The following is a 72,089-nucleotide window of genomic DNA, read 5'->3' on the forward strand; positions in this document are numbered from 1 at the left end:
GCTAACTAAAAAGATTACAATATGCAAGCTTTCGAGGCAACTCAGGCCCCTTCTCTTGCCTGAAGAAGGGGCCTGAGTTGCCTCAAAAGCTTTAATTTATTTCTATTTTGTGGTCATTTGTTGTATTTTGTTTGTGGTTATTGTTCCATCTGCGGTTAGCACAACTGCCTCACAGGGCATATTTTTGTCCACAATAGTCAGTCCAACATAGTTGGCAGATGCTTCCCTAACCCTCAGGAACAATTAAAAGACCACTGCACCATTCCAGTCCAGTCAAAAACTAGTTCAGTTCCTCCTTCACCATTGGCATCCATGCATTTTGTTGAGTTAATGAAGCTCCCAAACCTTTTTGTAATTTCGATGAACTCAAGACAAAGCAAACTCTGCTGGATTCGCTAATCACCAGTCACAGTCTACATCTGTGCCCATATCCCCCCACCTCACAAACTGCCAGTATTTAACCACCAGTTAACCTTGCATGCATGTCTTTTGCAGCGTGTCTGGGCTCTCCCTTAAAGGTAGGGTGAGAAGCTCAGTCATCCGGGAGAGGCTCAGAGTAGAGCCGCTGCTCCTCCGCATCGAGAGGAGTCAGATGAGGTGGCTCGGGCATCTGATCAGGATGCCTCCTGGACGCCACCCTGGTGAGGTGTTCCAGGCACGTCCAACCGGGAGGAGGCCCCGGGGAAGACCCAGGACACGCTGGAGGGACTATGTTTCCCGGCTGGCCTGGGAACGCCTCGGGATTCTCCCAGAAGAGCTAGAAGAAGTGGCCGGGGAGAGGGAAGTCTGGGTATCTCTGCTCAAGCTGCTGCCCCCGCGACCCGAAGAGCAGAAGAGAATGGATGGATGGATGGATGGATGTCTTTTGGGTCTGTACCACAGAAAGTGCAAATTTAATACAGGCAACAATCTAGCGTGGGAAGCAAACCTAGGGTACACATTTCATGAAGCAATTGCAAAAACAGTTTTTTCATCGTACTTCTACAAACATATAAATTGTACTTTATTTAACTTTATTGAAAAATCCAGACGTTTAAAACAACCCCTTAAAAAAATTGTTAGTCAGATAGTGAGAGTTTTCTAAGTGTCTACAACCGACCAAGAAGTGTGGCTTTACACACTTAAAATAAATTTGTGCTCCTTTTTTTCTTTATTCTAAAGTACAGTATACAACGTTTACAATAATGGAGTCCCACATGAAAATATTAAATTTAAAAAAAAAAAACTCGGGTAACTACTTTGTTAATTTCTGCTTTAAATTGCATCATTAAAATATTGCTTCTGAATAGACAAGCTACATCAGATGTTTGCAGCCCTTTAAAATACTTGAGGTCGTCAGCTTCCCGATCTCACTACACAAAAGCGCCACGTGTTCTGCTGCAAACTATTATACTGCTGACCTGTCAGGATTGTGCGGCTTGTGATTGGCTGAAAACTAAGACGCCTCTTCTTTGTAGCGACACGTGATTTACTAGCAGCGCTTTCGTGTGGTTGCATCAGCTCCCGGATCAGGAAGAAGAAAATAATTCCTTCCGCCGGCAAATATTATTACTAGAGCGTGTTAGCCGAGTGTCATTTTACTGAGGCACTGCAAGTAAAAGAAGAAGTAAATTCTCGTTACAATGGAAGACGTTGCGGATGGTATTAAACAAATGAAAGTGGAAGCTGAACAGAAGGTAAGTCATTTTTTTTATAAGAATTAACACGTGGCGTGTTTTGCGTGCGTTATTAATATATTAAAATAAGGATACATTTACATTTAAGTACATTTACAACGTAATCCATTGTGCGTGTTCATTTAAATCGTACTATAATGCTAGTGAAGTGATCTACAGGCAAAGCTAAGTGATGCAGTGTCAAAAGGATGTTACATTACTCATATGAAATGCTTTTGATGGGTCATTTTCACTGTATTGTATTTATTGAGTTGTTGATGCCATATGATTTCTTAGAGTGTATGCTTTCTACAAGACGGGATGGTCGTATCAAACTTAGAACTATAACTTATAACTATGCTACATATTCTCAACTTCTGTTCGTTTCTCCCCTTAACAGAGTAGGATGGTGCCTACTCATGATACCCATACTTCTCCTAGTGTCTTTCCAACGTCTTGTTTCATTTATTTTGTACTCCTTAGTTTTTCATTTGTATACTTTTTATGAATTGATTTCGATTTATAAAACATCTTATTCTTCATGTTTTACATTTCGATATATTCAGTAAAGATTTACAGATCTTGCAAAGTGTATGTAATATATTTAACAGTACTCACCATTCTACAGTATATTAGATATGCCATTAAAACTAAGAAATAGTGAAACCATGCTAAAGTTTAACATCTGCAGTTCTTATTTCCTGGCCTAAAGTATTTAAATTTAGCTTGAAATACTATCAAAAGCAGTATTAATTTGCAGGTGTTAGTCCCAGGTTCAATTACTAAGCTGAATATAGTGTGAATTCTGCCAGTTCTTTCATTTATACTGAGATTCCTCTTCTACTCCCGTTATGGGTTGCCACTGCAGATCGTCATATCTTCCTGTCCTCTGCATCTTGTTCTGTTACACCCATCACCTGCATGTCCTCTCTCACCACATTCATAAACCTTTGCTTAGGCCTTTCTCTTTTCCTCTTGCCTGGCAGCTCTGTTCTTAGCATCTTTTACCCAGCATCTCTCCTCTGCACATGTCCAAACCAACGCAATCTCCCCTCTCTGTCTCTAAACTGTCCCACGTCAAAAGGATTTATTTGTTAAAGATGTTGGTGTCTCCAAATTGGTGTAGTATGATTTGAGTGTTGGTATGAACATGAATGTGTCCATGATAGTCTTGATTCTAGGGCCTATATATGAGTCCTGAATCGCAGAAGCATGTTAGAATATGGATGGATAAATGGATTAAAATGACTTCAGTCCTGTAGCAAATGTTACCCTATATGGTTGCATGTTATTGACACTGAGCTTTTATGGACTTGATCATAATTTTATCTAATGGCAGTACAAATTTCAAACCTGGCTAAATAAATGTTTAGGATGCCAGTAATTAGATGTGGTTTTAAATGTGGCACTGTAGATGTGTAATTTTTACTTTTGCAATTTGCTTGTGTAAAATGATATTTTTTCAGATGCTTCTGGCATAGTGTAGTGGAGAAGTCATTGTTAATAAGTTGACTGTTTGTCTCTAAAGTTGGAAGCATGCACTGGTACAGAGCGTTGCTGCACCCACCACATGACGCACCACCTCAGGAAACCAAATTAGTACCAAACTACAGCCATGCATCGGGTGACACCTCAGCCCCACACAAGTCTGAATGGAATGGAACGGATCAGTGTGAGTTTTAGTTTTATAGCGGCTGGAGTGCCAATCCTGCTACCAACCCCCAAGTTTTCCCTGCAAGTTGTAGGATATGTAGTGGGACAGGATTAAGGTTAACATCATAACCAGGATGGAGCAATTGCAGGTTAAGTGGAATCACTTCTGTTATTTACAGGATTTGAACTGGCAGCCTTCTGATTGCCTGTGCTGATTCAGAGCCACCATTGTCCAACAATACATGAGTGTGCTCATGTCCGTGACTGGTTTCCTGCCTTGATGTTGACAGTCCTTTCAACCCTGTGTGTTTGAATGGATATTACTGATATTAATGTAGCTTGCACAAGTTCTTTTTAGTGCTGCATTTTATTTAATGTTTTTGAATGCACATAATCTAGTGTTTAACTTTTGTTAAAATGTATGCATGCATAACTTTGTTTTCTGATTTAAAAGTTTGTGTCTGTTTAAAATGTAAATAAGGATATTAAAAAAAAAAAAACATTGACAGAAAATGTAAGCTGACAAGTCTACACCCATAAACAGAATGACACCAAAGCTATTTGGGCTTTGAATATCTCACCAGCCCAAGTAAGGAATGAGAGGAGTATGCTTTCAGCCAGACTTTCCAGTGAAGAGAAACTTAACTCAGAAGCTCCGAGGAACAACAGACTTGTTATTAATGTTTATGATCTTGTGATTATTTATCCAGTGTAATGAGTCACAATCATCCAGCATGAAAATAATATAAACAAATATATATTATACAAATGTAATGTTTGTGCTTTGCCTGTCATATGTGTTTTTTAATTTAAAATTGGACATTTATTGATATTTGCTGTTGCCATTGTTTTCTGCTACACTGTGTTGTTATACCACATACTATATTGTAGCTGCATGTTTGACTTTTCTACATAGATAGAACTTTATTTGTCCCCAAATAAAGCTCATTAAATAAATATATTGATAAATAAATATGTATACACAAACCAGAATGACTACAAAGGAAGAAAATTTAAAACAAAAGAAAGCTTATTACTTGGTAGTCACAGTAAGGCATTATGCAGTGTATTGTCACCTGGTACACTTCTTCTGAATGATTCATTGGCAGAAAGTACTCCATGTTCATAATGACACTCATTTTTGTCTTAATTCTCAACTTTGCTAATAACTCCAAAGGTCCTGAGTGCGTCCCATAACTGAGCCTGCCCTTTTAGTTTGTTGATTTAGTAAGCCTCTCATGAAGTGATGTTACCGACCCAGCACACCACACCAGAGCATAGAAGTTCACACTGGCCATCACAGAGTTGTAGAAGATGTGAAGGATGCCACTACCCATATTAAAGGAATGCAGTCTCATTGGAAAAGAAAAAGAGCCTGCTCTGCCCTTTATATAGCTCCTTTGTGTTACAAGACCAGTCCGACCTGTCATTGCTGTGAACCCCCATGTACTTGTAGGAGTGCCCCACCTCTACAACCACTCCCTGAGTAGTGATTAGACATAGAGGCTCTTTGGTGTGGTGAAAGTCAATAATTACTTAATTGGTTTTGCTGATGTCAAGTTGCAGACATCATTCTGCACCAAGCAAATGAGTTCTTCCCCTGACTCCTGTATTCTGTCTCACCACCCCCTTATCATTGTACCCCATATGTGCAGAATTAGCTGAGAACTTTTGCAAGTTACATGACTTGGTGTTATATTTATAGTCTGAATTGTATGGAGTAAAGAAGAAATGTGACAAGACTGCTCAGTGTGGTACTCCAGTGTTGCTCACATGCGTATCATAGGTAAAGTCCTTGAGAATAACAATCTGCAGTCTGCCGGACAGATAGTACATTATCCAGGACACCCTAGCCTCATCCATCTTTATATCTTTGAGTATAACCCTTAACAAGGATGGCTTGATGGTATTAAAGGCACTGGGGAAATAAAAAAATACTCCTGACAGTACTGCTACCTTTGTCCAGGTGAGAGTAAGCCTTGTAGAACAGATGATTGCATCCTTCATTCTAATCCATGTCCAATAGCCAGACTGTAATGGGTCCAGGTGGTCTACCTCAAGAGAACTCTTAGTGTCCAGGACCAGCCTGTCAAATGTCTTCATGATTTGAGATGCCAGTGCCATTAATCTGTAGTCATTAAGTGAAGAGGTGCCTGTCTTCTTTAGAATAGGAATAACAGTGGATATTTTCCACAACAGCAGCATTTTCTGGAGGCTCAGGGATCAACTGAATAGGTGACAGAGGACACCAAACAGTTGATCAGTATAGGCCTTAAGAACATGAGGACTGACTCCATCTGGTCCTGTGGCTTTTTCTGTGTATAGCTTCCTTAGTTGTCTCCTCACTTAGTCTTCAGTTATGGATGGAAATTACTGATGGCCAGAAGTGGATTTTTCACTGGCCATTCCTGGTTTAGTTGTAGAGGTGTTGTTGATGTAGTAGGGACAGTGTTGGGGGACAGGTCATTAGAAGAAGATTACCAGTAATACTAGCAATAAATACTATAAATACTATTGAACTGTAAGACATAATGACAATAAATTTTGTGTGTGTATATACTGTAGCGTCCTTGAGGTCAAACTTTAGTGGTGACACCTGCTTGCTGTGGACTGCATCTTTTTTCTGTGCTCACAAACATTACCTGCACTTAACTATTGCACAGGACCACTAATATAACACATAAGCATTACCATTCTTTTTCATCTTCCCAGTTTTTAATCTTAGTCATATTCCTGCAGAAAATTCAAGTACTTATCTGACGCTGTTGCTCATGGAAATTTAAATAATTATGTCCATTAGATGTGGATTATGCACAAACTGAAAGAGGAACCACATAGGTGGTGAAAGAAGTGGTGGATGGTGTGCACTACTGCTAGAAGGAATTGTATGGACATACAGTAGTTACTCTTTGCTTGACTAGAAGCCCTACTATAGTACACAACAACCTGCTCATCCAGCTAGTCCCTTCATAGTCTTTAGTCCTGTACCACTTGCATCATCATCCACAACTACCAGCTTATCCAGATCTAGAAAGAATTAAACTGGAACTTCCATAAGTGCAGTCTATCCATCCATCATCCATCCATTTTCCAACCCGCTGAATCCGAACACAGGGGTCACGGGGGTCTGCTGGAGCCAATCCCAGCCAACACAGGGCACAAGGCAGGAACCAATCCTGGCAGGGTGCCAACCCACCGCAGGACGCACACAAACACACCAAGCACACAGTAGGGCCAATTTTTTAGAATCGCCAATCCACCTAACCAGCATGTCTTTGGACTGTGGGAGGATATAAATGTTTAAATACTATCTTCCTTTCTTCACCGTTTTTTGAATGGACATCTCTTTTCTATGGTAGTGTTCAAGGCTGGCAAAGTTCCTGACAGATCAGTGATAAATGAAGGCAACACCCCAAAAAATCAAGTTGGGCCATTGAATGTTATTACTGTGTTGCCAGTCTCTTGTAACAGCCACCCTAGCAAGGTTTGTTGGATGAGTCGGCTCATCCATATGCCCCCATAATGCCAGTTCTCCACATAGTGGCTCACATTTTTGGGGTTAAGCTATTATAAGACCTGCTTGTCTTATACACTCCAATACTCTGCAGAGGTTCCAGTGAGCTGCCTCTAAGCCAGGAGCATACACCATCAAATATGTCACATTCCCCCCAATGACCAAAAATGGTGGTATTGCATTAAACAGATGTCATGGTTTCAAACATACAATTTCCATGCCCAAATGAGTTTTGAGGCATGCCTGTTGAAAGAACTCTAATTTCCAATTAAAGTTCCAGATGTCTAAACCATGGCCACCCAGAGGTCTAACAAGGGCCACCCAGAGATGCTCTCTGTGCATTGTCAATTCTGGGGAGAGGATACAAATCTTTGTGTGTTATGCTGTTCTTCTTCTGTTAGGCTATGCAAAGCCCCTAAGACCAATACATCTTCACAGTGGGATCTTTACCAAGCACTGCTAGATTATTCAATGACTGCCACAGAAAATTTAGGCCCAAGATGCAGTGATCAGTAATATCTACAAACGAGTACAGATACTGAGCTTTGCTATTGGTAATGCCAATTGTCAAAGTCTGTGGGCCATACATTGAACTTTGGTAACTGGTGATAGTCCAGATGCTGTGGAGTTCGCCAACCAGTGGACTGTTTTGCTTTCCTTCCTTGCTAAGACCCTGAATTGTAATATTGAAGTAATATATCTGTAACATAAAGGCCACTGTCCTGATGAAAACATCCCACTGTCCCACCTAACCATCTCACATATTTGTGCTGTTGCAGTGTTCCATTTTGGTGTCTTTCCCTGCTTGCTCTGTTTTCCACAAACATCTCAGTTTTTTGGGGCTGGTTTTGGGCACACTGTGGGGAAAATGTGTTTTCCCCACGTCAGTAGCAAGCACTTTCTATCTGGGAAGGGTCATATTGGGGCAGACAAGAGGCATTGCAGTCATCCATCAATATTCAGATTTTGGCATGTTTGTGGTGTGACTGCCACTCTGAGCACCTCATCTGCCTGTGAGGATTTGAAGCTAGCCCCATGATTGTTACTTGATGGCACCAAGACGGAGATGAATGCACTTTCAGAAACACTTGAACAGCCAAATATTCTTGCACATGAACTTAATGCAGAAGGTATGGTGCTTTGCGTTGCCTCACAGGTCCCAAATTACCCCAGGGGCTGCCTGTTTAGCCTTCATCGGCTAAGTGGAGTTTGTGCTTTGTGGCATTTATCACCAAAACGTCTCTGCAGAGCTCCCACCAGGTTATGGAAAAGGTTATCCCTACTATATATAGCATTGAGAACTTGCTTGGCCAGACCTTGTAGTGCAACAATGAGATAGCCCTGTTTCTCTTCTGCTGACCATTTATTCAGGTACATACAGTATATACTGCAAACTGTTCCAGGTAAAGCTCAAAAGCAAATCTTTCATCAAAGACATTTACATCCTTTCTCTAAGTAACAGAGCTGCAGTCATGTGCTGGCTGTGACCATAGCATCATGCATTTTCTCCACCCTATCCAGTTTTTTCATGTTTGCAAGTGGTGGTACTTGGTGATTGCTGCTGTTTTCCTCTTCACTCCACTGCAGCCTGTCCTAGAGCTTTGATGTTCTTATCCAGCTGCAAAAGTAGAACCTCCATTTTTTTTTTCCCCCCCTCTCTCGGCCAACTTCTGTGCTTTCTTTCTTTTCTGAGTTGGATTTAGACCACTACGCCCTCCCATTGGCAGTATAACTGAAGAATGAGTTTAGAAACCCCAATCAGAAAAGGGTAAGGCACATAAAGGAGGTGTAAAAATTAAGTGATCCACTTATTCCCTTCCACATTCTCTGTTTATAGAAAGAGCTGCAGCCTACTTGTCTACCCGATATACTGCAGTTAATTGCTCCCTTTCTTTAATTTTATTGAACTTAAAGCTGAAATCCTGTCACTCTAGGTCGTAATGTATCAAGGACACCTAATAAGAAAAATCCATCACTCAGTCTATATTCTGGCATGGCATGTTTACATTTTCAGTTACACAGTAATTTTAACTTCTTTTAGTTACAGTAATCCCTCGCTATATCGCGCTTCGACTTTTGCGGCTTCAGTCTATCGCGGATTTTATATGTAAGCATATTTAAATATATGTCGCGGATTTTTTGCTGGTTCACGGATTTCTGCAGACAATGGGTCTTTTAATTTCTGGTACATGCTTCCTCAGTTGGTTTGTCCAGTTGATTTCATACAAGGGACGCTATTGGCAGATGGCTGAGAAGCTACCCAACCAGAGCACGTATTACGTATTAAATACAACTCAAATATATTGTGAGCACAGGGGCTGTTCGCACCCCTAGAGGATACGGCTGCTCCTCAAAAAACGCTGAAAGATTACCTTCACATTGCTCCCTTCCTTGCTGGGCTTACATGTGGCTGCTTTGTCAAGCGACATGCTTCCTGCACGGTGCTTCGCATACTTAAAAGCTCGAACGGCACGTATTGATTTTTGTTTATTCGTTTTTCTCTGTCTCTGTCTCTCTCTCTCTGACATTCTCTGCTCCTGACGGAGGGGGTGTGAGCAGAGGGGCTGTTCGCACACTGGCCTAGAGGATACAGATGCTCCTCTAAAAAATGCTGAAAGACTACCTTCACATTGCTCCCTTCCTTGCAGCTGCTTTGTCCAGGCGGTGCTTCGCATACTTAAAAGCCAAACAGCCCTATTGATTTTTGATTGTTTGCTTTTATCTCTCTCTCTCTCTCTCTCTCTCTGACATTCTCTGCTCCTGACGCACACTCCTTTGAAGAGGAAGACATGTTTGCATTCTTTTAATTGTGAGACGGAACTGTCATCTCTGTCTTGTCATGGAGCACAGTTTAAACTTTTGAAAAAGATACAAATGTTTGTTTGCAGTGTTTGAATAAAGTTCCTGTCTCTCTACAATCTCCTGTGTTTCTGTGCAAATCTGTCTCACACTGAGTCGACTGCACCTTCTGACAATAAATGTCTGTCTGTACTTTAATTCAGACAAGCCTCAAATACTGTTCTAAATGCAGTGCAGTGCAGTGTAGTGTACACTAAATGTTAATGATTTTTTTGTGTTGGTGCTTGAAAACATATTATTAAAAGAAACAGAAAAATCATAATTACAACTTAAATGCTTTAGTATTTATCTGAAAAAAGACAGTAAAATCTGTTTCTGTTGTTGAAAGTCTACAATCATTGCTTTCTTTTTAATGGAAGCACATGTATCATTCGCAATCAGCTTGCGCTGTTAATGAAGTACTCCCTGTAGCTATCAGCTGTTAAAAGATAGTGGTAGTGTTTCCTTAACATTTTTTATAGGCAGTGTATTTTGTTTTCTTGAAGACAAGCTAAAAAATGTTATCTTTCCATTATGCATATTTTTACTTGTTTTTTTTATTGTAAAAGAGTGAATTTTGATATTATAGAAATAGGTAATTTTCTTTGTACAGCAGTATACAGGAAAGTATACAGTATGTGTCTTAGCTTTGAAGTCAGTTGTCCAAAATTCCACCAGGTTTAAATGGTATTCAATTGACCTGTTCATGGCTAAAAAAGTGCTTCCTAAAAGAATTTTGAACTTTGATATATTTTGTTTACTACTACTACATGTTTTTCAGGGATGTAAAGAAGGGAAATGCACTGATGGTGGGAAGAAGAAAGGTAAACCAACCTCTGACCAGGATGGCCGTTCAGAGGTGAGAGTAGGTCTTTTTTTATAAACGTGTCTATTAAAATATGCATTGTATAAGTACATACAATACATTCATTAAATGTTACTGTTAGATGATTGAAGATTATTATTATTACTACACAATTTTATTCAACTTGCCCTCTCTGTTTGGGTCAAAGTTTGTGATCAATTTTTTACCCACTTTTACTGAACCAATTTCCTTTCGGTTCTTTGCATGCTTGCTGATCTCAAGTGACAATGCAATATTTTATCAGTTTGACCCGGGATCTGTACATTAATATGTCAAATAAAAATTTTTCATTTCATTATACTTTTAGTGAATGCACATTTATATAGTGCTTTTAGCCAACACATACTGTATATATGAATTATCAGTGTTGCTCAAGTGGTTAGCATGTTGGATTTTCGATCAAACGAATGAAGACCTATGTAGACAAATTAATTAAAAAAAAAATCATTTTGATTAATTGATATTGAAGTTTTGTCAGATTTCTTCAATATGAAAATTAAAAAGCATTGGTCAAGTGCATAGCTTGTTGGATATTTACATGATTTTATTCAAATTTGCCCTCTGTTTGTCAAATTTTGCAATTTTTTTAACCTTACTTTTACATTCCTTAAATGATTCCAAAAAATACTTACATTTTAAAAATTTCTCCAATTGATTGATCAGTTTTTATATGATGTCATTTTCTTTCGATTAAGCTGGTTAGAAATGTCACTTTAACAAATCTATGCATTTTAATTGAATTAAATTATTTTATTATTTTATGTTATTCTTATTTATTTTTAGTCACATGTGACCAACTGTCAGTAAGATTTTCCCTTTGAGCAAATAACATCTTTTTTCATATTTCTTTAAACTAAGGACTCCTAAAATGTGCCAGCCATATGTGATTCTTGATTTACACAGCTTCTCTGTGACCCACCGTCAAAAGTTTTATTGTAGATGCCCTGTATAAGTGCATCAAAGGTGTATCAAAGGTGCATTTACATCTTTTTAAAATAGTCATTTATTAAAAATAGTAAAAATACCCACATTGGGTAGCAAAACAGGCATAACTAAGACCTTTTGGAGTCACTGACTTGCAGAACAGTTGTGGTCATTGTTATGTATATATCAGGGTGTTATTATTTTACAAAGTTCATGATTTCGTTTGATAAAATAGTGTTTTCACGATTTCCATACATTTTTGATATAGTAAAGCTGAGCTAACTTTCAAATTTGAAGATATGTGGTATGTATTTTTTTTTTTCTTTCTCACCATGCAAGTGGAACAGAATACAATGGAATTTAGTCCACTGTGCACGACATCTGCTGATACACAGCAGCTCTGGCAAATGACTTGTTACTTGTTTCCTGGGCCACTAACAGCTCCCTAAACAACTCCCCAAACAGTTCAGACTTAGCAGATTTCTTCTCATCTGGTGATGAATCTAATGTCTTTTCTGATGAGGTGACAGGCCTTTTTCTTTGTTCGAACTCTGCATAAATATAAATGATCAAAATATTAACATTTATAAAATGTATATACCTATGAAATGCAACATTAAAAAAGATCAAGGTAAGTAATCATACTAACATGAAAATTATCATGTAATTGAAATATTAAATTGGTACAGTACCTCTTGTTCAGGTCAACATATTATTTTTCTGCTCCTTGCAAGGTGATGCGTAAAACATCCTATTTGTGACTCCAGAACAGAAATCACTATTGCATTCACATTATTTTTTCTATTGTCATTGTTCACAGAATAGTCACATTTCCTCTCTCTAGTTTCAGTGCTGTTACTGCCTTTTTTATCTCTCTGGCCAGGTTTTCACCAGTGTCACTCAACTGATTGTGTTGGAAGCGTGTGTCTTTTCATTTTCCTTTCCCCTTTCTGCTGTAAGGTCGTTTTCCGGTATGGTTAAGTAGTTCACTGCAGTCTTAAACATCAATCTGTAGTTAGAACAGAAGTGTTTACTTTTCACAATTCATCTTCAAGTTCAATTCAGGTTGAGCTTTTGTCTTTTCATACAATGCAGGGAACATCACAGTCATTGTGGTTCAAGGACATATATGTTGTATAATCCTGCATTCGGCACTATCGAACAATGTCTTGTTTCTACCACTATAACCATGTCGGCTACTGCAGTGATTTCTTTATGACTGATTGAATCAGCCAGGAAAGTCTGCCAAAATGCTGTAGTAAGACTTAGCTGTGTTGCTTCATATTTTCTTCTGGTTCCACCAATTAACAGAGAAGGATGATTTCTATGTATATTAGTCAACATGTTTGTGATATTAACACAGGTGTATGTTACTGTTGTTTGACATATTTGTCGCACTGTATGTTTACGCCCTGCCACTTGATGGACAGTACCACTTGGAACTTTAAAGGGAAGCTAAAGTGTTCCCAAGTGCAGTGTTGTCTTCAACGAAGTATGTTAGAAAGTCTTTTTTTTTCATTGTATCTTTTTCTTTTGGGGAAAAGGAGTATGGGAGGTTTTTCAATGGAAAGAGGGGCTACCCACACTATGGACTTGCTTTTTTAAATTTAACACACCTCACGCAATTCAAGTAGCTCTTATAATCACTGTTTCTTTTTGTACTCTGTACAATATATTGTTTTATTCTCCTCAAATTTTGAAATGAGAGCCTCTTATCAAACTAAACGGAGCAATATTTTTACACCCCTGCATGCATATATATTAGTTTGTCTTTACACATCATATTTCCACATGAACAGCTTTGTACTTCATAGAAAGAAGTAGCCAGTGAAGTAAAGGTAATAATGTGTATTAAAAGAATGTTCCGCTCATTATTTGAACAAAACATGCTTGGCAGCTCTTACAAATATTTCTTATCATTTGAAGTCAGTGCTTGCTTGCAATAACATGTATTAATTTTACTCTTTTTAGTGGCACGTGGTTCTATGTTCAGTTTTTTTTTTGTTTTAGTTTACTTTTCTTTCAAAATTATAATTTCTCATTTTTTTCTTTTTCTGTTACCAGCTGCCAATAAACAGATACAAAAATAAAAATGTTGCAGATGCTGTAGTTAAACTGTGCAAACTTGGATGTTTTCATTAGATTGTTTGTAACAACGGTGGCGCAGTGGGTAGTGCTGCTGCCTCGCACTTGGGAGTCCTGGGGACCTGGGTCTGCTTCCCGGGTCCTCCCTGCATGGAGTTTGCATGATCTCCCCGTGTCTGCGTGGGTTTCCTCCCACAGTCCAAAGACATGCAGGTTAGGTGGATTGGTGATTCTAAATTGGCCCTAGTGTGTGCTTGGTGTGTGGGTGTGTTTGTGTGTGTCCTGGGTGGATTGGTTCCTGCCTTGTGCCCTGTGTTGGCTGGGATTGGCTCCAGCAGACCCCCGTGACCTTGTGTTCGGATTCAGCGGGTTGGAAAATGGATGGATGGATGTTTGTAATAAAGAGGCCATTTTTAGTAAAATTTACAAAGACAAAAAAAAATTGAAGGTTCAGGTCTAAAAATCCTCTCGGATCAATAGAACATTCAGTCAATTTATCATGTGGAAGAACAAATGCACAATTGGGAATCCATCAAAATGTCTTTCATTAACATGAAGTAATGTACTTGCAATTAAGAAGTAATTTGGAATACAAACAATAAGCATTATGATAATACTCGACCTATACTTCATATGTCTTAGACAGACTATGGCTAAATTAGTGGTAATGGAGATACCTGTAGCTATTTGTTCAACACTACAATGGTAATCGTGTTAACACAGGATATGGACAGCTGTAAACTTCATAGATGAAAATAATTGATAGGGTAGGATTGGTGTATAGTCCTTTTCCTTTGCAACTTCTGCCTTCCATTCCATTTTTTTTAATGGTTGGCTGATTATAAACTAGTATCACAGTCTTCTATGTTATGGTTTGCGTAATCCTCATTACACATACAAATTACAACAAAGAGTTCAGTTGGAATAAGATTGTGTGTTTCCATGTTTGACTTTTTATTTTAATCTCACTTTTTTCTGATGAATGCCTATAATGAGAGGTTCAATCAGTGTATTTATATAGATAGCATGACACAGTTTACAACATTATTTTACCACAGGCACAGAGATGAATTAACGGAGTTACATTGTGATGTAATATGAAACATATGACAGGAGTTGAAAGTAAAATGTCATAGGCTTTGTTTTGGATAAGAACAGTCTATTTAGTAAAATAAGCTGACCAATCCAAATTTTAATTAACATATTAAGCTGTTTCTCTCAGAAAAAAAGTATTGCATCATAGGCATTTATAAAGTGAAGTGCAGTGAAATACATTTTTTTGAAAAATGAAATCATCATTATTCTTTTTTGAAAGCATGATACCAGATTGTAGTCTATACTAAATATTGAATCTACTCATAATTGTCTCCACATACAGTTCTATTTTTAAGTAAGTTAAAGAGAGAGATTTTTTTTCTTTTCAGAATTGGTCAGCCTATAATAAAGATGTGATGTCTCTTGCATGTTGTAGCGGGTGACTTAGACGGAGCCTTGAAAGTTTGTGCTCCAGTATTGTCCTTGATGGCAAGATACAAATATTAGTGTTACAAATTATTCGTAGGAAACATCCCACAGTACCATAAGGGTGCCCCCACCTATCTATGTCAAGCAGAAAGCTGGGGTACTCGGCCAGTGAACAAATTGGGTAAACCCTGTTTATGGTGGTCCTAGACCGGATGCACTATGGCAAGTCGGTTTTGGTGGCAGGAGAAATGAAGGAGAAGCAGTGAGTAAGAGATGTGAAGTTGACAGAATGAGGATTGTATAGCGGTTGTCTGGATAATAGGGTGAAGTGGTGAAAGTGTTTAAAAAAAGGAAAGTACATGTGTGCTGCATACATGAAACAAAATGGCAAGGTAAAGGTGTGAGAATGTTTGGTGGGAAGAGTGGAAGGCAAAAGAATTTCTGATGTGGAAGTGCTAGCAGTGATGGTGTTGGTGTACTGAAAAATGGGCACATGGTATAGCGACGGTGAAGAGGGTGAGTTAGCATGTTGAAGTTGTTAAGCTGAGTTGGAGGTGATAGAGGTAACTGTAATAGGTGGTGACATGAATGAGCAGGTTTAGCCAGTGCTGATCTTTATGAGGGTGTCCAAGGCTTTATCTTTGATACTAGGGATTTTTGAGGATGAGATATTAGTGGCAATTGCTGATGTGATGGAAATAGTTATGTGCAACACAGTGTTTAAGAAGAAATAAAACAAGTTAGTGACATATGAATCTAATGGTAAAATGGGCACAATAGTTGTTTCCATTTGGACAAAGGCACTGCTTGAACACAAGGGAATATTGAGTAGAATGAGTAGAAGTTAGTGAAATGGGAAGTTAGTGACATATGAATCTGATGGTGAAATGGGCACAATAGTTGTTTCCATTTGGACAAAGGCACTGCTTGAACACAAGGGAATACTGAGTAGAATAATGAGATAGAGATTGTTAGTTAAGTAAATGAGAAGATGCTAAAAGGAGCATCAAAACACAGGTTTGAGGTAACAAGGCGATCTATAAGGAAGCCAGGAAAAATAGTAGAAGAGCAGCTACAAGAGTGTAAGAAGTAATTGAGGGGAGTTTGCAAGTTAGCTGCAAAATGACAAAGGGAAGAGAAAGAATTCAAAATTGCAAATCAACTTGGCCAAAGATAACGTGTTTTAGGTGTGCATTACATGAAAGTTAAATGGTTGATGGATCTGTGCAACATGACTGTGAATTAAGGTAGGATTTCTGAAAATTGGAAAAGGAGTGTGTCTATTTCAGTGTACAAAGTATAAAGGGCGATCTTTTGGAGTGTGGATCATATTGAGCAGTTAAACTTTTGGGCCAAGTAAATAAGTTGATTGAAAGAGTGCTAGTGAAAATAATCCAAAGTTCTGCAAAATCTGGTGAAATGCAGATTGGTTTCATGCCTGGCTTTGAGGGATATGCAAAAAAAGCATTGGGTTAAAGAAAAGTGACCCCAATATGTATTTGTAGATGTGAAGAACGTGCAACAAGATGTGGTGAGGAGGGGATGAAGAAAGTTGAAGGTGGATGAATATTATTAATGTCTGTAGTCATTAGCTGCACAGTCGTTCAGAATACCAGATAGAGCGATTGAAAGCATTGATCTGAAAGTGGGGATTCACTAGGGATCCATTCTGATTCTGTTGCTTTTCATGATCGTGATTGAGGTGGCAACCAGGGAAGTGTATGAAGCATTTCCGTGAGAACTCTTTTATGCCATTTATTTCATGTTAATGGCAAAAAGTAAAGTGAAGGAGAAGATGCTAAAATGAAAATCTAGTTTGGGTCAGAAAGACTCAAAGTAAATGCTGGAAAGATGTGGAGTATGTAGGTGTTTTCCTAAGGACAAGCAAATTAAGGTAGTTTGGCAGAGAATGGGCAGAGGATGATTAGGAGAAGCAGTGTGCAAGATGGAGGATGAGGTGGAAGAGATGGAGCCAAAGGGGAGACCAAAGAAGACATGGCTGGAGGTGGTAATATTAATGGTATGAAAAGAATATAGTCCTGGGCATCCTTTGGAGTGAGACCCAAAGAGTGGAGGAGAACCTAACCTGGGTAAACCTAGAATATATCTGTTAAACGGGTGATGATAATGGTAGCAGCATTATTACATCAGCATACACAAGCATATGAGCTACTTTAGGCAATTCAGATACATGTTCTCTTTGAATGTACTGTAAACAAGTTACTCATCTGAAGATTGTTTTGGTGATTTATTTTTTTTATTTTAATTATTTATTTATTTTAGCTGAAACCTTGGCCCAAGTATATTGAAGACCGTTTAGCTCTATACAACAAACTGAAAGAAGAGCATGATTTGCTGCTTGCTGAAAAGTCTGCGAAAGAAAGTAAGCCTATCAAAGTCACTCTTCTAGATGGGAAGCAGATTGATGCAGAGTCTTGGAAAACAACACCTTATCAGATTGCTTGTGGAATTAGGTACAGTAATGTTTCTTCTTTTAAATATTGTTTTATTAATTCAAAAATATTATGTTTTAAGATCTCAAAACATACAACTTAAAGACACAGCCCGAATCATCAGTGTGAAACTATAGACATCTCTTTAAATCTGAAAGTGACTGGACAATCTGGCTTTTTATAATGGCATTCAAAATTCAGCAATAATAATCCAAGTTGATGCACCTGTTCTTGGTAGTTTATTTTATTGGATTTGTATTGTTAAAGTAGGTCTTTCCCTTAAGGTATTCTTGGTATGAACGTGGTCAACCATATAATCAAGTACACATTTGTACAAATCTCCAGGTGCGTGGGTAAACCTGCTATGGGAAAGAACTTAATGACATGCACTATGTACAAGGCAAAAATTATATTCTGTCACTTCTGTAGGTGCTTTTGGTTTAAATAAAAAAAAAGTATGTTCTTTGGACAAGATATTGTAATTGAGTATAGTTCATTTTAGTAGTTACAATAATTTTGAATGTTACATCTAATGCATGATTATAACAAGGCCAAACTCTATTGTGTTTAACAGATGAGTAAAACATTTGTCAAAAGTGTCAGTTTCCACGTCTATATGGATATTAATCCCCAATCATCACTATAGGTAAATCTGATTAAAGACTGCCATACTCAGTCCAGAACAACGTATATGGCCCTTGTGGTTTGTACACTAGTTTTCTATGTTTGTTTTTTATAGTTTCACTGCAGTGATTTTTATGGTTACTGGTTATGATCCAATTTAAAGCATGTCCTGTTGTTTCTGTTTAATAGTTATCATTTTTATTATTTTAGCCTGTTACTCGTTTTTTAGAATGTCTGTTTTTCATAACCAAACCATTATTAAACCACTACAGCCTAAAGCCTAATTGCAACATGACACCTTACATTTGATTTTTGAAAACAAATTTGTGCTACGTTCACACTGCAACTGAGTACCAACATTTTCCACACAAATGTGGTACAGATGTGATTTTTTTTTTTTTTTTTTTTTTTTAATTTATCTTCTTGTATAATACGCTACTGTGGCTGTTCATTTGTCTGTCCAGGATTTTAAATCACCTGTAGCTCGCAAAATGTTTCACCTATTGACTTGAAAGTTGGTACACATATACTATGTGATGTCTACTATCCGCTTTCGGGGTGATGAGTTTTATTACTCTTTTTATTTTTATTTGATTTTATTGTAGAATCAACTCTCGGCAGCGTGCAGCACGGCGGCCTTGCCGCGCATGTGTATGGGCGCCGTTCTTATTCCCTACCACCTTTGCTAATCATTCTTGAGGCAGATTGAAGACTTAAGTGCTATCTTAAGTGAAAAATTAAAGAAAACGTACCAAGTAATTGCAACACAAAAACTAACTTAATCAGTTTTAACGCGAAAAGATGCCGATGAAAGAAGAGAAGCAGCGGGCTGCCAGGGTGGAGAAAAGAAGAGCTGCTCAGGAAGTAGCAAGCGCATCAACCTCTGAGCAAACGAATGATAAATGTACAGAGAAAGAGCTCAAGTCAAGTGTATTCACTGCACGTTATCGTGCAGTATGCTGTTACTGGTTTACAATAGATCACAAAACCATAAAATTAAACCAAACCAACTGCAGGTTTATAATGATACAAATTAAGGAACAGCTAGGTCATTTATCAAAAATCTTTTTGTCAAACATTATTAGTTTATTCCAATCTCCATATCGCAAAGATGTTTTCTTTACTTGAATACAAAACTATTTAAAATTGTATGAAAACAAAGGCTTCCAAAATTTTAAACATTTTTATAAACCTGTTTTAAGTATGAACAGGTCGGGTAAAGAAAATTATAAAAAATTTTGTGTATATTTATGATATGGTGATTTATATTACAGATACTAAAGAAATCCAACAAAACGTTCACTCATGACACAGTGCCCTCATCTTTCACCTAGAAGCTGCTCAATGATGTAGAACTCCCAGGGTTGCTGGGATTTGCAGTCCTTTTAAGTAGCGCTGTGCAGCATCATCTGAGGTTTTCCACAAAATGTCACAAAACTTGCAAAAAATATTCCATTAACACTAGAATTACCAGAGCCTACGAAAAAACGTGTAGATCCGTCCCACCTTAAATCACTTCTTAAATCCGTTCACACCTCTCCGCCAGCATCTTTTGTCCTCTAAATGTGCTGATAAAGGCAAGCTGCCGACTATTCCATCCCCCCACCGACTTAGAACATGCACGAACTTCTCCCAGCTCATGCCTTGATTGATTATCTGGGAGTGAAGTGGAGTTTTAGAGTGGAAATAATAGATTGTTATTTGGAACACACACATTTCATGTGTGTTCCGTTTTCGTTTTTTTCATATTCTAGTAGTAATTGACAAAATGTAGGTATAAACTATATAATGTATGAAGCCTGAAGTCCAAATATCAAAGACACACTTTCACAAAAGGTACAAATATAACAGAACAAGTGCGCTTTTATTCAAAAATATAACTGCCGTGGTGCAATGGTATCTGCTGCTGACTGGGAATCAAAAGGTCACGAGTTCGATCCTGCATGACTCCGTTTTGAGAAGTAAACTGCTCTTATTCTTACTATTTTAGAATAAAAACATACATTTGATTTCAGTCTGTAACAGCCGGTGTAATTTATGATACTTGTAAAGGTTAGTTTCGTTTTTTTTTTTTTTTTAATATTCAGTTTCATTCTCTTCATTCTACCCTACCCAACCCCCCCCCCCACTCTTTCCCCCCCCCCCCATCTGACACTGCTGTTTTCACATAAAGACGCGCTATAGCTCGCATGTTATTTATTTGGATCACATAAAGATGCGCTATAGCTTGCATGTTATTTATTTCGCCAACACTACACCTTCCCGATCTAAACACTAGCGTGGTGTGTGTCCCCAAAAAAAGTCTAACTACATTCTTGTACCATTGCTCGCATACTAAAGTGTCGGCAGGTATTTTTATGACATTACACGTGTAATTTGTGAGCATGCCCTTGACGATCAAACAGAGGAAGCTCTGCAGTTCACTTGTGACTTTATGCTGTAGGTCTGGCTTTTACATACAAAGAACGGTGCATGTGCCCAAAACATTAACATTTATATGTTACTTACATAAAAGCCAGATCTAATGTTATTTACCTATTTACCTTGAGTTATTTACTTACATGACAAGGGTTCTACATCGGATCAAGAATGTACTTTTGCCATCGCTGTACTTTGTATATGTACATGGGAAGCTGTGCACTCGTGACTTTACGCTGTAGGAAGTAAGTAAATGAATAAAGGTAAATAGGTAAATCAAGTGTTATTTACCTTGAGTTATTTACTTACATGATGACGGTTCTACATCAGATCTGGCTTTTATGTAAATAACATATAAATGTTAATGTTTTGGGCACATGCACCGTCCTTTGCATGTAAGAGCCGGGTCTACAGCGTAAAGTCACGAGTGCAGAGGTTCCCATGTACATATACAAAGTACAGTGATGGCAAAAGTGCATTCTTGATCCGATGTAGAATCATTGGCATGAGTTGAGTGTACCTCTGTTATAGCGCGTCTATGTGAAAACAGCAGTGTCAAATACGTTGGGGGGGAGGCGGGGTGGGGGTTTGAAGTTGGGAACATGAACGCGGCGGAGAGAATAACAGAATAGAAAAAAACAAAGCTAACCTTTACAAGTATTATAAATTACACCGGCTGTTACAGACTGGAATCAAGTGTATGGTTTTATTCTAAAATAGTAAGACTACGATCAGCTCAGTTCTCCAAACTGACTCGGCCGGGATCGAACCAATGAAGCTTTGATTACAAGTCAGCAGCTGATTCCGTTGCGCGACCGAAGCTGTCGTAGCATTTGCGTGTCAATGTCGCAGGTAGGGATGGGAATCGAAAACGGGTTCTTGTTGAGAACCGGTTTCCACTGTTTCAATTCCTTGGAATTGTTTGCCATTTTTGCAAACGATTCCCCTATCGATTCCAGTCACCTCGAATGACGTCACCGCGTTGCGTAGCGTCATTTACCCAGCAGGAAACATGGCGCCTAAGCGGCACAAATGCTCAAAAGTTTGGTTATACTTTACGAGAAAGGATGACAACAGGGCAACTTGCAAAGTAGATATTTCATCAAAGGGAGGAAACACTACGAATATGCAAAAGCATTTGCACACAAAACACGCGATAACCTTAAATGAATGCTGTGTTTTTGATCCGCTCCGGACTAGTGAATCTCAACCCAGCAGCAGCGGTAACGTTTGCAGGTCCTCTCCCGTTAATACGGCAGGTAACTAATCAACTAACATTGCATATTATGTTAGCGCGATTTGCCTTATTGCAAAACCTGCTATTACTGTGCATTGCATTTAGATGACCATGACGAGAGAGACAGACAGAGTCTGACTGTCTCAGATGCTGGCAGTTCTCGCTGAAGTCTACCGGTAGCTTCTCCTTTCACAGAGGCGGGGAAAAGTAAAATGACACAGGCCAGGATGGACGAATGTCACCGAGCAGTGACTTAAGTTTGTGGTAAAAGGCTTGCACCCATTTGCCACAGTAGATGCCCCCGATTTTCGGTAAGTGAATGTGTTTAATTGTAGGCTAAGTCAGGGAATGTCAAATTTGCGTGTTCTCCTCTTACCAGATGTTTCATCCGTTTACATTTCTGAGCTGAAACATGTGTTGAAGGCAGCCGTCACTGCAGATGGATGGGCAATTTTAGTCAAGATCATTACCTCACAGTAACGCTGCATTATGTCAGGAATGGCCAGGCTCAAGAAAAAGTCCTCTAAACCAAATCAGTGTACCAGGCACAGACAGGGACAGCTGTAGCAGAGGAGACTGATGAGATCTTGGAGGAGTATGGTATCAAAGACAAGGTTGTGGCAGCCACTGTTGATAATGCGTCCAACATGGATGTAGCTGTCAAAATAGTTGATGGTTGCAGAATTGCACAGTGCACAGTTCCATTGGACTTGAGTTGATTGTATTTGTTACTGGCTGATGTAGTTTTATTTTTGAGTGCTCAGCTCATATATACTTTTAAAAAGGAGAGTGTAAATGTTACTGGACATTCTTGTGTAATTGCCACAGAATAATTTATGTTATACTTTGTTATTGCTACAGAAGAATGTTTAGTTTATTTTATTATTATTTTACATTTGCACATTTTTTTCTGTGGACCCCGTGGCACCCCATCGAGGAGCCGTAGGCTGTGGATCTCTTAAGATCTCACTGTTGGGTTTGTAAGGTCATGCTACTCCTAAATTTCTATCTTGTTATAAGATATAAAACAAAGTTCTAAGCTAATTGACCTGTGTGTTCTCCTTTTTTAAAAATAAGAATCGATAGGAGAATCGATAAAGAATCGAATTGTTAAACAGAATCGAAAATGGAATCGGAATCGTGAAAATCTTATCAATTCCCATCCCTAGTCGCTGGTAAACGCGGGTTGTTTTTCTGCAGCTATATTTTTGAATAAAAGTGCATTTGTTCTGTTATATTTGTACCTTTTGTGAAAGTGTTTCTTTGATATTTGGAATTCAGGCTTCACACATTATATACTTCATGTCTACATTTTGTCAATTATTACTAAAACATGAAAAACTTTTCTGTTTTAACAATGTGTTTACATAGATCGTTGTAGACACGGAACACATATGAAATGCATGTATTCCAAATAACGATATAGTATTTATAAAAGGTGTCATTTTGCTTGACTTCTCACTCTATACAACTCCAAGCAACTGACACGCAGGTAAACAGATTTGAGCTGAGAAAACGGGGTGCGGGGTAGGGGATGTGATAGTAGGCTGCTTGCTGTGTATTAACACATTTACAGGACAAAAGATGCCAATTGGAGAAGTGTGAAGCGATTTAAGGTGGTACAGATCTACAAGTTTTTTCGTAGGCTCTGGTAATTCTAGTGTTAAATTATTGATTTAACAATCGGTGAATATGTGGATCTGTGGATCATAAACCTACGAATTGCAAGGACCAACTTGTATACACCAAATGTTTTACTTAATCATTTTGATTTTAATATAGAAAGAAGTGGTATTACAGATATTGATTTTTTTTTTTTTTTTTTTTTTTATAACATATTCCACTTGGCTGTCTGGCTAGGAGTCTAGTTTTCCATGGCCCCTTTTTTTTCTATTTGTTGTCACAGTGAGCTGATGTTTATCCCAATAACAACAGGTGTAGGGCAATATTCAGGCATAAGTTATAGGGCAGACTTGTGTATCAGTTTTAATTTGCTCTGGGCCACTAGTTATCATGCCAGCATATTACTGGACTATTGGAGGGACCTGAATAAAGGAAAAAAAACTGAAAAATTCAATCCAAATGTGCATCACACCATATATGAAGCAGCAGTTATATCTGTTTTATCACTAATTTTTCTTAATTATGTTTACATTTTTTTTAAATTTTGAATCTGTGTAAAATTATCTTAATGATTATTAATTTATTTGACATATTAATGTTGTTTCTTTCTTAATATAGCCAGGGGTTGGCTGACAACATAGTCATTTCTAAAGTAAACAATGAAGTCTGGGATCTAGATCGTCCACTTGAAGGTGATTGTAATTTGGAATTTCTCAAATTTGATGATGAAGAGGCCCAGGCTGTAAGTATTGGCTGGTTGCAGCTTGAATTCATTTTCAGTAGCAGCACAGCACCTTTTACTTAGTAGATTTGGAATCAAAAATCCTAATCTATTTATTTTTAATGATTTGGAAAGTAGCAGAATTTGTTTTAATATAAGCTATTTTTGGTGATTTGCAGTTGTGTTGCAATTACAAATAACTTTAGATACTTAATGCTCTATGCAGTTGACTTTAAATGATAAACCTTCTTTTTTCTTTTAAACTACTAAGAATGTGAGTAACAGTTAATTAGCATGTATTGTATTTAGCATTCTCAAATAATTTTATGGAGCAGTAACAATTGTTACATATGTCTTGCAAATTAAAAAAAATGAACATAAATTATACATACATTATAGTTTTTACTTAAATATAATACAACAAAATCGTTAGTTTTCTTTTACAGTTCTTTTTCACAGACATGTTTATCCTTTCACCATCAAAGTGTGTTTTACTTACATTACTGGATGTGGAAGACTGCTAACAATAAGAAATACCTGGCAGTTAGTTGCCTCTAGTGTTAGGGTTTGGAATTGCCAAGGACACCATGATGAAATAACATTATAATTGACTATGATGAATAATTTACTGTTCTTATTATTATACCAAATAAGAAAGGTAAATAACACTTTGGCCGCCAGCACACACGGAATGTCCTACCCTTAGCAGCTAAGCTAAGCTAAAAAAAAAGAAGAAAATATGTGTAAGCAATTGAAATATTTTCTGATTCATAAGTTGCCTTGAATAATGATGTCTGAGAAACATACTGTATTCTAATAATAACCAATGTTTAACAAGAGACATAAAAAGAATGTTTCACGGGTTTATGAAAGACAAATCAGATGAAGGTAAATGTATATTGCTGGTAGGGAAAAACACTGAAACAGATTTGGAATATGTGTGTCTCGATCAGCTTTCGCCCCACAATTTTATCCCTGACAATTTTTGATTTATTCAGAACCATAGTCTGTTTAGTTGTTGCCCGTATTAGCAATGAAAGATGTGAATGCTTAATGCAAATTTATTTATTGAGCTTGTGCTTTCAGGTTTTGCTGTTTGGTAAATCTTGACAGTAGTGTTAATTCTATAGTGATAATGCTGCAGTTTCAATTCACCACCCTCTATTGTGTTTTATATAAAGATATAGCTGCGGTTCTCTTGCTTTCTGTTTGTTTTAATTGTGTAGTTTTTTAAGGGACTGATGAACCTACATTTATGCTTTCTTAGGTATACTGGCACTCAAGTGCCCATATAATGGGTGAAGCAATGGAAAGAATTTATGGAGGTTGTTTATGCTATGGTCCACCTATTGAGAATGGATTTTATTATGATATGTTCCTGGAAAATGAGTATGTGCTTTATTTTGTTCTTCTTTTTACGTCACATACAGACTGCATAACAATTTACTGAACACTTGCTTTCATATTAAAAAAAGAAAAAAATAATTAACATCTAACACTTTGTAAAACGGCATGAAAATGGTGACTTTAAATTGGCCCAGTATAATTGTGAGCAGCTGTACACTACAGTAATCTATTTATTAATAGATTTCTGTAGTTTAAACATTAGAGTGAACCATAGCTCTTTTTAATTGTGTAAAAGAAAAAAAAATGATTTCAATCAGAATTAAATAATAGAAAATTCTTTGAGAGTTGAGCACATTTGTGGTTTTAATTAATTTCTATGGTTATTTTTTAAATACGAGTTGAGAAATTACTTCTTTTGTTAACTATTTTGTTATGTTCACTTCAAACACTAATCCTGAAATATTTTTCAGCTGTGTGTCTAGTAATGATTTTCCTGCCATTGAAACACTTTGCAAGAAAATAATAAAAGAAAAGCAATTATTTGAAAGACTTGAGATTAAGAAGGAAACTCTGCTTGAAATGTTTAAGGTGAGGTGAAACTATTTAATGATTTTGTGGATTTCTGCATATATTAAAGCACACGTCTCAAATGCATTTTTCTTTAACATTTACAGTACAATACATTTAAATGTCGAATTTTGAATGAAAAGGTCACCACCCCAACAACCACTGTGTACAGGTAAGATTTCTTTTTTTCTTTATCCAGTGAAATGATTCATCCCCTGGAAACACAAGATAGTTTGAGTATTTTATAATAAGCACGCTGCAGTGTTGGTTTATACGAAAGATAAGTCTTAACCTTTCTAGTACATAGATGTCAGATTCAAGTCACATTTAAATAATTTGCTGTCACTGTTGTGTTTGGATAAATTATTAACTCATTTGTTAGGGCAAACAAAAGGCTCTGAACAGATGGTTTTAGTCACTCTGCATTCTGTACAGTACTTGAGTCATGGGAAAACAAGAATAAGAAGGATGGTAGTATCTTTCATACATATCTGTGGTGAAGTTAATGAATCCAGTTGATTAGTCATAGTCTAGTTAATTTTGCATCTAAAGTTTCCTGGTTTAGTTATCTGATGTTTACTGTCATTCTTGCAGCCTTCCTATTTTCATCTCTTTCATAATCACTTGGGTTTAGAGCAGGGGTAGGCAAAGTTGGTTCTGGAGGGGTGCAGTGGCTGCAAGTTTTTGTTCCAACGCAGTTTTTGAATGAGAAGTCAATTATTGCTAATGAAGCACTTATTGCTTAAGTGACATTTTTGTGCTTCATTTTAGTGGTCTCACTTGTTGTGGTTACCCACCCTTAATTGCTTATCTCAGTCTTAAACATTGTATTCAGTGTTTTTTAATTGCTCCTTATTAGCAATAAGATACAAATGACAAAGGAGCCAGCAGTCATCTGTCTAGCATGTTTACATTTACACATATGTGGATTCATTGTACACTATTTGGTTTAATAAAACACTCAAGAGACAAATGTGACAGACTGAAATTATTTGTTTTAGGCTTCAAATCATTTGGATGATTTCCTTTGGAAAGGAACAAAATCTATACTATACAAACATTACATTGCAGATTAACAAGCCATAAAAGTAAAGGTCTGAGATTGGCAAGGATTGGTTTCTACATAAGCAATTTGGTTGGAACAAAAATCTACAGTCACCGTGGCCTTCCAGGACTGACATTGCCTACTGCTGGTATAGAGGATTAACAGTTCTTATTTTAAAAGTGGCTTTTGTCCTGCCATTATGATGGACAGATACTGTATGTGAATAAGAGTCAGGTTTCTTAGTTTCCTTTTAACAGCAGTATAGTTTGACAGTAATATGAATAACTGTTAACATTTGCAGTGTTGGACATTGCAGAAAGGTTCTGAGTGTGGTTATCATAAGCTTTTTGCATAAAGTTATACATAATTTAAGGCAATACTCATTTTACTTTTGTTGCCCATTTATTTGCTACCACCGTATTTGCCTGGAAATTTTTTTAAATGACATAAGGCCATTTTTCAATGTACTTCTATGCTGTGGTGGTGATTCAAAGTAATCATTAAGAGCATTGGAGGAAGTGTTAAATGCATCACTTAAACTGCCTGTGCCTTGCTTGCACAAGGAGTATGTTCAATGGGTGTTTTTCAAATAGAAGCTAAGTATTCCAATCCTGCCCTGCCCTGGAACTTTGTCCAAGATCTCTTCATGGCCCCACCCATGTTTGAGCACAGTGTTCTGCATCGCTGCTTCCTGAACTGCAGGGGAGTGGATGGTTTCAAAACTCAGAGTGTGGTAAAAGCTCATATTATCCAATAGTATATATCCAGAAGCACGACTATTAATGCAAAACTCATTTTGATAATTATATTGTATATATTGTATATATTTTTATCATTAAATGAGGATGGATATTTTTCTGCTCCACAGAGCCATGAGATCCATCCATCCATCCATTTTCCAACCCGCTGAATCCGAACACAGGGTCACGGGGGTCTGCTGGAGCCAATCCCAGCCAACACAGGGCACAAGGCAGGAACCAATCCCGGGCAGGGTGCCAACCCACCGCAGGACACACACAAACACACCCACACACCAAGCACACACTAGGGCCAATTTAGAATCGCCAATCCACCTAACCTGCATGTCTTTGGACTGTGGGAGGAAACCGGAGTGCCCGGAGGAAACCCACGCAGACACGGGGAGAACATGCAAACTCCACGCAGGGAGGACCCGGGAAGCGAACCCAGGTCTCCCAATTGCGAGGCAGCAGCGCGCGCCACCGTGCCGCCGCCATGAGATCTATTTGTGAAAACTATTTTTGTGTAGGTTGGCTCCAAATGGCAAAGAATTTGTCAATCTGGGACATGTGACTTTAAAGATAGATGTTTATGCCTTTTTTGGCAGTTGTTACCTGTACTTTTTTATCTTTTTCTAACAGCCACAAATGACCAATTCAGCTGCGATTCAATTCTCTTTAATTTTTCTCTTCTGATCAAGGTTGTTGTTTTAGGTTTATTTAAGCAACAATTTTTAAGCTTCTGATGACTAGGAAGAATTGTGTACACTTTTTTTGCAGGTGTGGCCCATTAATTGATCTGTGCAGAGGGCCCCATGTGAGACATACTGGGAAAATAAAAGCAATGAAAATACATAAGGTGAGGCAGAACTTTTAATTTTATCCCAGTTCTGTCTAAAATAGCATTTAACCTCCTTAGTGTTACAAGTTTTCTCAAAGAACATGTAAAAAGTGTTGCAGTTTTTGGCTTGAAAAATTACATTTTTATTAAATCCCATCTTTCTACTGTAAAACGTGCAAAACACTAAAAGTACAAAGTGAGAAGCATAGAACGTATAGTAATGATACAAATAATAATAATAATTTATGAGTGACGCAAGTGTCAATTTCATATTCACCAGAATCTCTTTCAATTTCACTGACTGTTTCAATCACACTGCCTGAAGACAGATTCACCTTGATATCACTGCAGATAAGATGCGTTTAGCAAGCAGCACTAATGCTGTTGGTACATTTACAACTCGAGTAATCCTCAGGTCTTATACGACACGTGTCTAAACAGTTGTCAAGTGACACTAAGATCTAACACTAAGGAGGTTAAACATAAATATGAAGGTGGCTATTGTGAATGTTTGCTATAAGAAGGTTGAACTAATATATTTACCATATTATTATATAAAATATAAATTGCAGTTAGGGCAGTTAATAGTTTTTTATTTATCATTGGAACATATATTATTTTGCACTAGGGGTCTCCACCCCCTGCTCGCTTCGCTCGCCCACCCCCAGGTTTGGTTTACCGGATATACAATTTAAAGTGAGTATTTTCATGGGAATTGTTACATATGCATTATTTTCACTTTTACTTGAAAACTTTTGTAAAAACAATATTTGTCCTTTATTTCTGGCCCCGGGTGTGGTTAAATCTTTCTCGTAGGACGTATAACGCTGCTCGCGTTGTGAAGGGGTGGCGGCTGAACATGCACTAATGAGACGCAGTCAGATCATGTTGTCTGTCGTCTGCTGCTGGCGAGCTGCCTGTTATGTTTGTCACACTGCACGTCAATCATTTAAAAGCCTGTACAGCAGCTGTCATTTTGCCACTTTGTGTCTCTGCTGCTCGTGTTGTGAAGGGGGGGCTGAACGCATGCTAAGGAGTTGCGGTCGGATCATCTGCTGGCTTCCAACTGCTGCTGTTGGCAAGCTGAGTGTTCTGCTTGTTGCTTGTTGTTTGTCATTGTTTTAAGAGCTGGGAGCACATGATGTCTGTCTGCCAAAAGCATTCCAACAACTGCTTGGTTAGATGTCCGTGAACTTGTTTTAAATGTTGTCTCACTGCCTTCTCGCGCGTGACGTTAAAGTGTCTCTCGCGGGACGTCAAATTGCAATCTCTTAGCGCCAAGTCTCATGTTCAAGGTCCCCACGAGATGCTCCGTGGCCAATCTTTCATCTCACGGGTCTTTTAAGTGTCTTCCGAGAAGATCACGTCTCATTTCCCTGGTCTCCCTTCCACCAAGATTTTTTTTTTTATATAATAGAGCGATAAGTACACCCCATGACAGTAGGAACAGGTGATGTAATTTGGGGGAGAAAATAGAAAATTTGACTTTTAAATAACTAATTTAATGAAAAATGAATAGATATTTCCATCTGTAGGAAAGTAAGATCACCCTTTGCTATAATAGATGGTATCGCCCCCTTTGGCAGAAACAACCTTAAGCTGGAATGATCTGTAACCATCTACCCGCCTCTACCATTGACTGAGAGAAAGTTTTTCCAACTCCATCCATCCACAATCCATCTAGAATTCTTTTAGTTGTATGATGATTTTTTTTTTTTTTTTGCCGTATCTTTTACAGTAAATTTCAAATCCTCAATAATCCTAATTTTAAGTATTTGAGGTAGTGATAATGTAGGAGTGAACCTAGTTTTCTCATATGTGAAACGTAATATTTATATTTAATTTACGGTTATATTTATTTGCTTAGCAGATGCTTTTATCCAAAGCGACTTACAAAGTGGTAAACAATCGAATAACATTAGGCTAGGGCCTGTTTGTTTAGCAATTGTAATAGGACAAGTAACAAAAGTTGATTGCCACAAGTGAAAAGATGTAATAACTCCTACATTTACAATCAATAAAGCAATTACTTTATATTCTTGGCTATTTAAGTGTATCGCACCACAGTTTTTTTATTATTCACAAAACAGATGGGTCTTCAGTTGCTTCTTGAATACATTGAGAGAATCGGTAGTATGGATGAAGATGGGCAGCCCGTTCCACCAACTAAGAACCACACACAAAAAGAGTCTGGATTAAGACTTGATGCCACATAAAGGTGGCATCGCCAGACTCTGTTGTCTTGCAGGCCTGAGTAGGTGAGAAGGAGCATACCACTTCAGTAGTGTCTCCATATACTCTGGTGTTAACCCATTGACTACTCTGTAGGCAAGTATCAGGGATTTGAACTTGATGCTTACTACTACAGGGAGCCAATGTAGCAACCTGAAAAGAGGAGTAACGTGCCCATCTCAGCTGGATAAATCCAAGATGGGCCTCTGCATTTTGGGTCATCTGCAGTATCTTGATAGCACGTGCGGGTACTCCTGCCATAGTTGCAGTAGTCCAGACATGACAAGACCAAAGAATGGACCAGAAGTTGTGCTGCATATTGTGTCAGAAAAAGTCTGATCTTCAGATGTTGTATACCATGAACCTGCATGAATGAGAAACAGTAGAAATCTGGTCAGAAAAAAGATAGATTATTAGATTATGCAATGGATTACAAATTGTAAATGTGTTGTGATATTTGCTTATATTGTATCAGTTTTATCTATAGATACTGTGTAAATGAGGTTCAATTTTTTTATGTCTTATGTTCAAGAAAAAAAAATCATGGGGTGTGCTTACTTTTTAGTGTGGCTGTAGCTTAGAAAGAGATCCATTGTGCTTATTATCCCATAGAGACTACATCTGTACTTGGATGTACATGAATTCAGTTTTGTGTTTTCCTGGTTATGAAGGTTGTAAATGCTTAAACCAAAACTTTTTTTTTTTGGCATTCTATGAATTTACCTTTGTAATTATACTGTAATATATAGAGGTGGCTTTCAAAATACTACAACACAAAAACAGTTTTAATTTGAAATTGTGAAAATTAAGAAGTCAGTGTTAAGCAGTAAGATTTCCTCTAAATCGCAAAATTGTTTCTTACAAATGCTTTCCACAGGAAAGATTTAGGCTAATATTGTCAATAATGTTGTAAAGTTTAGGTTTCAAAGCAGAAATTTCCTTTGAATTTTTGAATTGGTTGACATTTTTTTTTTTTATCTTTTTTTATTACTGCAAATTAATTGTTTAATCTTGAATATGCATCTGAATTATCTTGTTCTGTTTTTATGTATTTTGTTAAATTAAATTACCATCTTTGTAACTTCTTTTGTTGACTATTCACAATTTCTGCATTTCTCTTCTTGATATACTTTGCTCGAATCCATACCCCATCTAACTGGTCATGAAATGTTAAAATTAAAGAACTCTTCTACTTACTGGGAAGGAAAAGCTGACATGGAGACTCTTCAGAGGATTTATGGAATTTCCTTCCCAGATTCTAAAATGTTGAAGGAATGGGAGAAACTCCAAGAGGAGGCAAAAAACAGAGACCACCGCAAACTGGGCAAAGTAAGTACAACATACAGAAGTGTAAAAAGTGTGAATTATAATAATGGTATTAAAGGTGTTGTATAATCTGTGTTTTTGCTGATTTCTTCTTGGGATTAAAAATATGATATTCAAAGTCTTAAATTACAACTGCCTTGATTGTCAACAACTTTTCTTATTCTACAAATGGAAACGGGTATGCGGTCAAATTAAGCAGCCTTTACAATGTTAAGCTCTATGACTTACTCTGTAGCCATTCTGGGCAAGAGGAGGGTTTGTGAAACTACAGTATACTATCACAAAAGGTATACATAATCTCAGTATTTATTTTAAGTCAGTTAGTTTAACTATGATTTGTAAATATATTATGATTAACATAGATAGATAGATAGATAGATAGATAGACAGATAGATACTTTATTAATCCCGATGGGAAATTCACATTCTTCAGCAGCAGCATACTGATACAATAAATAATATTAAATTAAAGAATGATAATAATACAGGTGAAAAAAAACAGACAATAACTATGTATAATGTTAAATATTAACGTTTACCCCCCCTGGTGGAATTAAAGAGTCGCATAGTTTGGGGGAGGAACGATCTCCTCAATCTGTCTGTGGAGCAGGACAGTGACAGCAGTCTGTCGCTGAAGCTGCTCTTCTGTCTGGAGATGACATTATTTAGTGGATGCAGTGGATTCTCCATAATTGATAGGAGCCTGCTGAGCGCCCTTCGCTCTGCCACAGATGTTAAACTGTCCAGCTCCATGCCAACAATAGAGCCTGCCTTCCTCACCAGTTTGTCCAGGCGTGAGGCGTCTTTCCTCTTAATGCTGCCTCCCCAGCACACCACTGCGTAGAAGAGGGCGCTCGCCACAACTGTTTGATAGAACATCTGCAGCATCTTATTGCAGATGTTGAAGGAAGCCAGCCTTCTAAGGAAGTATAACCGGCTTTGTCCTTTCTTGCACAGCGCATCAGTATTGGCAGTCCAGTCTAATTTATCATCCAGCTGCACTCCCAGATATTTATAGGTCTGCACCATCTGCACACAGTCACCTTTGATGATCACTGGGTCTATGAGGGGTCTGGGCCTCCTAAAATCCACCACCAGCTCCTTGGTTTTGCTGGTGTTCAGGTGTAGGTGGTTTGAGTCGCACCATTTAACAAAGTCATTGATTAGGTCCCTATACTCCTCCTCCAGCCCATTCCTGATACAGCCCACGATAGCAGTGTCATCAGCGAACTTTTGCACATGGCAGGACTCCGAGTTGTATTGGAAGTCCGATGTATATAGGCTGAACAGGACCGGAGAAAGTACAGTCCCTTGTGGCGCTCCTGTGTTGCTGACCACAATATCAGACGTGCAGTTCCCAAGACGCACATACTGAGGTCTGTCTTTAAAATAGTCCACGATCCATGCCACTAGGTATGAATCTAATCCCATCTCTGTCAGCTTGTCCCTAAGGAGCAGAGGTTGGATTGTGTTGAAGGCGCTAGAGAAGTCTAGAAACATAATTCTTACAGCACCACTGCCTCTGTCCAAGTGAGAGAGGGATCGGTGTAGCATATAGATGATGGCATCTTCCGCTCCCACCTTCTCCTGATATGCAAACTGCAGAGGGTCAAGGGCGTGTTGAACCTGTGGCCTAAGGTGGTGAAGCAGCAGCCTCTCCATGGTCTTCATCACATGTGATGTCAGAGCAACAGGCCGAAAGTCATTCAGCTCACTAGGACGTGATACCTTTGGGACTGGGGTGATACAAGATGTTTTCCAAAGCCTCGGGACTCTCCCCTGTTCCAGGCTCAGGTTGAAGATGCGCTGTAGAGGACCCCCCAGCTCCGATGCACAGACCTTCAGCAGTCGTGGCGATACTCCATCTGGACCCGCTGCTTTGCTGGCACGAAGTCTCCTCAGCTCTCTGCTCACTTGCGCTGTTGTTATTATGGGTGGGGATGTTTTTTCTATGCTGGTATCAGCAGAAGGATGTGTGGAGGGTGCAGTACTCCGAGGTGAGAGTGAGAGTGGGTTAGGGTGGTCAAACCTGTTAAAAAAGTTGTTCATTTGGTTTGCTCTCTTCACGTCTCTCTCAATGGTGGTACCCCGCTTCGAGCTGCAGCCAGTGATGATCTTCATCCCATCCCACACTTCCTTCATGCTGTTATTCTGCAACTTCTGCTCCAGCTTTCTCCTGTACTGCTCCTTCGCCGCCCTGAGTTGGACTCGGAGTTCCTTCTGCACGCGCTTGAGCTCATGCTGATCACCGTCTTTAAAAGCCCTTTTCTTCTGATTCAAAAGGCCCTTGATGTCACTTGTAATCCATGGCTTGTTGTTAGCATAGCAGCGTACTGTTCTTACTGGAACTACAATGTCCATACAGAAGTTGATGTAGTCAGTAGTGCAGTCAACAACTTCCTCAATGTTCTCATTATGAGATCCCTGCAGGATATCCCAGTCTGTAGTTCCAAAAAGTTCTCTCAGAGTATTCTCAGCCTCCAGGGTCCACTTCCTGAATGATCGTGTGGTTACAGGTAGGACTCTAACTTTTGGTTTATAGTGAGGCTGAAGCTGAACCAGGTTATGATCTCCTTTCCCAAGCGCAGGCAGTGGGGTGGCGCTGTATGCATCTTTAACGTTTGCATACAGTAAATCAATAGTCTTATTTCCCCGGGTGTTACAGTCCACATACTGGGAGAATGCAGGCAATGTTTTGTCCAGCGTCACATGGTTAAAGTCTCCAGCGATTAGCACAAGCGCCTCAGGGTGCTGCGTTTGTAACTTAGCAACAGCGGAATGGATGATGTCACTCGCTGACTCCACGTCTGCCCGAGGAGGAATGTATACAATAACAACAATGACATGTCCAAACTCTCTGGGCAAATAGTAGGGACGTAAACTTACGGCCAACAGTTCGATATCCCTGCAGCAAGTGGAGATTTTGACGTTAACATGTCCAGAGTGACACCACCGTGTATTAACATAGAGAGCGAGTCCTCCTCCTTTGTGCTTACCACAGGTACTTGCATCTCTGTCTGCTCTAACTGTGCTAAACCTGGATAGCTCCACGTTGGCATCTGGGATGGTGTTATTTAGCCACGTTTCGCAGAAACACAACAAACTGCATTCTCTGTAACATGTACTCCCCATTAGCATGTTGTCTATTATGTGATTAATTTAACTGACTTAATCCTGGGCCTTGTGAGTTTTTTGGATGAACCTCCTGACCCTAGCTGTGGTTTCTAGCTTGTAAGTACAAGTGTTTTTGCATTCTGTAATGCGAGTTACATCTTATTGAAAATATATTTAAAAAAGTGCAGCAAACATCATTTCACAGTAAATATTTAATGTCTTTATATAGAGTTAAGTGAAAGGGTAAGTTCAGTAATAAATACTTGCCTATTGTATAACTTTTGTTGATTTATTTTCTTTCAGGAACAAGAACTATATTTCTTCCATGAGCTAAGCCCAGGAAGCTGCTTCTTTTTGCCAAAAGGAGCCTATATTTACAACACCTTAATTGAATTCATCAGAGTAAGTTAAATTTTACTCTTTTGTTGTTTATTGAATATGAAATTTTGTGCATTAGTAGAGTTTTAGTGTTTTCATAGAAGACATTTCTTCCCTGCAGCAGTAATTTTGATTGTGAACATTGCAACTTTTATGATTTTACATTAAACTTGAGACAAGCAACATAGTTAGGTTGTGCATGTTATGTACAGTTAAGTTTTGTTTAGACACAGTTAACAGCTGTTCCACCTCATAGTTCTAACATCATGGCTTCAGATCCTGCACACAAGTCATTGTTACATGTAAAGTTTGCTTGAGTTTTCCTTTCACATTACCAAAGGCTTGATCTTTGGGTTGATTGGTGATTTCAGACTTAATGGGTTTTGTGTGTGTGTCAGTGGTTGCTGCAGTGGACTAGTGTTCAGTCCAGGGTTATTTGAGGTTTTGCATTTAGTGCTCCTAGGATAGACTCCAGCTCAAAAGAATTCTTATGTGGGGTAAGTGGCTTTGAGAATATTATATTTTTGCTTTTCATTAGTGTTCCCAACAGTTCCTATTATTAAAGTGTTTTCTAATCTGAACGTATTTTGCTGTCAGTTAGTAAAAAACTTTTAGGTACTTCATATATATTGCAGAAGTGAAGTATATTTTGCCTAATGTTTCTACTTTTTCCTAGTTTAAAAATCAGACTGAAGCATCACTGTTCTATATGATATTGATAAGCATTTCATTTTATTATAATCTAATTTTTTGTAACCTCATTAATCTTGAATTTGCATTACTTAAAAGTGTATTAATTAATTTATAAAAACCAGCAAATGTGAAACCGTATCTAGTATGCAATATAAAACAGACAGAATTCATCTGAAAGGCATATAAAACAATAGCCGAATAACTAGGGCCCAACCAATAATAAATATCTGGCCCAGGTATATATTGGCTGATATTTGGTTTCAGCCAGAGTATCAGTATCGACATAATCTCCTCCAATATTATAATGCAGAAACTCTTCAAAGTGAAACACATTTTATTAAATTACTTTGCAAGTATTCACATTCTTAGTTTTTAAACCATCTCCTCTTGACTGACAAGCACAATGACAATAATGAATTGACAGTAAGGGTAATTTTCACAGAAGATGCCAAAAATCATTAGTTTGCTTATTTGTTGCCTTAAGTTCACAGGTTTCCTGTTAAAATGTCATATTCCATGGTTTTCGAGTTTTTCCATTGTCTTCAGTCTGCCAAAGTATGGCCACTGTACAGCCTGTTCCAAGTGAGCAAGTGATAATTAAGATTGTAATTGTTTCAACGGTCAGACTTTTATCCATTTAAAAAACGCCTTCCCAAGTTGCTTTGCTCGCTGTGAATTTAGTAATTGTCAAACAAAAGGAGATTTCCTTCTTATATATCAGACAGTACCTTTACATATGCTTACAAAACAGAGATGCTTTTACATATTGAAATGGAATGGGGGAAAAAATTGTCTGTTTTTAAGTTACACCCTTCTCATATTACATATTACTTCCTGAACCTTTATAGGCTGTAAGGAAAGTTCTGGCACAAATTTTGTGACTCTTGTAGGACCTGAGGTTGGTAAAGTTCATACAGGTAGAATGATGCAAACCAAAGAAAGAAAGCTCGGACTGTTTAGTCAGGAAACCTAGTAAATGTTTAGAGTTGTCTTTCTTGGTGAGAAAATAATTATGAATGAATGTTGGATTTAGCGATTTTATGTTTACCAGCAGTGAGGTAACTGAATGGTTAGCGATGCTGTATCAGATATCCAGCATCTGGGACTCGAATCCCACACCAGTTGTGGGCTTTGTAAAGTTGGCAGATTCTTCCCTGTTGTCTTATAATTCATTCTGGCTAATTTGGTGCTTCTCTCATGTCCTTAAAGACCACAGGTTGTGGTAAATACAGATTCCATCTGATCGCAAATATAAATGTGTGTAAAAGAGTGAAGCCTTTGATGACTGGCGCTCAGCCCAAGGATATTTTCCACCTTGTGTTCATTGCTGCAAGGATAAGTTTTGCTCCCTGTGATTCTAAATCAGATAAAGCAGTTCTGACAATGTATGTGTGTTATTTACTTTTACCTGCCATTCATTCTAATTAAGTGATATTATTCTAAATTAAAACTGAGATTTCAAATGATTTCAGGAGGTGATTTTGTACTTTCTTTGCATCTTTTAGCAACTTTAATTAAAAAAGACAGTCATGTTCTACTGCAATTAGCCACATATATTTATGAATAAGCATTGTTTTTTACTTTACTTTTTTTACTTGTTTTAATAAAAGTACTGTTTTTGCTGAAACCCATAATTTTTATTTTTCCCCAATCACTGTGTTTTTCAGTGTTCAAACTGTCACTGAGTTCTGAAATTTTTTTAAAAAGCTATGTCTGATGCATTCTCAGGAGTTCTACAATTTTTCACTAGATATCTGTCAATCTTTCAGACTCTCTGCTTCCTTCAGTACAATCACCGCTGAACTAGAAATATTGGAATTTTTGGATTGTGTAGTGTGTAAACAAATGGTATATCCTCTTTTCAGAAAGAGGAAGACAGAAAGAGATGGTGAGAGTTAAAGTGGGTTAAGCAAATATATTGATAAGGTTCAAGTGAAAGTGCATGCCAGTTTTCAGTGTTCTAAAACTGTAAAATTACATTTTTGTTTGCAGTGGGTTTTATTAGTAGCTGTTATTTAACCTGTTAAATGTTAAATTAAAACAATTCATGTGAAAACATAATATAATTAATATCTTTCCTTTCAGCACCAGCAGTATCAGTACAATATGTGTTATCCATCTTTGCTGCCCACACATCAATATCATTTGTTAGATGGATAGAACTTTTTGTCCCCAGAGGGAAATTTGGCTTTTTACAGAAGCTCTTTAAATTAATAAATATGTACTGTATACAAACACTATGGTCTGTGATATGGCCAACAAATAACTTGTTATCCAGGACACCATAGGCTCATCCACCTAGATATTTCTGAACTTACCCCTTAACAGAGATGGTTGGATGGTACTGAAGGCACTGGAGAAATCAAAAAACATTGTTATCAGTTAAAAAAATTCATATCTGTTGGGCACTATGACTAACTCTTGGTAATTAATAATTGCATGAAACAGGAGTTTGGTATTTATCACTAGAATTATAGTATTTCCATATAGCAAGTGTTCTCAGACTTGAAGATAAAATTTTAAAAAGTAAATCTTAGGTTGATCTTAAATATTATCTTGCAACAATGCTCTGTCAGTGCTACAAGCAGAAATTATGAAGGTATTAAGAACAAAAGAGCACATTTTTAAATTTGGTTTCATCACAATTGATACTATGCTATGAAGATAAGCTCTAGCTTTCTAAAACACTGACATTGAATGTTTCAGTAAATGGATGAATGGACTCTTAGTGGTTTAATACTTAACTTGCCGTAGTCATTTATGAAAGCATTAAGTGGCAAAGCTGTTGTGGCAGAAAATATTATTTATTGAGAAGCTACCATTAATACGTTGGGCCCAAGTATAATCTAGATTCAGAAGAAATCTGGATGCCTGACTAAAAATGTAGACTCTACAAATGGTATTGCATGAAGAACCTGACAGACACAGCTGAAGGTAATGCCTTGGCCAAAAGCATGCTGATAAATAAGCACAAAAAGGAAAACTTTTTTTTTTTTTTTTTTTACTAAATACTTTACCAGATTTTTTAGAAAGACTCACAGATGCCATTTTAAATATACTTGTATGCCAGAAAGGCAGTCTTTCACAGTGTTAACTCTGATTTTCTATAATGATACTTATATTAGTAATCACCTAGCACACTGTTTACTTATCCTGGTACTGAAGATCCACTTTTGCTTCAGGCTTTCATGTTTTGTAATTTAATTGAATCTCCTGCACCTAACTGCGTTTGTTTAATCAGACTATAATATGCATATGCAGTATGCATTATTTACTTTGTGGTCTCCTTAGCATTGATTACTACTGGGAAAAATAAGTCAAAAACATTAATTTTTTTTTCTTTCAACAAGAGGTGTAAATGTAACAAACATGTACATATCAAAATGACAACATAAATGCAGTGGAAAAGGTATGTCTGTTGTTCACTGTTGTAATGATATATATAGATTTAGTACACTTCTTTTGTGTTTTATGTTTTGAGACAGTCACCAATGCACCGCCTAATGTTGTATTTCAAACAGTAGAAGTGTTGTTTGCACATGAAAGGGTAGAATTTCAGTGCTTGGAACTGCATGATCAATGCTTGTACTATTGTAGGTTGCAACAGCACACACAAGCATTGACATTTGCCACATTGTGAACAGTGCTTAGAGGGGTAATGTCTTGCTTGCACTTGTACTAGATCGCAATTATTTTGCCTTTTCGTCACACAGCTACTGTTGCACCACACTGAACAGAACAGAATTCACCAGCCATATTACGGCGGTTTGGTCGTGCAGCTGTGTATCATGCATCACTTTCCATTTCCATGTCAACGTCCCATGACCAATTTACATTATCATCACTAACATTGGGATTGAACAATGGTTCAGTTTCAATTGTTCTAAAACTACCTCTATGGCTTTTTATTTGTCATCCATGACAAAATGATTCATGGATGAAATATATAGCTCAGCATATAAATAAGTAATTATCATATGCAATTTTAGGTCTGTCTTTACCCAAAATAAATGAAAGCAAACTGTAAAAATACTTTAAAAAAAATATCTAGATTAAACAGCTAGATTTACTTGATGTATATATCGAAAACTAATGAAATTGACCCGTTTTAATATTTGTAATCCTTTTTGGTAATTGATAGTTGTTGGTGTTTTTTCACAAAAAAAACCTGTCTTTACTTTGTTTTTGTAGAGTGAATATAGGAAAAGAGGTTTTCAAGAAGTGGTGACCCCAAATGTGTATAATAGCAAATTATGGCAGACATCTGGGCATTGGGAACATTACAGTGAAAATATGTTTTCTTTTGAAGTGGAAAAAGAAATCTTTGCTCTGAAGCCAATGAACTGTCCTGGCCACTGGTATGTTGTTTTATGGATGTTATTCTATAATAAGCATATTTTGGGGAGATGAAAACTAAAGTACCAGTTCAGGGTGTAAAGCATCAGAATTCTTTTTTATATTCTGTAAAATGTGTATGCAACTGGGTCAAATCTGTGCCAAAGTTTCCCATTTGTTGCTTATCCCATGTCCATAGTGATGATTTATTTAGAGGTTTACAGCTCATTTATAGTTTAAGTCACAAATTTTTAAAATATGTGTAATATTATGTTTTAATTAAAAATAAGCATGTGTTACTTCACTCTGTTTTCTTACGTAGACAGATCTAAATTAACCAAATTCTTGGTATTCATTAACCTCAGGTTAAATATGTTGGTAATTTTGTTTTATTTTTCATTCAGTTTGATGTTTGACCATCGACCTCGTTCATGGAGAGAGCTCCCTTTGCGCATGGCAGACTTTGGGGTGCTTCACCGCAATGAGCTCTCGGGGGCTTTAACTGGACTAACCCGTGTCCGCCGCTTTCAGCAGGATGATGCACACATTTTTTGTGCTATGGATCAGGTATAGAAAGTAATAAAATTTGGCTGTATTGAAAATTCATGTAGAATTAATCTTTTTACATAGATTAGTTTAAAATCTAACCATTGAGTACAACATCATTTGTATCTGCATATTGTGGTGGTCTGGAGTAGCATTGTTCACTGCTATGATAACTGGCTATACATGGACCACCTGCTTTCTCCTTTTTCCCGGGTGCAGCAGTGTGTTTTTTCCTCAATACAGCATTTAAGCCCCTGGGACACTTCACCTAAGAGATATGTGCATCTCTAACACCAGACTTGCTTCTCCATTCCAAATAGTGCCCTTTGTAACTATATCCGCAAAGAAAAAAAAGTTTCTTGAGGAATGTGAAGAGACAGATATCACCATGTGACACCTATGAATATTGGTTACTTAACATTGTAATTATCTTTGGTGCACTAAAATTTGTAATAAACATTACCACATTTAAAATGTAATGTATAATGTTTAAATGGTTATTGCAACTGGTTTAGAGTCCCATCTAGTGGTTGAAAACAGTAATTAAGTCTGTTTTATTTTATAATGGGAAAGTTGTTTGTATAATGAAAATTATTAATTTGTTCATGATTTTTTTATTTTTTTATACAAGATTGAAGATGAAATTAAGGGTTGCCTGGATTTTCTGCGCACTGTCTATGATATATTTGATTTCTCTTTCAAACTTAACCTGTCTACTCGCCCTGAAAAATTCCTTGGTGATATAGAAGTATGGAACCAGGCTGAGAAGGTGGGATTGCAAACATTTTCTAAAAGTTTGGAAACGTAAACATTTAAATACTATTATATGCTTTCAATGTTCAATTTGAAGAGCAAAAAATGTGTCTGAATACATTGTATAATCTCAAGTACAAAGCTATAGTTGCCTAGATTAAGATGTCTTTGATCAGGAGTGTGTAATAATAATTTTTGTTTAAACAAAAATGTTTTTACATTGCTGGTACTATTTTTTCATATTAATATATTGCCTTCATAGCAACTGGAGAACAGCTTGAATGAGTTTGGAGAAAAGTGGGTGCTTAACCCAGGAGATGGAGCATTTTATGGACCCAAGGTTAGCATCATGTTTTGTGGAGATAAATACATACATTTCTAAATGTTTCTATTAAAATTAAGTTTGATTAAAAATTATTCGTTCTGGAATGGACTGGCATCCGTTTTCGGGTTGACCCCAGTTGTACCTTTACCCTAATGCTTCTAAGATTGGCTTATATATTAGGTTTATTTTTCTTTTGGTCAATTAAAAGAAACAATAGTACAGAACCTCTAACTTGATTTAGAAGGCAGCATTTAATGATACATGCAAACAACAAACTTCTTGTAAATTTTGGCAGAATGCAATGAAAAATTAGTCATGTTGGAATCATTCATTAATAAATAAAGTGCTTATTACCCTGTTAATGCACTGTGCACTGGAGTTTGGAGCAGAAAATGTGTGTTATAATTGTATGAGTGTTAGCTCCTTGGTTATTTTAATCATTTGTGGAAATAAAACATCCTCCTTTGGTCTGTGTGAATATTGTCTGGGTATTGTGCTGTCCCCCAGCATCCTAAAAACATAAGAGTGAACTGGTTCCCTGTTTAAAGTTGGTTTCTACTTTCTGCCAGGTTAGCCTTTCTTAGATTAAGCATGTTTGGAAATGTAGTATTTTTTTCTATTTGTAAATTGGCAAATTTTATATTTTAGAAATTAAGATATACCTTTTTGCACAGATTGATATTCAAATAAAGGATGCCATAGGAAGATACCACCAGTGTGCAACAATTCAGTTGGATTTCCAGCTTCCAATCAGATTTAATCTTGCCTATGTAAGGTAGGATTGTGCTTTTGAGAGCCTTTTAACTGTTATATTTTGACTGATTGTTTAAAGGACATCATACAAGTAGGTCAAATATTAATTTTCAACCCATGTTTTTCCTGTTTAAATGGTTTACATTACACTTTTTTCAGCTCTTAGCAAAAAAACAAATTCATCTTTTTTCTCATTTGTGGGTGTATTTCTATAGTTGGAAAATTATCAGTTTTTTATTAGGGAGAATACAGTAAGTGACATGCTTTTGGCCTCTCAGTGGGTGTTCAGTGTACATTGTACCATCAAGGTTATGTACATTTGCCAATAGACCATAGTTCTCTTCTGTAAACTACAAATAGATGATTGTGTAGAAATTAAATTAGCTAAATAATTGATAGGTACTTTGATAACTGCATTCATTATGCAGGGGTTGATAGATCATACCAGGCCTGGATTTGTTGTTTACTAATGGTGTGTAAAGAAAAAATAAATAAAATTCCATGAAAATGTAATGTTTAATTCAGGTTCCACTCCATTAAACTTTCTACTGAGATACAGTATATATTATAATACATACTTTACCTGCAAGCACATATGTATTACACAACACAAAGCTTTTAATGTTCACATTAGTTTTTTATTAATTGCTTCTTGTAGAATGGGCAGGTTTAGTTTTTGAGAGGGTAAGGAGATAACTTTTGGGGAACTGATTGTTGATGGGCTAGCTGGGCATAGGCAGCCTTGTTGGTCATTTATGATTATGTTCCTGTTTCTCGGGGTAGAGGCTGCATTGACTGGGATCTTCTGAGCTGCCTTCCTTTCCATTTTCTTCAGTCCACCTTAGAATTTAGCTTTTATTCTTTCTGTGGTCATGGCTTAAGTAATAGCTTCTTGGAATATTAAGGGGCTCAGAGTAAATAAGCATGTAATTATCCTCAATTATTTGTGGCATAGGAGAACCAACATTGTGTTTCTACAGAAATCCAGGTTATTGGCCAGATATGTGCCCTTATGTATTGGATAATTTTAGAAAGCATGTAGTTGTTGTTCTGATCCAGTGAAAACTGCACAATAAAAACTGCAGTCCAAAATACTTGGCACCAACGTAGATGAAACCAGTAGATTATGTTAACACACTGTCAGAATAAGATGGTGGATAATTGGCTCTCTAGTATTTATTTAACAATAAATTATCCAATCATCCATTCCTTTATTCAAACCTAGCCAAATCTTAAATTTGAGAGGATATAATATTACTGTGATTTATTGATGCAAATGCCTTTATGGTACCAGTGTTGGATAAAATGGCTGCACCCCTTTTCCATCTTATTTCTGTTGCTCTGCTCACTATGCACATTTGCCCCAATTAGGTCATTTAAAGATCCTACATACATGTGGTTGGCTGCAAATGGTTCTACTCATTCGACTATAATAGTAACTCGGCTCAGGTGTGCAGGCAGAGAATTCACAAACTTGAGTGAGACACATCTTTGGAATTTATTTAAACCCTCCCATAAACCTATTCTGATTTCTTACTGAATTTAATATGATTTCCTTATTGAAAATAATGCTTGTGTAATTTAGGTCTACTTTTTGGTCTGCAGTCTATAGCAATTTATCTTCTACAGTATTCTTTCATTTTAACATTCCTTTCTACCTTGTGTTTTCCTCTTCTTGGACTCTCTTCTTCTTTGGGAACAATTGCTGCAAAATTAATCCTATCCTCTCAAGGGAAACCCTCTGATTCTCTTTCTTTACTTTTTTAGAAATCTTTTCTTTACCCTAATGTCATTTGAACTATCCGCAGTTCATCTGGCACCAATATAGACATGCAACAGGCTGTGGTACACTGTAGACAGCATTGCATTTCTAATCTAGATTCCTAACTTCCTACTCTTATTATACTATTTCTTTGCTCTGAGGCTTCATGTGTCTAGCACACGTCTTTCTGTTTTGCATGAACACTAAGACTTTTGATCCATCAGGGACCATCTTCTACAAGACAGTCTGAGTGAAATGGCGCTGTTTTTTTCATATTTGCAATCGTTGATATATAGTGGTGTTTCCTGTTTAAATTCAATAAAAATGAATTTACAAAAAAAAAAAAATACAGCTCAAGCTGTCACAGCCAAGCAACTCTGTATTATTGCATACATCTGCTTTTCTTGGAGTAGTAGGTAGTACTGCCAATAATCACAACAAAATTTAAATTTGTACATTTTTTATTTGCCATCATTTGTATTGCTTTCAATGTTTATCAAATCAATTTGCTTACTGATTTATTTTATTGCTTTTTTCCTATAAGCCCTGATGGAAATGACAAAACAAGACCCGTCATAATTCACCGTGCGATCCTTGGCTCTGTTGAGAGAATGATTGCCATTCTAACTGAAAATTATGGAGGCAAATGGTAAGAATAGTCATCACTGAAATTTTAATGCTTTGAAAAAACTTGTGTGTCTGTATGTACTATCCCCTCCACAATTATTTGCACACCTGGTAAAGATTAGTAAATATGGTTATTAAAAAAAAAAAAAAGAGTACATTTCGGTGAATTATTGTAATCTCAAGCTAAAAAATGAGAGAGAACCAACCTTTAACTGAAGTAAATTTATTCTTTGAAAAAATAATTCCTCATCAACGAATAACTATTTTTAGCAAAAACCACTTGGACCACGATTTTTGGCACCCCTGCATTTAACATTTGTACAACGTACCTTTGCAAGTAAAATTGCACTGAGTCTTCTGATGTATCTTCTCAGGTTGGAGAATATAGAGCAGTGAATCTGAGACCATTCCTCTTTAAAGAATTACTCCAGATCATCCAAGGTCTTGGGTCCTTTCTTGTGCACTCTCCTCTTCAGCTCACCCCACAGATTTTCAATGGGGTTAAGTTCTGTAGGCTGAACAGGCCATGGCAGAAGATTGATTTTGTGTTCCTTTAATGATTTTTGTGTTAATTGGGACATGTTTTGGATCATTGTCCTCCTGCAAGATTCAACTTCAAACTGGTTTTAGTTACTTGAAAGAGGCAGCCTGATTTAAATTTAAAATCTCCCAGTATTTCATGGAATTAATTGTACCCTAACAACCATGCTACACAGTGGGGATCAGGTTCTTTTTTGGCATAGCCACCCATTTTATGCTAAATCAATCTTGAGTTTTTGTTGCCAAAAACTCAATTTTCATTTTGTCTGACCATAGAACAGGTCTCCAATCAAAGTTTCAATAACCTTTCCTAAGTCCAGTTACTGACATTTGTGGTCCTTTTTTTTTTTTTTTTTTCTTATCTGGCATGTCTTCCAAATTTGTTGCCATGGAGGTGGCATTTGATGATATTTTTGGACACTTGGTGACCCTAAGATACTACTATATTTTATTTCTCCAACAGTTATTTGGATTTTGTAACCTCTTTTATAATCATGATAACTGTGTGTGGGGGCAAAATAAACTTGGGTTATTTTCCAGGCATGTTGGTAACAGTTCTAGTTGATTTGAACTTTTTAATCATTGCTGTCTTTAGATGTGAGTCTTTTCTGGCGAGTAGTAATTTTTTATAGCCATTCCCTGACTTATGAAGGTCAACCTTTAACTGGTCCTTTCCCATGTTTATGAATGAATAACACACTTTGGCCTCGTTTTTTATACCCGAAATTATGTATCACTACTTGAAAGTTTCCACACACACTGATTCTTTTTTTAAACAACCCTATTTACTTGTATTTGGGATGGGACCATATTTATGTATTGGTATTGTTAATGGTATGGGATAAATAAAACTTATAAGAGTTTGTCTGAAATTATGCCTGTCATTCCACATGTAATGGTTCTTTGGAATTGGGGACCATTTACTTTTCAAACATCCCTCGTTCCTATTCAATCCACTTCTTGCAAACAGAAACCTTTACAAAGATGTGCAGCGTTGAATTTTTCAACATTATTTTCTAGGCCTTTTTTATGTAAGTGTTTGTGTATATACTCCCAATTTCTATCCATTTCTGGATAACTGATGCATTTAGCAGAAATAAAAAAGTGAAAAGGAAGTCATGATATCTGAGGCTAGATTTAAAGCTGTTTCGCTAAATGTAAATGATTGTCATGAAAGGACAACTTTGCTGTTTCAGAAGTAACAAACTTAAGTAAATCGAGTTGAGCAGCACTACAGACTGACACAAAGAATAGCTTAAAAATGGCAGTATATCTAGAAAACATAGTATTATGCTTTTGAAACAAAGTAATAAAATTAACTTTGTAAAGCTGCAAAGAAAATTTCCAGTAGTTTGTTAAAGAAGCACTTCCAGATAGCTGTAGCGAAGAGGTTAACTTATAACCTTTATTTAAATGGTGCACATGGCTTTAGAACAATTGTATCTAGCTTGAACCTTAATGAATTTATTTCAGATCTTAAAATTAGTATGAAGAATAACATCAGAAGATGTACCATGTTTGTTTTTTTTTTTTTTTTTTTTTTTTTTTATACAAGGCAAATGGTGTGGGAGGGATTTTTATCGTGTTTGTTTTTTAAGTTAATAGAAGAGTTCTATATCTGATCTTGTATCTGAAAAGAGGTCGGTATACCTGAACCAGGTTAACTGAAATAGGATATATAAAAATGTTAAATCTAGGACTTGCTTTTCCTTAGGCCCCTTTGGCTTTCACCACGTCAGGTGATGGTGATTCCTGTTGGTCCCACATGTGAAGAGTATGCACAAAAGGTACAGTACCTTTTTAAATGCCTGCAAAAACAAGGTTCTGAAAAGTATTATTGTATTCCTTTGTTATTTTAGTCACTTATTTATATTTTGTGTAAATTGTTTATGCTAAATACAAGCTGCATAAAATAAACCAAACAATAAAATAAACCAGTGTTTCTTATGCTCATCGACACTGTTTTTGCTAGTTTTGTCAAACAAGAAGCCACTTCTTCAGAGGAAGACTGGTAAACTTACATAAAGAAATGCAATATTAAGAGTATTAGAAGTACCTATATTTATTTATAAAAGCACATCATATATTTTTTCAAAGCAAGATTGATTTTTTTTTTACATTTCTATTAGGGATGCACCGATATGGGAATTTTGGGCCGATGCCGATATCCGATAATGTCTATGTACTTATCTGCCGATGCCGATGCCGATATACATATTTATAAGATACAGAGAAAAATGAGACTTGATCTGTCTGGACAAGAATTACAGACAAAGTGAACATTTATTTGTATAACAATTTTGCACACCACATTCAATCATTAAAAACAAATGATATCTGCCACATTTAGCTGGCTACCTGTTGGTTATATGGGTAACAGTTCTACAGGTTTTTGCTTTAAATAACTTTTCTCTTTCTTTTTGATGGAACAAATACAACAAATTCAACAATAATCGCAAAAATGAAAACTGAAAAAACATGGTAAAATGTACAATTACAATAAAATAAGCAATACAACTTAAGAATAACAACTTTTGCAGATTATTTACAATCATTAAAATGGCTTCTGCTCAATCACATTTGACTGGCTATCTGATCCTTTGTTTTACAGTCTGCAGTATTAAATAGTTTACCATGTAACATTTTTTCTTTCTTTTTTGATGGAATAAATCTAACCAATCTATAATTTTAAAAATCAGAAAAGCGTACAACAGTAAAGAAATAAGTAACTTTTTTTTTCTGGAGGCTTATCATTCTTTTCTATTTTTTAAGCATGATGGGGAGGTTTTTCTTAACGAACAAGAGCATCTCTTCCTTGCCACAAGAAATTCTGTTTCTCTTTTCGTTGATCACATTAGAAGCCAAACTGAATAATCTCTCGCTATCCACGCTAGTACATGGGGCTGACAGGAACTTGCGTGCTACTTTGGCAATGGTAGGAAACCGACTCCAGTTGTTGTTCCAATATTTCAGTGGATTTTCATTCCTCGGGATTGGTGCTTCAGAAAGAAATCCCTGCACCTGCCAAGTAGCATGCATACATATACAATATTATATTCTGTGTCATCTTTCATATCTAAAAGATAGATCTGCATTTTGGCTTTTACCAGGGCTGTCAGATTAAGATTAGAATCCTTACAATAAAAAAAAGTATATGGCATTTGAATTGAATGCATGTCTGTATTGTATTTGCTGTTTTTTGAAACATTTTATTATTAATATTTTTGCTTTTCACTGTAGATCAGGGGTGTCCACACTTTTTCGGCTTGCGAGCTACTTTTAAAATGACCAGATCGAAATGATCTACCTACATTAAAAATTATATATATATATATATATATATATATATATATATATATATATATATATACTGAGTATACATTATACATAAAATATATGTTGTCATACCTTGCATAACTGAATAACCCTTATGGCACAATAACAATTCAATACATTTATGGTCACTACAGTACTTGGATTTAATAATCTTCATATGGGAAAAGGCTGACTCGCATAAATAAGTAGAGCTGAATAATGCAGTCAAGGAGGCAGCACATTTCCTCATTTTTGGGAACATTTTCTCTGTGAGTAAGTTCCAAAACTGTCCATGAGCCTCAGACTTCAGCTGAATGTGAAAAATGACGGCTGTCCAATTAACGGCGATTTTAGTTCCCTCTCCTTTCTGCCTTTCCACATTTTCCTTGTTTGGAATAGCAATGATAGATTGACATATCAGACAAACGCACTTCGATTGTGACATTGTGAGTAAAAAATCCTCTTCCAATTCCACATCCAGCCCATACCCTGCCCAAACAAATTTTTTTTTTTTAAATCCCTTCTTTAGTCGATATAAATTGGAAGGCTAACTAGATCAACAGCCGGAGTTTTGCAGTAGCTCGCGCGTTTGATCGTGAGTGCGGGATGACTAGTGTGTTAGAAGAAAAGAGATCTCAGACTGGCCGCCCTGTATGTCAATCAAGTGGCAGATGCCATAGGGAGGATATATGATAGACTAACGTTTAAAAAACATTTTTTTTTGAATGCAACACGATCGACGCATTGGGCATGATCATGATCTGCTTACAAGTTGCTCATTATTGCTTAAGAGACTCAGTTGAAAACAGTGTCTTCCATGAATGTGATTGGCTGTCCCACAAAAAGCAACGCAAAGAGAAGTAAGACACAAACCGCACTGGCACTTTCTAAAGACAACGTTCAAAAGAAAAACAAACAAAATTGTCAGTGATTGCTCAAACAAAGTAAATGCAGTCATTTTTTTTCTTTTTTTCCTAGAGGCCAGAGGACCTTATATCCCTTTGTCTATTTTTTACAGTAAATAAACTGAAGCATTGTGACCCTTTAAGTGTTTTACAAATGAAACAAGTGTATTAAATGTTACACAAAATACTTGAAAGACCTCAACAAAGTATTATAATCAATTATTAGCAGACAGCATTTTTCAAAGTAACAAAAAAATGTAAAACAAGTTTGTTTATTTATGAAACTATTTAGTTAACACGCACCGAACAACAATATGAAGCAAAGAAGCATAGGCTATAGTTGGCTCAATCGCTTGATGAAAACTAGCAATCTTTAAAATGGTTGTGTTTAACACAGAAGATGCCGACCGTTTAACTAATGACTAATAACAATATGGGTTAACAATTTAGAAATATGCATAGACTGATCCTAAAAACTTACGTGCAAAAACAGATCCGTAAAATCCCACAAAAGTGTCCAGCACGTCTTAAGTAACATGAAGCCAAAGTTAGTGCGAGGTAAAACCAACAACCGCTCTTTTTACATTCGATTGCCGTTTTTCTTTCTTGCCTTCCAAGATTTTGTATACATTCGAATTATGTTAGAATAGTGATATTATATCCGACAGCCCATGTTATTTACTTAAAACAATGTTGTAAAGATCTCCACAGAGCTTTTTTTTTTAACTCACCTCTGTTGTCATCTGGCTGTTTTCCCGAGGCATCCATGTGTTCTCTTCAAGAATTTCGTTGTACATTTCGAAGAGCGTGCAAGCCACTTCGTCATTTCTCTTGGCCCTTTTCTTTTGTGGACCATCTATCTGTGATTCAGTCGTCTGCATTTCGTTCGATGCAAGTTCCACCTGAGCTTGCAACATTTTGAATGCCAGTGATTTTACATCTGCATCGAAATAGCGGTCTTTGTATCTCGGGTCTACAATAGTGGCAACACAGTACATGGATTCTTTGTAAATCTCAATGAAACGATTGTTTACAGCCTCCAAGAGAGCGCTTTTACTGGTTTTGACTCCGAAGTCAGTATGAGCACTTTTAGTCAACAGTCGTTTTAAGGCATTAATTGAGGGAATAACGTTAGAAGCCAAGGCTTATGACTGGCAAATTTCTTTTGTCAGTTGTTCAAATGGAGCAAGGAGTGTGATTATGTTCTCGATCAAACCCCACTGATTAGGCGTTAGAGTTGCAGGTAACTCAAAATCGGAGGCATAAGCCCCAAGGGCTCTTTTCAGCTCCAGCAAGCTTTGCAGCATATAGAATGTGCTGCTCCATCTAGTCGAAACATCTTGCTGAAGCATTTTCGGCTGCATACCAAGTTCAGTTTGTATAGTTTTGAGACGCGAGTTGGCTAATTGTGAATGCTTAAAGTGACCGACTATTTTTCTGCCGATCGCTATTGTATCAGAGACACTGCGCTGGGATAGTACGCCATCGTTCACGGCAAGCTGTAAAGTATGAGCCATACATGGCAAACTTGGGATCCCGCATTCCTCCATAGCCTTTGCAATGTTGCGTGCATTGTCTCGTAATACTACATGAACATTCTCTTTGGGTATTTTCCATGTTTCAAACATTCTTTTAAAAGCTACAGAGAGTGCAGCACCCGTGTGTGATCCGGAGCATTCTTGGGCGTGCAAGATTGCTTTCTGCAATTCAAACTTGCGGTCGATCCACTGAGCAGTTAAACTAAGCATACTAATAGCACTCATATCAGATGTCCATATATCAGTGGTAAAGCTTATGGCTGTGACATCTTCAGCAAGGAGTGTGTGCACATGACTTTCCACAATTTTATGCAACTCTGGAAGCGCTATGTCCGAAAAATAACGGCGACTGGGTATCTGGTAACGGGGCTCGAGATACTCAAGCAGCCTTCGAAATTCTGTATCTTCGACAACAGAAAATGGCTGATCGTCCAGAGCAATAAATTCCATCACCTTTGCAGTAATTGTTTTAGCTTTAGGGTTGTCTTTATCAAATTTCTTTGATTTTTCAAGTAACTGATCAACACGTTGATTAACGGCAGTTTTTGATTTTGTGCGCGGTGGCGCAGGATTCTCCTCTTTTGCTCTGAGGAATTCTGTATATTTGTCAGGATGGCGTGTCTTCAAGTGTGTAATTAAGTTGGTGGTATTGAAATTTCGCACTTTGGCCCTTCACGCAAAACATTAGTCAAACAAGTGTTGCAAATGGCATATTTTATGTCACTCTCACTCACTTTGAAAAACTTCCACACCGCAGACATTTTCGCACAGTAGCCCAGCGTCTCCTAAACGTCCGGCACATCCGGAACACAGTGAATGCGTCATCAATATCGGTTTGAATTATCGGTCCAATTTAGTCATCGGTCCGATGCCGATAAAATTATTTTAACCCATTATCTGCCGATACAAATATAAATCCGATATTATCGTGCATCCCTAATTTCTATAAATATGCAAGGAAATAAATGTAGTTTGGTAAAAATTATAAATTTTCTTTTGTGTTACCCCATATAGTTTGTAGTTTTCATAGAAAACAGACACAATAGTGTTACTTGTATTTTATGAACTACACATCAAGTCATCCAATCGTATTCTCCCATCTTGCAAAATGTATATAGTTTTTGCAAATAAATTGTTAAATAAATAACTCCAGGAAAATGAAAGTCCACAGACAGGAAGCTCATTCACATGGCATTAAGACAGAACTCTTGACCAATGAATGAAGAGGAGAGGCGAGTCTACAATTCAAAAGTGAGATCCTGTGTATAGGTGATTCCTGTTTGTGAACAACTTTCATTTTCTGAAGTTAATTTATTTAATATCTTAGCAAAAAATACATATTTTGCTCATTGTGAGTATACAAGTGAGTAACCAGACATGTGAATTATGCAATACGAGTAATGTGAGATTTTTTTTCATGGATGTTTTTGTGTTGTCTGTTGTTCTGTCATAAATGCCTGTTCCCCATAAAAGCATTGTATTGCATTAGGGGTAAAAAACTTGTGGGGGAAAAAAACATTTTTGGATAGAGTATTCCTTTAATGAATTCTAGAATATAAAATTAAATCTTTTGACAGTTGGATTTTTTTCAGTTGTTAAGGATGATGTTCTAAAGCAATTCCTCTGAGCCGTTTTGTCTTTGATTTCAGATTAATTAAAGCAATACTGATAGCAGAAACTGGCAAAATAACAATTATCAATAACAGTTTAGAGGAATGTTCAAGGATTTTTGGATTCTATCAGTGTGGAGGATGAAATCATATAACCTGTTGTTCATTACATTGGTTAACAATAAATGGAAATGTTATATTCAAGTAAATGCAAAACATTAAGGAAAAACCATAATGAATACATTTTGTTATACACAAAAAGCCAAAAGTGTAAGATTATCACCTGATGTGTGATTTAAAACCATTTGCTCTGGTTTTTGTTATTAGGTACGTCAAGAATTCCATTGTGGTGGTCTTATGTCTGAAGTTGATCTGGATCCGAGCAGCACTCTAAACAAAAAAATTCGAAATGCCCAGTTAGCACAATATAACTTCATTTTAGGTAAGCAAATATATTCTTTTCTACAAAGTATCAGTGTTTTTAATAAGCCAACTACCTTCAAAGAGTATTTCTTCTTCAGATGCACATGGCTATAGAATCTAAAGCACAGGTCATTAATTTACAGTGCATATTATTTTTATAAGTAGCATTTTTTTAACAGTTTTTGTTGCTATGTAATATTAAGCAAATTACCATAAACATGACTGTATTTTCTGCTGTTTCACTTGGATCTAATTTTTAAAATGGAATACTTATTGTGTAGTGTATGTTACAGTAATGTTCTTCAGTTAGGTAAAACAAGTGTGAATATCAGAATGAGTATTTTCTGTATTTCTTTTATAGTTATTTTAATAGCACTGTTGCAAAGCTTAACACATTAACAGTTCAATTCGTTCATTTTTTTTTTTGGGTGGAAATTAATTTAATTTATCTTGGCAGTCTCCAAAGTAAATTATGCAATACTTGATTGTGGTACATAACTCGCTTGCTTTTTTTACATGTAAATTTAGTACTGGGTGAGTGGGAGAGTCCTTGTAAGGTGACCTCTTATCTTTATAGTAGGGCTGTCAACCAATAATTGATACTAAAATGCTTAATATTTAAAATATTAGAATGCACACCAATCTGTTTAAAATTCTGCTATGAGGTATGTGTAGTCCTTTAACTTGCTGTTTTCTCAGTAAATTATAACATTTTTATACACAAACAAAATGGGTTGAACACACTATTCATTTCGCCTGATAAAAGTTTCATCGTAATTAATCATGAAGAGAGGCATCTTCTGATATTACATATTATCTTCTTAAAACCACATTGTTCCTCTTTTCATGTGTACATGGACTAGAAAAAATGCATCTGCAGCAGCTGAGCAGTTTCAGCTGAGGTTTCATACTCCTCCACATTCTCTTTGATTTGCATTAGTTTGCTAATTTTAGATCAGCCTTCAAGTATTCCTGTCCACTACAGTTTGAGAATCAGTTCTAGTTTGTAGAGTTCCAGAGTCATTAATTTTAATATGCCAATGCCTACGGTCATTGTTTGTTCTCATAAAGTTACAACAAAAATAATTTTGATATAGAAATCTCTCTAGCACCACTAACATTTGTGGTATGGTACATCTTGAATTGTTGAAAGAATGCATTTCCTTATGCAGGTGACAATTAAATTACATGTACATTTCTACAAATGGAGCAGCAGAAATGTCACATACTACGATTCCTATTCCTATATATACTTCCAAAAAAAATCCTGATACAAGTCCTTAGCATACTGATGCTATATGGTGGTGTTACTAAAAAATAATGCAGTACTATATTGACCCCCACAGTAGTACAGTAATCCCTCACTACTTCGCGGTTCACTTTTCGCGGATTCACGACTTCGCGGGTTTTTAAATACAAGTGATTGCCCGCCTATCACGGAAATTATGTTCCAGACCCATCAGCAACAGGAGAAAATCCGCGATATAGAAAGACCATATAAATAAACATTTTTATAGTTTAAGCCTTAAAATACCCATCCCACATGCTTTAAACACATGTAAACTTATAAAACACACTTTGTTAACACATATGATATGTGGATGTCGGGCTAAGGATATGAGTAACATCTCACTATTATAAAACATTTTAACTTCACGCAAGACAAGACAGTGAGACAGGAAAATACAAGGCTTTAAAATTATTGACACGCAGAGCGACAAGCAGCACAAAGCCAGCACAAAGTCCACTTCTCCTTAGCGTTCATTGAGCTCCCCACCCCCTTGACAATGCGAAGTGGCAGGAGCCTACTGCGCCTCCGGGGAGGTGGGGTTTGAGCAAACGTGCGTTCAGCCCTCACACACCTCCACTCCTCCCCCTCCTTCTGAACACGCAGAGCGACAAGCAGGCATTTTGGCAGAAGCAGCACAAAGTCCATTTCTGCTCAGCGTGAGTTCAGCTGCCCCCCTTCACAAAGCGAGTGCAGACACATCGACGTCTGATCGCTGCGTGCAGTGTGCAGTGTTGGTCTGCAGTGTTTAAGAATGCAGAAAGTGTTTAAGAGCATAGGAAGTGTTTATAAGAGCGTGTGAAAGGTTAACAAGAGAGTGAGAAAGGTTTATAAGAGTATGGGAAGGGTTTATAAAGCCTTAAAATATGTATAAATAATAAAATAAATATAGGTCGCTACTTCGCGGATTTTCACCTATCGCGGGGGGCTCTGGAACGTAACCCCCGCGATAGGTGAGGGATTACTGTAAAGTAGTTTCACTCCCTTCTAATGAATGCTTAGTGAATAAAAAAATTAAACTTTTTTTGTCTACAAGTTAAAATACAGAATGATAATAAGCTATTCATTTATAGTCTTAAACTAGATTACTGGCACAGAGAAATTGCTATTTTGCGATTTTTGTTGAATATGTAATGAATTATTTTGGATTTGAATTAAACAAAAAAAAGGTATTAAAGTCAATAATGCATCTGTCATTCTTGTTTCTAGGCATTTATGTACTTGCCAGTTTTAATGATGTAAAATGACACATTTTGTCTCCAGTTCCTTTACTTTCAGGGGAACATAAGTATTAGTACATTTATCTGTTACATGTTTACTGCTGCCTTGGTTGTTCAAGCACTGAAAGTCGTAAATGGGTATTTTTGGGAATAACTTAAAAAAAAATGTAATTGGCACTCATCATTGTTTATTCCATATTTAACAAAAGTTAGACTTTAGAGTTTTGATTCAAGAGAATATTTCCAATAAGAACACAAATGAAAATGGCATGGACAAAAATGATGGGACCTTTAACCTAATATTTAGAGGCAGTCACTGCAAACAAGTGATTCCTGTAGCTGTCAATGAGACTTCTGCTCCCATCAACAGGTAGTTTGGCCCACTTTTCCTGAGCAAGCTTCTCCAGCTAGGTTTGAAGGGTGCCTTCTCTAGACTGCATTTTCACTTATTTTCATAGGTGTTCGATAGGATTTAAATTAGAGCTCATAGAAGGACACTTCAGAATAGTCCAATTGTTTGCTCCTAGCTGTTCTTGGGAGCTTTTAGCTGTGTGTTTTGGGTCATTATCCTGTTGGGAGGATCCATGACCTGTGACTGAGACACAGCTGTCTAACACAGGGCAGTATGTTGCACTCCAGAATGTCTTGATAATCAGATTTCATTTTTCCCTTGCATAGACGCAAGGCACCCCGTGCAAGATGCAGTCAAGCAACCCCAAAATAGTCTGCGGTCACATGGACCTTAAACTACTTATTAATATTTGCAGCTGTTGTCACAGGAACATCGAGCTACATGGAGACAGTCTCAAAGCCTTTACCTGTTACATGGTTGTCTGTAAAAGTTTCTTTCTGATCTCATTAGATAATTGTTTCCTTTCTCTTGTCCATGTTTAGTGTGGGACACATGATACTAAACAGCAGAACAACTACTTTTCTCCATTTAAATAGGCTGAATGACTGATTGCACAATTGGAGATATGTGATACTAAAAGAAAACGGTTTGAAAAATCCCTCTAATTCAGTTATTTATGATCTTTTCTAGGGGTACCAACAAATGCGTTCATGCCTTTTTAAAAAGTCATTGTAGATTAAGCAATACTTTGTGTCTTTTCACGCTTGCCTTGCTTTACTCAATTGACGTATCAGTGGAATGCAAATATGCATGCAGCAATGGCTTTTCATTTAATCACTTTTCAGGAGGCATACAGCACTTTTTCAATGAGCTGTGAGGGTACCATCAAATTTATCCACATTTGCATATTAAATGAGGTGTTTTTTTAGTACCTTGTATAGGAAATGGCTATTAAAAATGAGGATAACTTGTAGACAAATTGAAAATTACAGGAATTTCAGAAAGGCAGCATTGGTGTACACTTTGTCAGAATTTTAACATATTTTGCTTTTTAGGGTAGTAGTCGTATCAGACTGCTGAGATGTTAGTTACATGTATTTAGCATAAATGTTCAAAGTGTGAATGTATTTGTGGGGTAGGTATGTGTATATATCAATAATTGTCTCTTTTTTTTTTTTGCAGTGGTTGGTGAGAAAGAAAAGAGCAGTGATACTGTAAATGTACGTACAAGGGACAACAAAGTCCATGGTGAACGTTCAGTGAAGGAGTGCATAGAAAGGCTGAAGCAGCTAAAGACAACCCGTTGCAGAAACGCAGAGGAGGAATTTTAAAAATACTACTGTATTTAGAGGTCAAAAGAATTTTTGTCCTTTTTTAAAATTTATTTGGTCTCCAATGGTTTGTCATTACAAAAACTGTCATACAATTTAAAAAAAAAAAAAATCCTATCAAATATATAACTTTCATGTGCTTAATTTTTTTCCTTCAATTTTTTCAAATGTTTTTCTTGATGTTATGTCATAGTTTAACATTTGGTGTATAATTATAAAATGTTCAAAACTCCTAATATAAAAGTTTAAGAACCATGTAAAATTCTGTAATTTTCTATAAGAACAGGAGTTTATTTTAAGACAGTTATTTATAAAATCACTTTTACTGCAAACAGTTTGTGTCAATCATGAGAAGTGATTGTATATAAATCTGCATAAAAAGTTTGCTTTATAAAAATACAATTTTTCCTTTGTTTAATGAAGTGTTGATTTACTTGTGAAGGTTTTAAATTGAGCCAAGGGATTTAGTAATTAGTTGGGAAACTTGCAAAAAAAAAAAAACGTCAGATTTCTTTACAACGTATGAGCACCGAACATTTATTTAATATTGGGGCATTTAATAAAAAGAGAGAAAGTAAGAGAGACAAAATAATAAAGTATATATTCTTGTCTAATTTATCTGCATATTTTGAATTTTACTTCCATTCTTTATATTGGTTATTTGATTTAATGGTTAGGACATCTAAAAAATGGTAACTTGTTTTACCCTCCAGGAATACATTTTCAATGATTTTGCATATCTGAATGTTTTTTCAGTTTCATGTTCAAAACATGTGCTCACTGTTGCTGAGAACCGACATTTTCAAGAAAACGTAAATTGTAAACGTGTCACTGGTATTTTGCAATAAATTATCTGTCAGTCTTTACATTTGCTGTACGAATTCTTAGGTTTCAGTATACGCTTTTGCACACTTTCACACTCAGTGATACATCCTAATTGAGGTAAAAACCCATTGCATGTGTGGACACTTTTTGTGACTGAAGACAGAGAAGAAAATTAAAATTAGTAAAAACCTTTTATTGATACATACCAGGCAAGGGTAAAATGACAGAGAAATACAGTCCTAGGACACCGCACTTCATCTGCCTCGAGCACAGATGTCCTTGCTCTTTTATAGCTTTTCTAGTCTCCTGATCGTAGACCACATAAGCAATAAAAATAGCGTCCTGGCTCATTTTGTATTATTCCAATTGGTAAAGTCTTTACCCTAAAGGTACATTTTCTTGTCACACACATCATTGAAAGAAAACTTACAGAAAATATATATACTTTTTGTCACGTACGCAAAACACAAACAAGTTTGATCATTCTGTCCTATTTTCTGTACTTACACACATACATTTTGTTCAATTACAACATTTTATGTTTTTACACATGTGCAGGGAATAGTCAGCAAATCTTTCAAGATAATTATTTGAACTGCATCTCCTGGAGCTGTGAGGCATCAGTACTGGACACAATGCCAACCTTATTTATTCATTTTAGGAAAAGTGTTGGCTTTTGGTTGCTACTTCATTCATACGAAGTGTGAAGGTTTTACCTTTATATATGCTAGTTTAGCCAGAGCAAAAAAGGAAACAAAATTTCTCTTCTAACCAGTTTAATGTTGGTGACTTACATAAACTGCATCATATGTGAATCCATAAATATGGATAAATCCATGACTAAGAAACGAGCATGAAAGACTTTTACAAACTAAATATGTAGACGTTTTCAGTTTTCCTCTGTAACTCTTTGGTTCTTACCTGCTGCATAAAACCTTCACTTTTCAGGGCACTGTCATACCTGCATACACTATACTCTTGCACATCCCTCCAAGAGAGTGGCATGTCTTATGTTAGTAGAACCAATGACACAAGTCCCACTTACTCTCTGCCACTTTTATTTAAGTGTTCTCTTTGTGAGTAACTTTCTTTAGGAGTTCATGTTTTGAATAGTGCATTCCCATCTGTCAAAAACACTTGCACTATCTCTCTGACACTTTTCTTCTTTAATTACTTTAATGAATTTAAATGCTGTATTTCAGAGTTGTGAAGCACCTTTAACATAGGATATTTACTGCCCACCCCACGCTGTTTCTTCTCTCTCCCTCTGCTAGTTTATACATGTCCCTAGATCATAAGGCACCTTTTTTTGTTATGCACCAATTTTGTTATATAGCATTGCCTAGACTTGGTAAAGAGATGGTTTTGGAAGAGTAAATGTCTAGCTGCATATATCTTAATGTGAGGACTCTTTATCGACATCAGATGGTGATAAGTTCTGGAATTCTCTGCACACAAACAGTCAAATGAATTATTTAAATGTGTGTGTATTTGCTGGATTGCATTCAATATCAAAACTTTCAGCTTTTAGTTAGGATCTAAAACTCTGCACAGACATGCTTTGCGTTAACATGGTCACTGACCTTTTTAAAAAGGAAAAACAAAATATATTTATTCATTTTAACTTGAAACACTATTTTAATGACAAAAATGTTCTTTTAATAAGAATCATATGTAACATTATACAGTATGTTTTAATATAATTTGGTATACAGTAATCCCCCGCTCTATCATGGTTCAGCTATCGTGCCCCCGCTATATCGCGGAAAAATTCAATAAGTACATCTTACCTTTTGTATGGGACAATGGCGGCGCGCACAGACACTGCAGCTTTGTGTTTCCCGAATAGGTGCTCTTTTCTGCTATTATTTTTCTTAATATTGACTTTCATCGCTTTACACATGGAAGCGAACATCCACTACAGTCGTCAAATGCTTCTACAGATCGGCTCTAATACCAAAGATAATTATTATAACACAGAAGCAATACCACAGGAGATTCTCAGATCACCGGGACCTACGATGACTCCTATACTTGGAAGACGGCCACGTAGATGGCGCAGGGAGAGGAAGCAAAATAGAGGCAAGCGAGCAGGATTACTAACTAGGCTAAAGGCTGCTCCACATAAAACCCCTCTTCCTAACATTTTTCTTGCGAATACTAGATCACTCGCAAATAAAATGGACGAGCTCCACCTGGATATTTCCACACAAAACTACAAGGGACTTCTGCCTTTTGATTTTTTCGGAGACATGGCTGGATCCCACCATACCAGACACAGCAGTTGAGCTTGCAGATTGCACGCTCCATCGAACCGATCGAACCCCCGATTCCGGTAAGAAAACCGGTGGAGGGCTGTGTGTCTATACTAATAATTCTTGGTGCACTAATATAACTATAATCAACAAGTTTTGTTGTCCGGACGTGGAATATACTGTATGATGCTAAGATGCCAACCATTTTACCTACCGAGAGAATATACCGTCGTTATTGTTACGGCAGTATACATACCTCCTCAGGCTAATGTTAAGTCGGCGCTTGAAAAATTGTTTGACATTATCAGTAAACAGAACTCGCATCCTGATGCAGTTTTTATCATTGCTGGGGATTTTAATCAAGCGAATCTTAAGGATGTATTCCCCAGATTTTATCAGCATGTACGTTGTAAAACCAGAGGGGAAAACACCTTAGATCACGTCTATACAAACATAAAAGACGCCTATAAGGTTATTCCACGCCCCCACCTCGGCAAATCTGATCATATCTCTTTGTTTCTTGTTCCAGCGCACAAAGCCCTTATCAGCAGTACTAATCCAAGTAGCAAGACTGTTAAAGTTTGACCTGAAACGGCCATTTGCCAAATCCAGGACTGCTTTGAACAAACAGACTGGAATATATTTTCTCATCAGACAGACTTAGAGACATATACTTCATCTGTGCTGTCATATATTAATTACTGTGTGGACACTGTCAACAAAAGGATTAAGGCCTACCCAAATGAGAAACCATGGATGAATAGTGAAGTCAAACAGCTGCTCAGGGAAAGGGACAAAGCCTTTAAATTAGGAGACACCTCAGCCTATAGAGCTGCCAGAGCTAACCTCAAGAAGGGCATCAAGTCTGCTAAACTAATGTACAAACAACAGATTGAGGAGGACTTTGACAGTAACTCAAACTCACAGCGGATGTGGCAAGGCATCCGATTAATCACGAATTACAAAAAGAAAAATGACGTACAAGACACACTGGCCAATAACAATGCCAACCTAGCACAGGAACTTAACAGTTTCTTTGCACGGTTTGACAAGGACAATAACCAGCCTCCAGTCAGCTTCGAGCTAAACGGAGATTCACAGCCTTTGGTCGTACACATACATGATGTGCGGCGGGCACTCGAAAACATCAATACAAGGAAAGCAGCAGGTCCTGATAATGTGCAAGGACGTGTGCTCCAGGCCTGCGCTGATCAATTAGCGGAGGTATTTACACACATATTCAACCTCTCTCTTTCCTCAGGTGTAGTCCCCTTGTGCCTGAAATCCACAACCATTGCACCTGTTCCCAAAAAACCGATGATAACCTGTCTTAATTACTATCGACCAGTTGCTCTCACCCCTGTCATCGCAAAGTGCTTTGAACGACTGGTAATCACCCACATCAAAGCCTCCATCCCAGCTGATCTAGACCAACACCAATTTGCCTATCGGTCAAACAGATCAGCTGAGGACGCCATCTGTGTGGCTATACATGCTGCCCTCTCGCACTTGGAAAAGCCCAACACCTATGTTAGGATGCTCTTCATTGACTACAGCTCTGCATTTAATACCATCATACCTAACCAGCTGATCCAAAAACTCTATGCACTAGGACTTGCTCTGTCCATATGCAACTGATTACTGGATTTTCTCACCAACCACCCCCAGTCTGTCAGGATGGGCAAATACACATCCTCCACCCTAACCCTGAGCACTGGTGTGCCACAAGGATGTGTACTAAGTCCCCTTCTCTATGCACTCTTCACCCATGACTGTCAACCCATCCACCAATCAAACATTATTGTTAAATTTGCAGATGATACAACTGTCATCGGGCTTGTAACAGACAACAGTGAAGCTGCATATAGGGAAGAGGTTCAGAATCTGACAGAATGGTGCAACACCAACAATCTGGTCTTAAATATCAAAAAGACCAAAGAAGTTATTCTGAACTTTAGGACCACTAAAAAGACCAATCACAGTCCAATAACGATCAATTCAGATGCTGTGGAGAGAGTTTCCAGCTTTAAGTTTCTAGGAGTCACCATCTCAGAGGACCTGTCCTGGGCTGACAACAACTTGGCTATAATAGGCAAACACAACAACGCCTCTATATTCTCAGGAAGCTAAGGAGAGCTGACCTCCCCCAGAAGTTGCTGGTTAATTTCTATAGATGCACTATAGAGAGCATCTCAACTAACTGCATGATGGCCTGGTACAACAGCTGCACCAAGGCTGCTAAAGAAGCCCTGCAGCGGGTCATAAAAACAGCAGAGGCCATTATAGGAACTGAACTGCCATCACTCGAACTCTCTCGTATAAGACTCGCTGTGTGAGAAGGGCCAAAAACATTCTCAAGGACAAAATTCACCCTGGAAATTCTTTGTTTGAGCTCCTCCCGTCAGGCAGACGCTTTAGATCAATCCGTGTACGCACAAACAGACTAAAAAATAGCTTTTCCCATCTGCCATAAACTTTCTGAACTCTGAATCTCCTCAGTCTGAGACCATTTTTAATTGAACATGTGCAATAAACTATATTGGGAATGTGCAATATACTAATGTAATACAATATACTGTAGAATATGTAATGTACTGTTCATTAACAGGTGCAATAACAATTTATGCTGCTGTACTTAGAGCAATAATAATAATTTGCTCTGGTTACTTGATCACTTAACACTGTATATGACATATTTGGAATTACTTGACTTTTCTTTAAATGCACCTTGGGGCTGTCACAAAAAGTTTCTTACAAAGCCCATTATTGGCTGAAAGAGGAGACTCAACCAATCAGAGTGGATTTTATTCTCTGATTAGCTGCTGCTAACATGGTGTAATCTTGCAAAAACGGCAAGCGTGGGTCCCCGACGTATCGCGTACCTTGCTTGTGGTCTGACTTTTCTGAGCAAACTTTTGTGAGCTTTTCATTTGTTTTAAGCCCTACGATGGCTCACAAGCATCCTGCATCTTGTAAACCTTCTGGTAGCAGTGAGCCTAAGCACCAGAGGAACACCTTGACCATACAGGAGAAGGTAAAACTGATGATGATTATTATCATGTTACTCATATCTTTAGCCCAACATCCGTGTATCATATGTGTATCCAAATTGTGTTTTAATAAGTTTACATTTGTTTAAAGCGTGTGGGAGGGGTATTTTAAGGCTTAAACTATAAAAAAATGTCTTTCTATATCGCAGATTTTCACCTATCGTGGATGGGTCTGGAATGTAACTTCCGCGATAGGCAGGGGATCACAGTATACTAGTATATTGAAATAGGATTTAGTATAATGCAAATATTTTTTTAATGATTTTTAAGCCATGATTGTCAATTACATTTAATGTATTTTCCTCTACAATAATGTATTTTTTTCTTAACATTTTAAGTAGAAACAGTAATGATAAATTACTGTAATAATTTTGTTCAAATTGGATGTAGTTAACCTCTGGAAATCATTCTTTGAAAAATCACACTAACTTATTCCTAATAATTTTTTACTTTGTTTTAGTTTAATAATAAAACAAATTTACTATGCCTAGGATTAGGGATGGGAATTGATAAGATTTTCACGATTCCGATTCCATTTTCGATTCTGTTTAACAATTCGATTCTTTATCGATTCTCCTATCGATTCTTATTTTTAAAAAAGGAGAACACACAGGTTGATTAGCTTAGAACTTTGAACAAGATAGAAATTTAGGAGTAGCATGACCTTACAAACCCAACAGTGAGATCTTAAGAGATCCACAGCCTACGGCTCCTCGATGGGGTGCCACGGGGTCCCCAGAAAAAAATGTGTAAATGTAAAATAATAATAAAATAAATATTCTTCTGTAGCAATAACAAAGTATAACATAAATTATTCTGTGGCAATTACACAAGAATGTCCAGTAACATTTACACTCTCCTTTTTAAAAGTATATATGAGCTGAGCACTCAAAAATAAAACTACATCAGCCAGCAACAAATACAATCAACTCAAGTCCAATGGAACTGTGCACTGTGCAATTCTGCAACCATCAACTATTTTGACACCTATATCCATGTTGGCCGCATTATCAACAGTGGCTGCCACAACCTTGTCTTTGATACCATACTCCTCCAAGATCTCATCAGTCTCCTCTGCTACAGCTGTCCCTGTCTGTGCCTGGTACACTGGTTTGGTTTTGAGGACTTTTTCTTGAGCCTGGCCATTCCTGACATAATGCAGCATTACTGTGAGGTAATGATCTTGACTAAAACTTGCCCATCCATCTGCAGTGACGGCTGCCTTCAACATGTTTCAGCTCAGAAATGGAAACGGATGAAACATCCATGGTAAGAGGAGAACACGCAAATTTGACATTCCCTGACTTAGCCTACAATTATTTAAACACATTCACTTACCGAAAATCGGGGGCATCTACTGTGGCAAATGGGTGCAAGCCTTTTACCACAAACTTAGTCACTGCTCGGTGACATTCGTCTATCCTGGCCTGTGTCATTTTACTTTTCCCCGCCTCTGTGAAAGGAGAAGCTACCGGTAGACTGCAGCGAGAACTGCCAGCATCTGAGACAGCCAGACTCTGTCTGTCTCTCTCGTCATGGTCATCTAAATGCAATGCACAGTAATAGCAGGTTTTTCAATAAGGCAAATTGCGCTAACATAATATGCAATGTTAGTTGATTAGTTACCTGCCGTATTAACGGGAGAGGACCTGCAAACGTTACCGCTGCTGCTGGGTTGAGATTCACTAGTCCGGAGCGGATCAAAAACACAACATTCATTTAAGGTTATCGCGTGTTTTGTGTGCAAATGCTTTTGCATATTCGTAGTGTTTCCTCCCTTTGATGAAATATCTACTTTGCAAGTATTGCAAGTTGCCCTGTTGTCATCCTTTCTCGTAAAGTATAACCAAACTTTTGAGCATTTGTGCCGCTTAGGCGCCATGTTTCCTGCTGGGTAAATGACGCTACGCAACGCGGTGACGTCATTCGAGGCGACTGGAATCGATAGGGGAATCGTTTGCAAAAATGGCAAACAATTCCAAGGAATTGAAACAGTGGGAACCGGTTCTCAACAAGAACCGGTTTTCGATTCCCATCCCTACCTAGGATACAGTTGGGGACAAAATTGCCATGTTTAACAATAACACCATTTATTTCTATAACACATTTTCATACAAAGAATGTAGGTTAAAGTGCTTTACAAACATGTCAAAGAAAAATTTAGAAGGAAAGAAAAAAACACAAGATAATAATTATTCTTACCTAAGGAATAATTCGTAGAAGAGTAGTGTCCTTGTATACAATTTCATATTGTTAATTTCTAAAGATGAATTCCGGTGATAAGGCTAGATGGCTGGGAGGACAGAGGGAAAAAAAACTGGAGAGAAAAACAAAATCTGCAGGGGTTCCAAGGCCAAAAGATTACCCATCGCCTACTGGGCATTCTATCTAACATAAATGTGCTTAAGTCATTCCTCTTTGTTTCCAGTCTTCGTGGACAGCTGGAGTACTTGCCTTCATTTCAACATCACAGATGGCTGCACAGTGGCTCAGTAAGATGGTGGTGGCAGCACACAGAAGAACAGGAGAGGAAAAGTCGAGATTAGTAAAGATTGCCAATCCCTGAAGTATTTGTTAATTTTCTGCCCATATAGTCTCTTAAAAGTACAACTAACATGTAGCTATGACAAAGCCATATGAGTTTTTAGCAGTTTTTTTTAAGATGATGTTTCTGGGATACATTACATTATTGTTTTCAAAGGAATAAATATTTAAATGATGTTGCTGCTATCTTTGAGTAGGGGGCTGCAGACACAGGGTGGGAAAACCATCATTTTAGATTTATCAGTGGAGCACATTTTTCACATGGTACATGTTAACCTGTCATGGAAACAACCAATTGTTGTTTGCAGTAGGCTTAAATAAACTCATGACAATAGGACATTTGTGTCCAGAGTGGTAAATTTTGAAAAATGCTTAATAGTGCTTTTCTTTTAGCATATTCAACACCAACAGATGTCTACAAATTATGCCAACATTGCTGGCATACCATCAGACTGCTGCATGTTGTGAAGCACAAAGGGATCCACCCTCAAATTATGCCCAGTTCCATAGCACATTTACAATAGCCACAGAAATATTTTCAAGTTTTGTATAAAGGAGTCTCTAATAAACTGCATAAACTTGGCTAACATCCCAATGTAAAAATGAGTATCACAATAAAAATAAAACAAAAAACAACACAAAAGGCAACACAACAGCTGTATAAGGCAGCTTTATTGGGATTAATAAAGTATCTATCTATCTATCTATCTATCTATCTATCTATCTATCTATCTATCTATCTATCTATCTATCTATCTATCTGTCTATCTATCTATCTATCTATCTATCTATCTATCTTTAGCCTAGAATAATGTCAAAGGTTGCTTTTGTATTTTCTTTTTGTTTTTTTTTCCTTCTGAAAAGGACAGAAAGACTACAGATGGGGAGCAGGTCTTGTCTCTTCTCTTACCGCTGTGGATGGGAGGGATTACATCATGCCCTGTTGAGTATGAGAGTGCAAGAGTAAGGAAAGCCTGACTGACTGTTACTTTCTTTCTTGGCACTGCACACCACAGTGAATAGGAGAGAGTATCAATTTTATTTTTTTTTTTATTTTTCCCTGCATCTTTGTGTTATAACTTAAATTTAAATTTAGTATATAAAATTCCGGAGTGGTCTCCCCTAGACTTTCTTGTATACTCAGATATGGGGATGGATATTTGAGGAGTAAACCACAAGACTGATTATATTTTTATATTATGTACATTAAAGAACCATCAACAACAAATCAAATTAATAATATATTGAACATTATAAAAGTAAAATTGAATAAATTGGACTCTGCAGCTGCAGGAATAAAAAAAATTGCTATGATAATCTTATTTTGGTGAACAATTCAGGTAAATTACCACTTTCATTTAGAGGAAGTGGGTCAAAAGTTGCAAGAGACTTTAGTAATGTGTGTAATGTAATTTCATTTATGTAAAACAAAAACGTTCTCAAATATGTATTACCATTTGAACGTGAAAACAGAAAATTGCGATTATCTTAAAGTAGTTTTTCAACAAAATACAGAGACAAAAATTGCTTAGAATGTGGTTCTTTACCATAATATGATGTGAAATTATCAAATTTTTAATATTTTTTGGGAAACATTTCAGGTAAAGTACCACGTCCGGTTAGTGAAAATAGCTCAAAAGTTGGTAGAAATCTACGTTTTTGTACCTAATACTTGTATAAAAAATTTGGTTGACCTAAGTGAAAGCGTACTCAAGTTATCGTGTTTACATACACACATAGACAGACACACAGACATAATTCCAAAAATGGTATTTTCAGACTCAGGGAGGTCTAAAAACTTGAGATTCATCAAATTATCGAAATCGAATTTTTGGATGATTCCAATACTTTTCCTATACTTCGTATACGAGAAAGTAAAAAAGAGCAGTGAAGCTGTGTCCTCTGCCTTGTGACTTAAACATTGTCAGGTTAACTTTAGAAGGCTTATTATTAATCTTTGAATGTTTTGTCTGACATGCTTATTGAGGTTTGCCATTTAATGGGGCCTGACATAATTGGAGATGTCAGGCATGCTCTTTTTACTCTAGTAGAAGTTTTTAATTCATGGAAGAGTATGTGCATGTTACAGAAAATAACCTCTTGTTTTTGCATTGTATTCAAATCAGTGTTTTTTTAATTAACCTAGGAATGGTATGCTGTGTCATTTTCAAGATTCTGCAATTGATTGAAATTGTATCAGTTTTACCTGAGTAATGGATTGTTTGCTTAGCAGAAGGGACTGTGTCAGAGACTGTATAGTTTCAGTAGGTGGTAAAGATTAATTTCTAGGGAGAAATGTCAGGGTCTTTTTTTTTTGTGTAAACATTTGTTTATTGGGATGTAGCATCTGTAATCACTCTACAGTATTTACCGTATATACTCGAATATAAGCCGAGTTTTTCAGCACCCAAAATGTGCTGAAAAACATCACCCTCGGCTTATATTGGAGTCAGCTCCCGCTGCCCCCCAGTATACGAACAAGCCAATTTCCCTTTCGGTTTGTGCGCGCCGATGATTTCCGCACGTGTTCAGTCTCTCTCTGTGCAGCGCGCGAGAGAGTCACACACAGGTGAGACACACACACACACACACACGCGAGCGAGATACCATATTGTTTTTGTTGACCCTCTTCTCCACTTACATAGCTAGTTTACTGTTTTCTTTGAAATAAATACTCAAAAACATTTAACCTACTGATGCCTCAATTAATGTACAGTACTTTTATTGGTATTTATTTTGATTATTGAAACTTATCAGTAGCTGCTGCATTTCCCACCCTAGGCTTATACTCTAGTCAATACGTTTTTCCAGTTTTTGTAGGTAAAATTAGGTACCTTGGCTTATATTCGGGTCGGCTTATACTGGAGTATATACGGTAAGTTAAATCCGAACTAATAACCAGCACATTGTGCAAAAACAGTGTTACTAATTGGACAGATAAAAGTCAATAAAACCAATTGGGTTATTTTAGTAGAAATTTTAAAAATGTTTTCCCTATGCAGTATAATAGTAGTGACCAATAACATAAGCTATTCTAAAGTAACTTGTAATGATTGGGTGGGTTAGAGTTCTGACTGGAGAGGCCCACCTCTAGGTCTAATACTGTATTCTAGCGAAGCTGTAGATAGATAGATAGATAGATAGATAGATAGATAGATAGATAGATAGATAGATAGATAGATAGATAGATAGATAGATAGATAGATAGATACTTTATTAATCCCAAGGGGAAATTCACATACTCCATCAGCAGCATACTGATACAAAAAAAAAAAATCTGGAAATGACACTGTTTAGTGGATGTAGTGGATTCTCCATAATTGATAGGAGCCTGCTTAGCGCCCGTTGCTCTGCCATGGATGTCAAACTGTCCAGCTCCGTGCCTACAATAGAGCCTGCCTTCCTCACCAGTTTGTCCAGGCGTGAGGCGTCTCTCTTCTTTATGCTGCCTCCCCAGCATACCACCGCGTAGAAGAGGGCACTCGCCACAACCGTCTGATAGAACATCTGCAGCATCTTATTGCAGATGTTGAAGGGCGCCAATCTTCTAAGGAAGTATAGCCGGCTCTGTCCTCTCTTGCACAGAGAATCAGTATTGGATGTCTAGTCCAATTTATCATCTAGCTGCATTCCCAGGTATTTATGGGTCTGTACCCTCTGCACACAGTCACCTCTGATAATCACGGGGTCCAGGAGGGGCCTGGGCCTCCTAAAATCCACCACCAGCTCCTTGGTTTTGCTGGTGTTCAGGTGTAGGTGGTTTGAGTCGCACCATTTAACAAAGTCCTTGATGAGGTTCCTATACTCCTCCTCCTGCCCACTCCTGATGCAGCCCACGATAGCAGTGTCATCAGCGAACTTTTGCACGTGGCAGGACTCCGAGTTGTATTGGAAGTCCAATGTATATAGGCTGAACAGGACCGGAGAAAGTACAGTCCCCTGCGGCACTCCTGTGTTGCTGACCACAATGTCAGACCTGCAGTTCCCGAGACGCACATACTGAGGTCTGTTTGTAAGATAGTCCACCCACTAGGTATGAATCTACTCCCATCTCTGTCAGCTTGTCCCTAAGGAGCAGAGGTTGGATGGTGTTGAAGGCGCTAGAGAAGTCTAGAAACATAATTCTTACAACACCACTGCCTCTGTCCAAGTGGGAGAGTGATCGGTGTAGCATATAGATGATGGCATCCTCCGCTCCCACCTTCTCTTTGTATGCGAACTGCAGAGAGTCGAGGGCGTGTCGTACCTGTGGCCTCAGGTGATGAAGTAGCAGCCGCTCCATGGTCTTCATCACATGTGACGTCAGAGTGACAGGCCGGAAGTCGTTCAGCTCACTAGGACGTGATACCTTTGGGACTGGGGTGATACAAGATGTTTTCCAAAGCCTCGGGACTCTACCCTGTTCCAGGCTCAGGTTGAAGATGCGCTGTAGAGGACTCCCCAGCTCCAATGCACAGGCCTTCAGCAGTCGAAACGATACTCCATCTGGACCCACTGCTTTGCTGGCACAAAGTCTCCTCAGCTTTCTGCTCACCTGCGTTGCTGTAATTGTGGTTGGGGATGTCTCTCCTATGCTGGTACCAGCAGAAGGATGGGTGGAAGGTGTAGTACTCCGAGGTGAGAGTGGGTTAGGGTGGTCAAACCTGTGAAAGAAGTTGTTCATTTGGTTTGCTCTCTTCACGTCTCTCTCAATGGTGGCACCCCGCTTCGAGCTGCAGCCAGTGATGATCTTCATTCCATCCCACACTTCCTTCATGCTGTTATTCTGCAACTTCTGCTTCAGCTTTCTCCTGTACTGCACCTTCGCCGCCCTGAATTGGACTCGGAGTTCCTTCTGCACACGCTTGAGCTCATGCTGATCACTGCCTTTAAAAGCCCTTTTCTTCTGGTTCAAAAGGCCCTTGATGTCACTTGTAATCCATGGCTTGTTGTTAGCATAGCAGCGTACTGTTCTTACTGGAACTACAATGTCCATACAGAAGTTGATGTAGTCAGTAGTGCAGTCAACAACCTCCTCAATGTTCTCACTATGTGATCCCTTCAGGATATCCCAGTCCATAGTTCCAAAGCAGTCCCTCAGAGCCTGCTCTGCCTCAGGGGACCACTTCCTGCATGAGCGTGTGGTTGTAGGTAGCTCCCTCACTCTTGGTTTGTAGTGAGGCTGAAGCAGAACCAGGTTTTGATCTGCTTTCCCAAGAGCAGGCAGCGGGGTGGCGCTGTATGCGTCTTTAACGTTTGCATACAGTAAGTCAATAGTCCTATTTCCCCGGGTGATACAGTCCACATACTGGGAGAAGGCAGGTAATGTTTTGTCCAGCGTCACATGGTTAAAATCTCCAGCGATTAGCACAAGCGCCTCAGGGTGCTGCGTTTGTAACTTAGCAACAGCAGAATGGATGATGTCACTCGCTATCTCCACGTTCGCCCGAGGAGGGATG

General features: G+C 37.4%; 1 protein-coding gene across 1 annotated transcript; it reads left to right on the top strand.

The window, feature by feature from the left end:
• The first annotated feature begins 1,489 nt into the window (after positions 1 to 1,489).
• Positions 1,490 to 58,768, top strand: tars1 (threonyl-tRNA synthetase 1). The gene is made up of 19 exons (XM_028805542.2): positions 1,490 to 1,676; positions 10,442 to 10,519; positions 17,282 to 17,472; positions 23,972 to 24,095; positions 25,342 to 25,463; positions 25,892 to 26,009; positions 26,096 to 26,160; positions 28,551 to 28,629; positions 32,026 to 32,172; positions 35,587 to 35,685; positions 40,546 to 40,712; positions 41,094 to 41,256; positions 41,867 to 42,004; positions 42,251 to 42,328; positions 42,988 to 43,088; positions 45,373 to 45,477; positions 47,710 to 47,782; positions 53,691 to 53,805; positions 57,829 to 58,768. The coding sequence occupies exons 1-19, from the start codon at positions 1,623 to 1,625 to the stop codon at positions 57,975 to 57,977; spliced, it is 2,166 nt and encodes a 721-aa protein (XP_028661375.1). The 5' UTR covers positions 1,490 to 1,622; the 3' UTR covers positions 57,978 to 58,768.
• Positions 58,769 to 72,089: the final 13,321 nt, after the last annotated feature.

The sequence above is a fragment of the Erpetoichthys calabaricus genome, chromosome 7 (assembly GCF_900747795.2).
Source record: "Erpetoichthys calabaricus chromosome 7, fErpCal1.3, whole genome shotgun sequence".
In the NCBI taxonomy this organism is placed as follows: domain Eukaryota; kingdom Metazoa; phylum Chordata; class Cladistia; order Polypteriformes; family Polypteridae; genus Erpetoichthys; species Erpetoichthys calabaricus.

Excerpts from the sequence above, each read along its gene's own strand:
- tars1 (XM_028805542.2), top strand. The coding sequence starts at position 1,623 with ATGGAAGACGTTGCGGATGGTATTAAACAAATGAAAGTGGAAGCTGAA. Across the intron at positions 17,473-23,971 it reads CAGATTGCTTGTGGAATTAG|CCAGGGGTTGGCTGACAACA; the intron begins GTACAGTAATGT and ends TTCTTAATATAG. Across the intron at positions 45,478-47,709 it reads GAAAATTATGGAGGCAAATG|GCCCCTTTGGCTTTCACCAC; the intron begins GTAAGAATAGTC and ends GCTTTTCCTTAG.